At 46.1% G+C, this 65,589-nt stretch overlaps 3 protein-coding genes across 16 annotated transcripts in view; 1 reads left to right on the forward strand and 2 right to left on the reverse strand.

The window, feature by feature from the left end:
* nmi (N-myc (and STAT) interactor) overlaps positions 1-2,870 on the reverse strand; it is a 6,655-nt gene extending 3,785 nt beyond the window's left edge. Inside the window, exon 1 of one of the 3 annotated variants that reach the window (XM_072717535.1) lies at positions 2,751-2,870. The gene's annotated coding sequence lies outside the window, so the exon portion shown is untranslated. The other 2 variants (XM_072717527.1, XM_072717524.1) reach the window with 2 other exon arrangements.
* On the forward strand, positions 799-14,012 carry parp14rs3 (poly(ADP-ribose) polymerase family member 14-related sequence 3). Of its 3 annotated transcripts, none has more exons than XM_023822365.2 (26): positions 799-1,048; positions 1,258-1,442; positions 1,549-1,573; positions 1,845-2,006; positions 2,764-3,012; positions 3,529-3,762; positions 4,240-6,329; positions 6,428-6,530; positions 6,653-6,766; positions 7,053-7,115; positions 7,289-7,465; positions 7,589-7,773; positions 7,997-8,027; positions 8,189-8,293; positions 8,388-8,450; positions 8,535-8,711; positions 9,136-9,308; positions 9,451-9,523; positions 9,610-9,726; positions 9,947-10,009; positions 10,104-10,280; positions 10,494-10,664; positions 10,866-11,498; positions 11,967-12,130; positions 12,373-12,547; positions 13,020-14,012. In XM_023822365.2, exons 1-26 carry the CDS (start codon positions 877-879, stop codon positions 13,313-13,315), a joined length of 6,177 nt encoding a protein of 2,058 aa, XP_023678133.2. In that variant the 5' UTR covers positions 799-876; the 3' UTR covers positions 13,316-14,012. The 3 variants fall into 3 exon arrangements, with proteins under 3 accessions (XP_023678133.2, XP_023678134.2, XP_023678135.2); XM_023822366.2 differs by having other exon boundaries at positions 10,494-10,649; XM_023822367.2 differs by having other exon boundaries at positions 12,377-12,547; positions 13,020-13,279.
* A 4,691-nt stretch (positions 14,013-18,703) lies between these two features.
* On the reverse strand, positions 18,704-53,504 carry LOC111849473 (R3H domain-containing protein 1-like). 10 transcript variants are annotated; one of them, XM_023822348.2, is made up of 26 exons: positions 53,345-53,504; positions 37,095-37,303; positions 36,108-36,248; positions 34,815-34,856; positions 34,250-34,339; positions 32,256-32,388; positions 31,919-31,997; positions 31,767-31,826; positions 31,519-31,659; positions 31,228-31,336; positions 31,029-31,124; positions 30,643-30,671; positions 30,285-30,556; positions 29,053-29,319; positions 28,065-28,219; positions 27,532-27,636; positions 26,546-26,776; positions 26,283-26,406; positions 24,452-24,609; positions 23,951-24,102; positions 23,379-23,482; positions 21,408-21,577; positions 21,024-21,168; positions 20,828-20,925; positions 20,627-20,711; positions 18,704-20,010 (listed from the first exon to the last, which is right to left on the reverse strand). In XM_023822348.2, the coding sequence occupies exons 2-26, from the start codon at positions 37,227-37,229 to the stop codon at positions 19,661-19,663; spliced, it is 3,471 nt and encodes a 1,156-aa protein (XP_023678116.2). In that variant the 5' UTR covers positions 37,230-37,303; positions 53,345-53,504; the 3' UTR covers positions 18,704-19,660. The 10 variants fall into 10 exon arrangements, with proteins under 10 accessions (XP_023678116.2, XP_072573646.1, XP_023678115.2 ...); XM_072717545.1 differs by lacking the exon at positions 53,345-53,504 and adding an exon at positions 53,202-53,283; XM_023822347.2 differs by lacking the exon at positions 53,345-53,504 and adding an exon at positions 40,709-40,891 and having other exon boundaries at positions 36,108-36,241.
* Positions 53,505-65,589: the final 12,085 nt, after the last annotated feature.

The following is a 65,589-nucleotide window of genomic DNA, read 5'->3' on the forward strand; positions in this document are numbered from 1 at the left end:
TGTAATGAACCTCACGTATTCTGGTACACTGAAATTGGCCCGCTAGTGAAAATGCAATATTCATTAGTTACGTCGTCGGGCCCGACTCTTTGGAGTAAGCCACCCCGACCGAAACCTGCTTAAAAACATATACAGCATAAATAAGAACGCAGCGACAATCACTAAACACAGTGTTTTATTCCTTCGACCGACGCAGGCCTACACGAGTATGACAACTAACAGTATTTCCAAAACTAACTTTAAAATGGACAGTTACGCTTTACTGCAGATTGTTTAGAGAACAAAACGTAAAACTTACTAAGAAATTTACAACTGCTTCCTCTAAACCGCACCGATCGCACAGAAACGAAAGCAAGAGCGGCGCGTGCGCACGAAATAAAACAATCAATAATGAAATCGGAGCATTATGAATCGTAATAGTTCTAAATCCTTATAAAGCAGATTCCAAACAAAACATAAAATTAAAGAAAGTTTATCTGGTCACTAGCAAACTGCTGCCAGAAAAACTGGAACTTTGAAATGCAGTACGTCACAAGAACAGCCCAGCCGAAAACGCACTTTGCAAGTTGTGGAGGGTTTCAACCAGTCCTTCCTCCTTAGAGCTATTATTTCTGTCACAGTAACTTTCGCTTTCACTTGGGGTGCCGGGTCATGTGAGCTCACAGGATATCTTCATCTGTTCCTGCTTATTGGGGGGAATCGCTAAATCTGATCCTGCTTATTGGGGGGAATCGCTACATCTGATCCTACTTATTGGGGGGAATCGCTACATCTGATCCTGCTTATTTGGGGGGGGGGAATCGCTACACCTGATCCTGCTTATTTGGGGGGGGGGAATCGCTACATCTGATCCTACTTATTGGGGGAATCGCTAGCATGGACGGGAAGGTGCTACTCCTGGAGGGTCTGCCTGACCAAGCGGCCTCGCTGAAAGCAAAACTGGAGCTCTACTTCAAAAATAGAAGAAAATCTGGAGGAGAAGTTTTGGAAATTCAAGAACACCCCAATGACAGGAAAAAGGCACTGCTGGTTTACGCTACCGACGAAGGTAATACGATCGTACACAGGAATAAATTTAACTTAAGTAACATGTATACGTCCAGCGGAATTTGATAGAGATTTTGAGTACTGATACGACAATATACGTACTGTAGTATTCGTCACTAACTGGAAGTGAAAATGAAAATATGATTTTAAGAAGTTCCTTTGACCAGGACAACAAATGCAATGATTCGACATTTGCCTCCTTTTTCTTAGACGCCCGAAAGGTCCTAGAAAAGAAAATTCACGCGGTTGATTTTAAGGGACTGGGAAAGGTGGATCTTATTGTGAAACAGCATGGGGAGAAAATGAACACAGGTATTAAGAGAGAATCACGTACACCTTCACCCAGCTTGATTAAGGAGAAACAGGAGCATTGTAGAGAAGCACCTGGAAAGCAGGTAATGCATTTTTTTTTTTTTACAGAGAAGTCGCAGATTTGTGAATTTGGAATAAAATGCTCAATAAGAAGCATTGCATTAAACAATAATATGTTTACTTTTTTAGGAGCAAGTCACCGTTTGTCAAGAATGTAAGTATAACTGTAACGGTAGCGTAATTTATCCATCCATCCTGAAATCACTTTATCCGGTGAGGTGAAAATGGCCTCGTTAGTAAAGATAAGAATTCATGGTTTGGAAACTGAGAAATTATGACCCCTAGTGATGATGATCTGTAACACCTTTTAAAGCCTTATTTTGCACAAGAAGTTTTTATCCTTTATTTATGCATGCAGTTTGTATGTGTCATTTGGTGTCCACTTTTAAATGTTTGCCTGTCTCATTGCAACGCGTATGTTTCAGCCTCACAGCAGGGTGATGGTGGCACAGTCACACTGCTAGTGAGCGGCACTCAGTCCATCAACGAAAATTTGCTAACAATGTACTTTGAGCAGTACTCTAATAATGTCAATATAAAAAAACATGGGGAAGATGGTTGGATTCTCAGGCTGTCAAACCAGTCAGGTAAGTGGCATACTTATCATTAATTAATATACTGAGTCCATGAACATTGCTCAGTAAGAGAAAAAATGTGGTTTTGGCACATTAAAGAGCAGTATAAGCTGTGGCCTAAATTCCTGTCATGCTTCCAATGCAGAGCCCTGCTGTGATAACAGTAACCCTCAAACTGTCCTGAAGGTCAAGTGTGGTTTTGCTTTCAGTCAATGTTTTTAATGTTTTTTCCAGATAACATTTTATATGCTATATGGTTGGTGAATCAGGGTCTTGGTGTGACTACAGAACCCCCAAGAGTTGGGCTCCTTGTGACCACAGGACCCATGGGGGAAGGGATTCTTGTGGCCCCAGAATCCCTGAGGGCAGGGCATTTTGTGACCACAGGACCCATGGGGGAAGGGCTTCTTGTGGCCCCAGAATCTCTGAGGGCAGGGCATTTTGTGACCACAGGACCCATGGGGGAAGGGCTTCTTGTGGCCCCAGAATCCCTGAGGGCAGGGCATTTTGTGACCCCAGAAATGGGGAGGGGCTGTTGCTGTTGAGGAAGACCTCAGAAAAATGCTGGAGTGGCTGATTGGGACAATCGGGAGAATCTGCGATGGATTGTGCTGGAAACGCTCAGGAAACGTAATAGATTATTCTGAATGCTATAGTGGCTCTCAAACTGTCTGGCTCTCAAAAGTCACATGTGTGACCAAGCCTGAGAACCACTGCCCCTTTTCTGACACCACAGCCAGTACATCACTCACCCACCTTTCTTTCTCAGACACGGAGAAGGTCCTGGCTGAAGAGGACCACAGGATCGGAGCATTCTCCTTCACAGTGGCACTTTACGATGAAAGGGCCGAGGTGGAGAGGCTGGACCCACATAGGTTCATCCTGAGTGGATTTGCTGGCAGCTGCAAGCACAGCATCATTTCCATCTACATCAAGAGCTGCAGCAAGGGGGCGGAACACTCGTGGGAGACCCTCAGTGAACTAGGCAGCTTGGCAGTCACCTTTAAGCAGGACATCGGTGAGCTCCGCACTTTTATAAATGTTGGTATTAAGGAATTAGTAGCTTGCCGATTTAAAGTAAGGTGTGAATTCTGGTGTATACAGCAGCAAAGCAGGTAAAGTGCAGACAAACAAACATGTAGTATAAAACAAGACAAAGTGCAAAGACAGCATATCTTGTGCAAACTAATTAAAAGTACACAGTACACAAACCACACCCTAAAAAGAATATTACGGGAATAAACACGATGCATATAGAAATAAAAAATTAGTAATGGTAGTTAATTAGTAATGATAGTTTGTGCAATTATATATGAAAATGGATAACACTGGACTTTTCCTATAGCAAAGATGGGGTGCTTCCTGACATGTTCTGGCTGGGGGGTGACATGTCTGGAGGAGATGTATTTACATTTCAATCTTAGAAACAGTTGTATAAAAGAAATAAAGGTGTATTAATATGGAATAACTAGAATTCTACAGGACTGAGTTGCAGATGATCTTCGCTTGCTTAATATATCAATCCTTCATTTAGACATAAAGTTTTTTCTGGAGAAATGCTCCATGAAGAAGCTGGAGGACATGGAGATCACAGCTTCCCGTATGATGCGCACAGACACCATCTTGGTCGAGGGTAAGATGGACGGCATCTCTGAGGAGGCACTGAAGTTGTACTTCAACAGCAAGAGGAGTAAAGGGGGAAATATCCGCTCCTTGAACTGGGTCGACAAGACCAGGAGTGTGACTGTAACCTTCAGAGACTGGCGTGGTATGTTTTGACTGTATTCTTTCTGTTTTTAAGGCCCTAGACTTTTCTAATAGATCTGTGCCATTGCACTGCGATTTTCATACAGTCTTGTAATGTTCAGTTGGATAGAGTAGTTCCCAGGGCTGGACTTATCATCTGGCTTACCGTGCATTTACCGGGGTGGCCAATGGGGGGGGGGGGAGCACAAAGAATCGCTGGCCCACACCCCCATCGGCAAATTTGATATTTGATGGGCCTGCATGGGCAAAAGTGTAGGGCCTATTTTTAATCCCAGTCCAGCCCTGGTAGCTCCTACAAAAATATCCAGCTTTGTTGAAGTTCTAAGTTGAAAAGATGAACCTAAATTTATTAACCTAATGCTGTCTTTGAGAAATATCTGGTAATTATAAACAGAAGTAGTGATTTACATTTAATAACTCTGATGTCGAGACATTTTAAGCAGTGTCACAGCAACATTTACTGGTTCTCCTTCAACAGTGGCCCACAATGTCGCTGAACAGGCTCATAGTCTTGGTGGGGTCAGTCTGCAAGCGGTTCTGTTCTACACCCATCTGCAGAAGGCTCTGACTGGAAGAACCGCGCCCCCACCCACCGCTCCTAGCAAAATAACCTTATATGACGACTCTGTGCTGCTCGACCGCCTGAGTCACAACAAGAAGTTCAAGGAGCAGTTTGAGAAGACACTGCAGGACGTCCACGCTAGAGTTTCAGTTGACAAAACCATGGAACAGTCAAAGATTTCGCTGGAGATGACAGTGGACCAAGAGTCTCTGCAGATGTACCATGTGGCCTCTGTTTGGGAGAGCAAAGCCAGGACTGATGTGGAGAGCCTGCTGAAGAGAGATATTGTGATCAAGCTGGATGCTGAAAATGAAATCTGGAAGAGGATCAAGGATACATGCCTCAGCCTGGTCTCCCCTGATGTCAGTGTCTTTTATGAAGGTCCCCATCATAGAATTTTGGTGGTGGGGCAGAAAAATGAAGCGAATCCAGTTGTGGATTCTGTTAGGCTCCTTGTGAAGAACACCAGTGAGGAACTGGCAATTCAGAGAAATACCGTGGTGAGGATGATCACTCTGAATTCTAAAGAGGAGCTTGGTTTTCTCTGGAACATGGTTTCCAGTAAAGTGGATGGTGTTGAAATATCAAAAGATGATGAAAACCTGAGCATCTACCTTAAAGGACTCACAGACCCAGTAAGTTCAGCAGAAATGATTATCAAGAAAGAGAAAGAGAATTTGGCCACTAAACCATTAAATATCTCAGTTCACCTAGCAAAGTTTTTGAAATCTTTGGACTTGAAAAAGTTTGAGCATGATCACTTTGTTCAGCAGAAATCCCAGGAAGGTATTTGTGCAGTCATCCTGAAGTGTGGGGATTCTTACCAGATCCTTGCAGAGAAAAAAGATATTTTTAAAGCTGAACAGACTGTAATGGCGGTTTTGAAAGAGGAAGTGTTGGAGCTGACCCCTGAACAACTGAAGGTCACTAAGGACGAAAACTGGAGGCACTTCTTTGGTGATCTGACAGAAGATGTGTCTAATGTCAAAGTTTTACAGTCTCACAAATCGATCATAATGACAGGATTCTGCAGTGCAGTGACAGACATTTCAAGGAAACTGAAAGGCTACCTAAATAACAAATTGCCAGTAACGGATGACGTTACCGTGGAGTCCGTGGAAGTGCTGGACTTTATAAATGACTGCATGAACTTGTCGGAAGTACCTGCCATCAAAGTCCTGAATGCAATAATAGTGCCATCAAAGACTTCCCTCTGTCTGAAGGTCACTGCAGCCAGTGACAAGATCCAGGAAGCCATCTCGACAGTGAAAAACCAGCTGGCTCTCATTGTGAAGGAGAAGCACACATTTCTCAAAGCTGGGGAATTCATAGTGCTGGAGAAAAACCAGACTGCCCTCAAAGCCCAAGCCAAAGAGTTTGGGTGCATGTTGCATTTCCCTACTGAGGAAACCAGCCCTGCAGCTTCTGCTCGAAGCTACAGCCATAACATAGCTGGCAGCATCACACTAACCATTGTCCAAGGTGACATGTCCTGCCACTCGGGTGATGTCTTAGTTTGCCCATTGAGCGGTAACTTGGCTTTTGATAACCCCATCGCTCAGAAGGTTCTAAAGATCGGGGGCCCTCAGATACAAGAGGCCTTAAAGAGTTTAACTAAGGAAAGAAATGCTTTAATAGCCGGAGATGTTGTTCTTTCCAAACCAGGAAACTTATCTGCAAAGATCCTTATGTATGCTGGGATTTCTGCTTGGGGGAGTAGTGGTCACCAGCTCAACGGTCAAACCATTGAGTTCATTCACCTCAAGTCAGCAATCTTAAAATGCCTGACAAATGCGCAGGACAAGAAGTTCACCTCCATAGTGATGCCAGCTTTGGGCTGTGGAACCTTTGGCTATCCCGTTAGTGAGAGCTGCAAGGCGGTTATCGGGGCCATCCTGGAGTTCTGTGAAACCTACCAAGGAGCACCTCAGGATCTGAGAAAAATACTCATCGTTGACCCAGATATCAAGATAGTAGAGGAATTCAATAATGTGGCAAATGAAATTGTAAGTGTTGACCATAACCAAGTTTTCGTTATAGCTTAATTTATGATAAAAATATAAAAACATTGTGTATTGTTTTTAAGTGAAGTTTTCACTTCCAGGCTGGTATACAGGCACACAGTGGCACCATGGGAAAGGACACCAGACCGTCAGACAAAGCAAATGTCACTCAACCACTGCAGGTCCCATCGAACTCAGGAGCAGGTAAGTGATGATTCACGGTTTTAAACCATTTGACATGACGATCAGCAGTCATGTGTATGCAGAACATTTGAGTTCATACCTGGACTGTCCTTCCTCCTGGCCTGGAACTTCTCTGACACCAGTATCCCGAGTGCTTGTCGGCAGTATGCTGGTGATGCTGAAAAAGGGAGATATTACCCAAGAGAAAGTGGACGCCATCGTGAATTCCACCAACAGCACTTTAAATCTTCAAACTGGTGAGGGTCCACTAGTGGGGAAGAAAAGAGGGGGTGCTGGTAGGATATTAGCGGGAAACTATAGAAATGGTTGAAATGAACTTTCAGCACAGACACTCTGTGTGCATAGTTCGGTTGCTATGGAACAACTGCTCACTTCATTACAGTAATTCCAAAGGGAGGAAGCTTCATTCTCCTTATTGCAAAGGATCGCTGTTTACTGCTAAATGCTTCGTTCACTTTTCCCATTGGCTGCAGCATTATCTCCTTATTTATTAAGATATTTTGTCTCCCTTGTATTTGAAAGGTGTCTCTGGGGCCATTCTGAAGGCAGCTGGGAAATCAGTTACAGATGAATGTGCCAAATTGGGTAATACCTTATATCCCATGATGCTCAGTGTAGGATTAAAAATCCATGCAGCAATAAGTATCAGCTTCATACATGATTACCTATGTAATCAGTATGACTGAGTAGCTCTCTTTAAGAGTGCTGCTCTGATGGGTGGTTTTAGGTGCTTACCTTAAACATGCTCACCCTGTCAGGTACCCAGAAAGAGGACGGAGTGGTGGTGACCAGCGGGGGCAGTCTGAGCTGCAAGCACATCATCCAGATGGTGGGGCCAAGCACCACAGCTGGCATCACAGCCTCCATAGAGAAGGTCCTGCAGCTGTGTGAGAACAAGACTTGTGCTAAGGTTTCCATCCCAGCCATTGGGACAGGTGAAACCACACCCACACCACGCCTCCTGTCACCCTCAGCCAATGAGTGATCCTTTTATTAAATACCAAGGTCATGTGGCAGAACAATAAAGCAGCGCATTTTAAATGGTTAATTTCTCACAGGAAAAGGTAACATTGGACCAAAGGAGTCTCTCCAAGCCATCCTCAAAGGACTGGAGAACCATTCATCAAAGACGGCCTCAACCTGCATCCGATTCGTTTACATAGTGGCCTTAGAAGACAGGGTCTTCCAGTGCCTTTATGAATATTTTGTTGAGAAGACCCACCTGTCACTGCCCAAGAAGCAGGTCTTTGTGCTTATTTGTTTGATATTGAACACCAGTGACCCTCCATATGAGGAAGATTTAGCTATGCAAACCTTTGCCTGTAGGTTTATTGCAGCTTTAGACTAACGTGTCCTGGGGTTGGGCTATATAGTCTCATGTCAGTATATTTATTTGTATGTGATTAAAAATTTGATTTTAATGGGATATTCATTGTTTTTCCTCTCTGTTTTGTCTGGAATTTCAGTCAAGTGAGGAGCAGCTACCTGCGAATCAAGGTAAGCTCCCATTGTGGCATTTGCAAAAAAAGTTTATCTTCATATGATTTGAGTATTTATAAAAGATGCTCATTCCACCCCTGACATGTCAACTTGAAGTACGTTTTCCTGCATTTATTTGCATTTGCTCCTACTAAAATCACATTGACGGACCTCTAAAGTCAAGATCCGTGAGGTGAGACTGGAGGTGCGGAAAGGAAACATCGTCACAGAAACAGTGAGAGGCATCGTCAACACCACCAACAAGGATCTCAGCCTGAAAGGCGGTAAGCAGCAAGCGCTTCTGAATGCACCATCCTTCATGTCACTGTGGTAACCTCTGGGTTTAGCTGGAAGACGTTTCTATCTCTCATGTTTCAGGTGTTTCTGGAGCTATACTGAAGGCTGCCGGACAGTCAGTGGAAGACGAATGCAAGAAACTCAGTGAGTCTGCATTATATGGCATGGAGTGCTTTGATTTAACTGCAAAGGCCGCTCAGACTGTCACCTGCCTGTGTCTGCATGCAGGTCCCCTGGATGATGACAGGGTCGCCGTTACTGGTGGTGGAGCTCTACAATGTGACTTCATCATCCACATGCTGGGGCCTCATTCGTGTGCTGCCGTGACTTCCCGGGTGGAGAGGGTGCTGGAAGAGTGCGAGAACAACCAGATCACCACAGTCTCCTTCCCTGCTGTTGGCACTGGTCAGCATGTCCCTCTCCAATATGTAATATAATGGACAGATAAGATACCATAGATATATAACCAGTACCATAGATATCTAACCAGCACATTAGATATTCATGATGAAAACACTCACCATAAATATCCAGCTACAGCTGCTAGTATTGTGTCTTTTTTCTGAGCAGTAGTTGACATTCTGTGGTTAGTTGCAACATTGTAAATTTATGTTTTCTTGGTGTTGCTTCTGAAAGCACTCTTCGCATATTGGTTCTTATCCCAGTAACAGATCCAGTTAATCGATAAGCGATTTCACTTGGTCACTGATGTCCGTTCAGAGCAAAAACAGAGGAGTCGTTTCTGATGCATGTAATTAAACAGAAGAGTATAGTGGTCTACTTGAATCTTGTTATTCATTCTGTATCTTTCCATTCACTCTGACTGCAGGGGGCGGTGGTCTGAAAGCAGCAGATGCAATCACTGCCATGCTCAAAGGGTTTGAGACCCACCTCACTCGGCGTGCCTCCACCGTACTCAAACTGGTCTACGTTGTTATTGACAAAGATGACATCCTGAAAGACGTTCTTCAGGGACTCCAGCTGTGGAAAACAAAATCAACAGTATGGAATAATAACAACTTGAAATAACTGAATCGTTGAATCAAGCAGTGACCTGTTGTCCTTCATTTACCAAATGGTATTTTTAAAGAAATCATGTTGTATTGATTAATTTATATGTATTATTTGGTTTCTCTTCAACCAGAATGAATCCCTTGATGATGATGAGGAGGATTGGAGCTCTGAATCTGAAGAGGAAGATCAGGGTTCCTCTAGCAGTAAGGCTTAACAAGGTCTCCAGAAATTTCTCTCAAACACTCTTTAATGAAAGGTCATGACCATTCATATTGTTTCTACCTGGCAGGCAGCATTAAGGTGGTCATGGGACCAATAGACATTAAGGCATTCTGTGGAGACATCACCAAGGAGACCACCGACGCCGTCGTTAACAGCACCAACACATCCCTGAACTTAAACACAGGTAAACCACCCACTGTCACAACTGTTTCAAAATCAAGGTGGGCTGTCACTCCTGAGGGACGCAGTGCAAAGTGGTATTTATTACCAAAGTTAATGGGAAATGTTGATTTTGTGTTTTATATTTCAGAATTACCCAAAGATGCCAGCATGTTATCTTAAAGTAGCCATGCTGCCTACTTCTGTGAAAATGCTTGTGACTGATGCCATATTCTCCTTGTCAGGTGTATCTGGGGCTATCCTGAAAGCGGCAGGAAATAGTGTGGTGGATGAATGCAAAGCTTTGGGTGTGTATCCAGTGCATTCCTGTTATGTGGGTGGTGATGTCACATCATATTTGTGTCTAAACACGTTGTCTCTTCGTTGTGTGCTTTTAACTAGGAACCCAGCCAAGTGATGGACTGGTTGTCACCAAACCAGGAAAACTCCCAGTAAAACACATTGTCCACATGGTCGGGCAGACCACAGATAAAGCCATCACAAGTTCCATGTGCAAAGTCTTGAAGGCTTGTAACGACATCAAAGTTCAATCAGTGTCATTTCCAGCACTGGGCACTGGTATGCAAATGGAAATCAATCATGTTCCTCTCCATTGCTTAACTGATATTTGTATACAAAACTTTGCCTACTTTTAGTGATGGATTCACATTAAATATCTTGGATTTGAACTAGGGACATTCATGAGTCTGTGTCCTTAATTGCCAAACCGCCAGGAGCCTTATTGATGTCTTTTGAAATTACATATCAAGTATGTATCCTTTCCTTGTTCAGGAGCAGGAAACCTGCATGCAGACCATGTGGCTGTAGCCATGATGGATGCCATCCAGAACTTCCTGCAGGACAATCCCCAGCCAAGTGTTACTTCTATTCACATCGTCATATTCCAACAAAACATGTTTTCCAGCTTTGAACAAGCCATGAAGAAATGTAAGGTGTCACCTGGTAAGGCTTGGCAACCAGCTCTAGCTGTAAATTAGCCATTGCTAGGAGTCCCTTTAACCAGTGCGATATTCTAGTGACGACCATTCTGTAGAAAACAGCATTTTTAGCACAATTTATAACAAACCATTTATTCACTGTATGCTAAGACCGATAATTTACAATAGTGTGCAAAGCTTAAGGTGTTTCTCGTGTCCACTTTAGCGGAAAAGCTGGAGAAATCGAAACCTGTTCCAAAGAGTAGCCAGTCTCATCCTTCATTGGATATCACCAGCCTCTTGGCCAATGTGACTTATCCCACCATGACCGTGGAGGTATACGGGACGACTGCGGGCAGCCTGGCCCAGGTGAAGAAGTGCCTGGAGGACCTGCTTGCAGAGGAGTGCAGTTCACAGGATGTGGAAGCCCAAAGCCTGTGCTTCCTCCAGGAGGCGGAGAAACAAGCTATAATCGACCTGAGCAACAAGCACCATCTATGCGTGGCAGTCCACGTGAACAAGTTGACAGTGTCAGGAAAGAAGGACGATGTTCTCATGGCTGTCCTGAAGATCAAAGACCTCCTCCAGGGAGCGAAAGAGAGAGAGAACCAGAAGTTTGAGAAGGAACGGATAAAAAAAACAGTCCTGTGGGAGAAGGTGAAACAGGGAAGTTGGACCTCAATTAAGTCTAATATTAGCTATAACTTGGAGTGTGCCTACATCCGACAGGAGAAGACTTATTTGTTCACACAAAAAGGGAAAACTTACAAAGTGAATCTAGAGCAGATGCAGATGACAAATGGCAAAGGAATAAATTTCAAGATCAGAAGGACACCCCTTGTGGGAGATTCAGGCACAGGTAGACAAATCAAACTTCAGTGTATCCAGAGCTAATGGCTATAGATACATCTACAGCTAGGAGACAAGGATTCCAAGGCTTTATTGTTATTTGTACACATACAAGTGCTATAAAATATTTGCATGCATACCTCCCTGCAGACATATACATATAATGCTAAAGAACAATGAACAGCAAAACGGTGAGAACAACAATGTACATACAATGTATACATGCAATGTATACATACAATATATACACAAAATATCTACATACAATATAACCGAGCACTGGCTGCAAGATTCATGCTTTTGATGTCTTAATTGTGCCACATATGAAAAGTTATGTAGAATCATGTGTTCACCTTATGAGGAAATATATCAGGGTTATTCTTGCATAAACCTAAAACATGAACTGCTGCCTGTCACTGAGGAATGGTAAGGAGTTTCTGAGAGACGCGTTGACCATTGTTCAAACATCTCCCTCTAGCGGTGATTCAGACGCCTCCAACATGGACCAAGATGGCTGGCAAAAATTACATTGTTGTTCCTCTGGTTGCAACGTCACAGGAATACCAGAACATTTCAAAGGACTTTATAGCATCCTGCCAACATTTTACAAAAACAGAAACGAAGCGCATTGAAGTGGTCCAGGTGAGAAACCCAGCCAACTTCCAACTGCTTGTCCAGTGAAAGGTCAGATGGAGTGTGGAGGAGGTCCCAGGCAGGTCAGGCACAGGGCAGGCCTGCATGCTGGATGTGATTCTAGTGAACGGAGACTGTTTTTCAGTAAATGATAACTAGATTAAATAAACTGGAGCTTCTTGTAGAACCAAATCAAACTGTGACAATTCAATGTGAATCACTAGTTTGGCACTTTGCCGATCTCTTGACAGATAGAGAGACTCCAGCATGACGTGTTGTGGCAGAGCTATTCTGTGCGGAAACAGGCCATTGATAAGAAGTATCCTAAGAACCCCAATGAGCAGATGCTCTACCACGGCACCACAAAGGAAATCTGCCAGAAGATCAATGCCTACGGCTTCAACAGGAGCTTCTGCGGCAGAAACGGTATGTTTAGCATTAGCATATTTGGCAGTGATGGTAACATTTCTAAAAAAATATTGCAATCAAGGGGAGACCTGACTCACTCAACATTCAGAGAACTGGCACATTTTCCTCACTCCACTCTTGAGTAAACCTGAGGACTGTGCCCCGTCTACACAATTAGAAAGAGCACCCAAAAGCCCCCACTGCCCTTTGGGTGAAGGCACAAAGCTAGCTTCCATTTATTGCCCGAAGTCCACGAATCAGTGCTAACAGTAAAGTAGTCATCAGGATTGACCTTTTCTGTGGCTCTCAGTGTACCTCCTCTCTTTATCGAACTCGCACTAAAGCAGCAATGTCCATTCTGAAGTAGAGTGACCAAAGTTTCTTGAGACATCTTCCACACCATTAGTTACAGTAGCTTGCGACTTTTTCTGTATTGTACTGGGATATTGGTGATGAGAAGTGAATAATAACTTATTTCCCTTTACCACAGCTACAAAGTACGGCTTGGGAACCTACTTCGCCAAAGAAGCTTACTACTCTTGCTATGATAGTTACTCCAGCCCAGACGATCAGGGCCAGAAGTACATTTACAGGGCCCGTGTCCTGACGGGGAAGCCCTGCCTGGGGGAGTCCGGGCTGAAGGAGCCCAAAGCCCTGAATCCTAACGACCCCCAAGCCGGTCTTCATGACTGCGCTGTTGACAAACTGCAAAACCCTTTCATCTTCGTCGTCTTCTGTGACTCAGGTGCCTATCCAGAATATCTTATCACGTTCAAGGCCGTGTGAGACACAGAGACAGCATTTCCTGTCACCACACCAGCTTCTCTCTAGAACCTAGTCAGTTCTAGAGAATGGACAGTGCCTTAGTTTATATTTACATTTTTCGATGGGAAACAGTCAGTGGATTATTAATTAGTAAAGTGTTTGGAATCAGTTTGCCAGGGTTGACATTTTTTGTTGATTTATATAATTAATGAGATTTTGTATGTAGAAGTGTTTTTGGATGCCTTGATCTAGCTTGTGTAATCCTCCTTTTGTTTACACCAATGCTTTTCAACCCAAAGCTCAGGGACCCCCAAACAGTCCATATTTTTGCTATCTCCCTGCTCACGACTAGGGAAAACTGGTTTACACTGGTTTTACATACACCTACCAGACCATTTACGTAGGAGAAACAAAACTCACCAGATTGCCTTAGCCAAACCATTTCATTAAAGAGTGGTATAAGCACAGGAATTAACAGCAATAATAGCAAAGTTTTTTTTTTTTTTAATGATGCATGTGATAAACATTACAGTGCCCGACTGTAACAGAAGCTATTGACGGTTTTCCATGGTTCATTAGGATGATGGGAATCTTGGGGTGATCAGAAAGCAGCGTGACCAGGGGGAGGAGAAATCACATTTCAAGGGTTTCTCATAGACTCATTTGCAGGTTGTGATGATGGATATGCATGTTGCTCTGAATAAAAATTGTTCTGATACATGATGACTTTATGGTATTTTTCAGAATTTGTTTGTTTGAATGAAAGGCAGTCAATGCTATTTTATTATTTCTATAAAACTATTAATAGAAACCACCCAGCTTCCTCCCAAAAGCTCCCTTCTGGTTGATCTCCACTACTGCATCCTTGTTACCCTGATCCCTCACATTCTCTTCTGCTTCTGCTCCACCTTACTGTGTTCCTCCATTTTGGTCAAAAGGAAGCATGAACTATACAAATAGAAATGATCTATACAATGTTTGTATCCCGATAAAGAGAAACACAAACATTCAGGTAGTCGAAACATGGAAATGTGGCTACACTGCATGTGAAGAATTCATTTGTAAGAAAAACCTAATTAAATCATTCTGTTAGCTTCCCAGTCATCCTCTTCGAGGGGAGCATATCCCTCCTGTTCCATCCTTGGGATTCCTTCTTAATTGGATTCAGTGTTAATGCAAATAAGACAAAGTATGGGATCGATTAATCCTGCTCCTCAGAGGATGTGCTTTGAAACCTTTCAAACTGGAGTGATTGAGGCTCAAGGTCAGCTGAACATTTGGGGGCCATCAGGCAGAAGACTGTTTCAGTATCTGAAGCAGGAAAGGATGGCGCTAGACATATTGGGCCCCAAACCCGGACCAATCCAATTATGTCCCAAATTTTTTAGGGCCCTTGTCACTCAGGGGCACATGGATTCATCCTAATCCCCACCCCTCACCTTATAATGTACCCTTGGAAGCAGAAGGCAACAGGAGTCAGAGGGAGAGGGAAATCTCAGGGTAGTAGTCTGCAAAGAAGAAACCATCTTGCAGTTTGATGAGAGCCTGTATTCAGGATTGGGAGGATGGACAGGGCTGCCGTGGGTCACAGCACACCCACCATTATAATGCCATTTTAAGTTAAATGAGATTTCTACGATTCCTGGTGAACCTGTTTGACTTTAGTATTGTACTTCAAAGGGTTTTTTTGGTCTGGAAGATGACCACTAAAGCGGTGCTCCAGAATGCGACTATTTTGGAGAGGGTGCTACTTAATATAAGTAGGCGCACCAGTGCGACTTGCCTTTTTTTAACTGTCGTTGTATATCACATGAAACAACGGGAGGGATCGAGAACCGGTTCTAACTTATGAAGAACCGGGAGTTTGATAAAATTTTTGAATTACGGTTCAACTTACCGATTCCCACGCCTGCATTTTTAATCAACTATGTAAGGGTTAATGGACGACAACCCGTTTGTACTTGAAATTATATTCACGTTTACGAACCGAAAACGCTTTTATTAGTATAACTAGGCTATTTAGGTTCGCGGTATAATAGCAGCATAGCTTTTTTTTTCCTTTTGGAGGAACTGTATCATGGGGGATTTGAAAATACCAATAGGCCTATAGTGTTGCTTTTTAAAATATAGCCGAAATACCGTATACCTACATGTAATGTATGGACGGCACCAAAAATTAGATATCGCTTGCTACTATGTTTTGGCTATATATGGCCCCAAGCCACCGTCTTTAATTCTCTGTTGTTAAGCCCAGAAGCCAGTCGTCATGCAGTTTGGAAACTGTCCGCTGCTAAACCCAAAGGCCAATATTTATAAACATACATTCAAACGAATTGTGTAACATCCGTGGATTAAGAACATGTTTTTAAAACACATAGCTACGGAGGGAAAGTTTTTGTTTTTTATTTGTTTTGTTCGGTCAGTCTTTGTTTCAATTTAGCTTTATGTACCTCTTGGTATTAAGCTGCTTTATGGATAAAACCCGACTTGTTTACCGTTAACCGACTAGCGTATTATCCAGTTTAGGCAGGTTAAAGAAAAATGTAAAGCACTACTGACATCAATAGCAAACTGACATCCAAGATTGACTGTATGTATTTTCTCTTAGATCACCATAAAATTATTATATATATACACACACACATATATGGAAATGTCCGATTTGACTGAAATGACAGATTCCAAATCAGATTTGAAATTGATACAATACGAACGATACCCAGGCTTAATTACTGGTGTGTGTTTGTGTGCGAGTGAGCGAGATAGAGAGTGATTATAGTAGAGATCTAACGAGAGGCTACCGTCATCATAACGCGGGTTGGGGACAATTCTGTGCAGAATGTCATCTACCTGCGTACAGCCCTCAAGAACTATATGCCTTTTCTCTTAATGCAGTACTTAACTCTATGTGACGTTGTCCTCTACAGTCTACAATAAAACACCACACTGATATTTCTGTAAATTATATGTTTATTGCCAAAGCATTTATCCGTAATACGATTAAGAATGTGAATGTCTTGCTTTGCATGTCGATTTAAATGTTGTGTTGGGTACACCTAAATTTTTTAGTAAGGAGCACCAGTTTTACTGGTGGAAAAGGGTAGTCCGGAATCTTAAACTCAAAGGTCATTCCTTATCTTCCCGTATAAAATCGAACTGAACAGACACTGACGCACATTTTCAAAGGATAAAGCCAAACATGAAGATGTTTTTGAAACCTTTCACTTCTCGGAATTGTGGCCGTTTCGATATAAAAAAAGTAAACATACATTACCACAAGGTGGCGCCATCACCACGCATTTATCCCGACATATGGCATACCCACATTGCTTGCTGGTTTTATTGAGACCGGATCCCAAATTAACCTGGCTGATTGGTCTGGTCCATTAAAAGAAAAACATAACCCGTTAAGAATTATGCGCTTTTCTGTAAATAATAAGAAGTTAATTATGCCCTTTTATTTTACCCAAGCTCCACAAGCAAAGTATGCAGTTCATTTATAATAAACAGTTTGTTCGGTTAATTGTTTAAGGTGCGAGGAACAACAATAAATCATAAAATGAAGCCGATGGCACATTTATATAATTATTTCTAGTGGGATAAAAAAAAATGTCTCTGCATCAGCACATAAAGTGCCACACAAAGAATAAAAAGTCAAGTCGGAACAACTTAAAAAAATAACCTAATTAAAGGCCGCAAAGTAAAAAGGAAGTGGTCGCACAGGCAGAGCTTTCTGGCGTCTATATATACGTATAATTGCAATTTTTCGTTCTTCATCCTGTTACAAAATGATGCATCTAAAGTGAAGATAATCACGTACAGATATTCGAGTAAAACTCCTTATTGCAAAGCGCAGCCAGCATTACCCACAGAATGAGTTTATCTTGCGCCTCATTTGGGCTGCAGATTTACAAGAAAATGGAAAAATGATTCCAGTGACCCAAAACTATCATAATGTTGGTCTTTGACCATTTAAAACGTCATAATACGCCCACTCCCTGCGACCCCCGAATAGATGTACAGCGGAATGTCATTGAGAATCATTCCGATCTTAGCCCCACTCGGCCAGGTAGGGTTCGGGTCGCCAGAGCTTCAACACAATGACCGCAGCTTTACTTCCACAACGACACCTGCCATCTCAGACCTGACACATTATTTTCAAGTTAAGTCTCAATGGAAAGTCCGGGACAGGGATGGGCCAACGAACGGTGCGCTGAAGGTAATTATCTGCACCATGTATTCGGCTCGATGAAATATCACTGACACCCCTAATCCAAAACCTGCAGGAGAATTAATCGTAGAGTAAAACTATTCAACTATGTCAACACAATGCCAGGCAACTTCAATGCCCATGATATGACCACTTAGGAGATACCGTATCACTGTAATTCGATTCTTCCTTTCTGCTTGTTTTCCTTTTAATTAACCCATGGTTATATTACTTACCTTGTACATACAACACAATTGTAAATAATGCTTTATTTCATATTTATCTATTTATACTGCTAACGGTCATTGCAAATGTATTGCTCCGTTGCATTTTTTGCAAACATAATACTGAGTGGGCAGTGGGCTGAAGTAAATACAAGGTTGGCAACTCTCACGCTTTCATAATCTCGCGCTGACACGAGAAATCTTACGGCAAATCTATATTATTCCATTATAAACCTAAAATTAGTTACATGGAAAGCGGTGGGGTAGTTCGCAAACCCTCCAGACTATTTACATGGTAATAAACTCTTACGTACATATACAGTAAATGCGTGGGCCTGTGTGCGCCGACTTGGCTCGAATTGAAAATCTCATTGCAGCCAGTAGATCAAGAAGTTGACAAAAATGCATGTATATTTTCTCATATCAAACTATTTACCCAGATCTCCGAAATACTACCAGAGTCTGCTTGTTTCGGGCTTTGTTCTAGCTTGCACGCAAAATAGCATCCGATAGAAGCAAAATGTTCAGCGCACCTTTTTTTTTTTTAAAAGTCAAACTCATTCGTGAGCAGCACGGCCATTGAAATAGAACGATGACTTACTCGGCTTTCCAAAAGGGTTGCACCGTAGTGTCAAGGGGATGGCCAGATGTACTTGGATTCCGTTCGTCCAGGAATGTAAAAGGCAACTTTACTAGACACCTAACTGAACACCTCGGATTTCAGCGGATCGCAGGTAAACCACAACTGATCAGTAATTGGTTCAATGCAAGCACAAGGGCACAACATAGACAATCTTAGTCAAATGACTATAAAAGATGATTTTCTTCTCCCCACCAAATAGTCAGCTAGGAGGAGAATATACCAAAACTTAAGTGAAGACATTTCACTACGTATTTATTTGCCACCCGGAAAACACCAGAATGAATAATATGTCAGAGGAATAGGAGAAAACACTCCGATTGGGACAAGGGACATCGTTTGGTGTAAACATTTATTGGTTTCAAATAAAAATGATTTGCACCAGCAAAAATTGTACAGCCGTCTTGAATTGGAATAAAAGAAATCCACAGTATAAATGTGCAAACTTTTGATTTTCCAGTAGTCCTTCAAGGAGGACATAATTTAAAAAGATTAACTAAGAAACCGGAAGTGTTGGCCTCGTTCTGAGAAGATGGCGGCGATGACACGGTAGGGTAGAGGACGACATCCCGATCGGGTTGCTAAAACATGCCGTCAGGAAGATTCAGAGTCATAAATTAGATTAAAACCAGGAATATTTAACTTGATATTTTCTTTCATTTGTGCCTGTTACCACCATAACGTTCGCCACGAGGACTTAAGTATTTAGATTATATAAATTATGTACAGTGTCGGGGGTTCTACATTTTAAAAGACTGATTTCTCTGGACTCGTGGTAGAAGGCACCAAAAGAAAAATGTTTGGCAGTTCGGTAATGATTCATGTAAACTGACCACAGTGAACAATAACCGGCTCGTGGGAGACTAGTCCCTGGGGTCCAGACCCAGCACAGAATATCCTCAGGTAGATTTTTGGCTTTTGACGGACTAAAAACTAAACTAGGCAAGAAAATGTGGAATTGGGGAAAGGATGCAGCTGTACTGCCCGCCTGGGCCTAACAGAATTTCAAATATAAAACAAATTAAAAAAAAAAAAAAGTACCCGCTGCCATTTGATATGTTCCAGTCAATTCTGAAAAAATGGGTTAATATTTGGAACTGCATTCTTGGTTTTGAATACTCCCACAGAATAAACTCGTTTTCAAATCGCTAGAACAACACAAAGACAAAATTCCCAAAGTCTCTCATAAGTGAAAACCCATGATATCAAACCAACTCAGTGGGTAACGGGAAGTGGGGAGTGACTGAAACGGGAAGTGACAGGTGCCGGGGGACGAGGGGACGGCCCAACCCTCACTGGGAGCTGGCCCTCTCCAGGTTGGGAAGCTCTAAGTGTCTTTTGCTAGTTCTGAGCCTGAAGGCAGCGGGGCCGCCGCCGCCGTGCTTGGCCAGGGCGCTCTGCGCTGCGTGTCTGGAGGGAAACAAAGCCAGGATGGTGTAGGCGGACGCCAGGGTGTGGGGGGGCTTCGGGCGGTCGGGGGAGCCGCTGGCATCCCCGGGGCCGCGGTGCGCATGCGGCTGGGGGTGTTCTGGTAGCCACCGGATGGTGGCCCCTACTCTGCAGAGGTCGGCGAGCAGGGCGTCCGCCTCGGCACGGCTCAGCCCCTCTGGCAGGCTGGTCACCTCCAGGACCCTCCCCATTACTGGGGGGGGGGGATGCAGATAGGGAGGGGGAGACATGGAAAGAAAGAGAAAAAATCACATCCTCTGACTTGCATTACAAAGTCAGTCCCCCTGCCCATGGGTGAGTGTGAGTATCAGTAAACCATAATAATGCTACTGGTGCCTCAGAGCAGCCGTGTGGGGGGAGTGCTCAAACCAGCATGCTCCATCTCCAACGGTGACCGGATGCTTCCGGACACCGCAGACAGGATCCCTCACATGCGGCCATTCATTCAAATACTGTAATTTCACATTTCATCCTGATGCTGTTTTTCCCCTCCACTGGCTGGCAAGTCACTGTGGTTCCCCAACTGTTTATGGTCAGATGCAGGCAGTATATATTAACAGGCGTGCCTAAGAACTTCCACTCCATTTATCGGCACTTTAGTCCTCCAGAGGTCGTGAACTGGGAATCTTAATCTCACAATTAACAGACCCGATGGCTCCCAAATCCAGTTGAACCCCACAATAAACCAGTTTAATCCTGCGGTTAATTTAAATAAACTCGATGCCTGCATGTTAACCGAGAGCTCCGAGCCATAGTTGCGGGGTGTCATTAATGCTGTTTCCACAGCAACATCAGGCCCCACCCATTACCTGGGTCACCTACACTGAGATCTGAAGACAGTGCCTTCCGTGTTGACTTCCTCGCCCTGCCACTGTGCCGGATCGCTGCGTGTCCCTGGAGAGATGGCGACATGTGGGTGTGCCAGCTTGGCATGCTTTTGCATTATTTGTCAGGTGCCCAGGCAGCACAACACCCGAAAGGCTGGGCACCGGAAGTTTCAGGAGACTCACCTGGTGATTGGGGACCACGTGGGGGCCGTGAAGCAGTGGGGGCCGAATGGGGGGGTTGTACTGAAGGGGCTGGCCGAGCAGGGGATACCTCGTATCACCTGTGGGATGGAGAGCATCAGCCCCAGCTGTGTAATCCGCTGCCCACGGGGGCAGACCAAGCATCCGATGACAGGAAATAAGGGGCCGGGCTGCTCACCTTGACTCGGGCCGAAGGGCCGGCTGAACTGAGGCATGATGGTGACGGGGGCGAGACCGGGACGTATGTTCTTCATGTTGGTCAGATGGGCGGGGCCAGGAGACTGGGCGGGAGAGGGGGCGGGGCTGCCCAGCTGGGGGCTGCTCTGGAGTTAAAGGATACAGCCGCTTAGGGACTAACCACAGAGTGCTACAGTACAGTGACCAGATGAAGTCACTGCAGTTTGAAAGTGATTCCAACTCCACCCAACCTTGTTTATCCTCTGCCTGTGGCTCTACAGCAGCCATGAAGGAGTTAAATGCAAATTGAGCCACTTTCCAGGTTCCTGCCATGAACGAGCCACTTAGCACGAACTGTGTGACCTGGGGGGGACGGGGCAGTTACCTGAGAGGAGTCAAGAGTGGCAATCTCGGCCGGCTTGGAGCCTCTCTGGTGGTCTAGGCTGTGGTGCTTGTTGTGTTTCCACTGGGGGGGCGAGTGGGGCCGTGGCTGGTGGCTGGGGGGTAAGGCGAGCTGCATCATGAGCATCCCACTGCTATGGGGTGGGGGCATGCCTGCCGACGGCGATCACAGGAAACACAGCAGCCAGTTCGATTAGCGTGCCACTGGTAATTGTGTTATGCTAATTATTACTCTGGCATACATTGCAGTGATAATGGACGATAAAGAGAGCGACACGGCAGCAGTGAGGCCAAGGATGAATGTTGATGGAGGACCCTTCAGGTAAGGGAGGGAAATATGACAGGGTGGGGGGACTGAACAGCAGAGAGCTGAATAAAATAATAAACCCCCAAATTGGTGTAAGTGCACCTTAACTAGCAGAGAGCATATGTTTGCAGTGATGTGAAACTGTGCACAGGCACAACTGGGGGGAGGGGGCATAGCTACAAGGACACTCGCATGCAAACCTGCGGTGAAACTCCCAGTCTGTGACCCCCCCGCAAGGGAGAAACCTGGCTCTATAGTCCCTCAGGAGCTGCTTCGTGCCCCCCCCCCAAACTGGCACAATTCTGCGATATTACTCCCCTCCACCCACCCCCCCTCGCCCTTCACCCACACTCTTCCCCAAGGGCAGAGTCGACACAATAACCACTCATGTGTGGGGGGGGGGGGGGGGGGGGTGTCATTCTTCCTTCCTGCTTTAATATTAAAGAGGAATATTGGGATGCTAAGTCAACATGCAGGAAGTGGGATCATTAAAAGGCCCTAACATCTCCCCACTCTCCCCACTCTCCCCACTCTCCCCACTCTCCCCACTCTGCCCACTCTGCCCACTCTGCCCACTCTCCCCACTCTGCCCACTCTGCCCACTCTCCCCACTCTGCCCACTCTCCCCACTCTCCCCACTCTCCCCACTCTGCCCACTCTCCCCACTCTCCCCACTCTCCCCACTCTCCCCACTCTCCCCACTCTGCCCACTCTGCCCACTCTCCCCACTCTCCCCACTCTGCCCACTCTGCCCACTCTCCCCACTCTCCCCACTCTCCCCACTCTGCCCACTCTGCCCACTCTCCCCACTCTCCCCACTCTCCCCACTCTCCCCACTCTCCCCACTCTGCCCACTCTCCCCACTCTCCCCACTCTGCCCACTCTCCAAATCCCATTATTAAATTCCATGCGGCAGCAGCAGACTTGCAGGCAGAAACCTCATCTGATGATCTGAAAGGGACGTTCATTTTTATTTATTTTTTTTTTAAGGAGTTTTAAAATTTGCTATGTTGGGGGGGGTGGGGTGGCCAAAAAAGTCATCAGAGGCGCTCATCATTAGAGGAATTATCATTAATTGAGGAAGCATAAAATGGCAAATTACATTTACGGAGCCCGTAAGGGTTTTTTTAAAGATGGCTATAATGAGGAAAGAAGCAACAGAGGAATTATTTTAATTACAAGTCCGTATCTGTTCATTAATTAGCCTGTAAAGATGGGAAAGTACTTCGAATTAGCTCTTTAAACATAATGGCTCACAGAGATTCACGACCGCTCCGCAACCACAAAATGAGCCTTTATGTTAAGGCCGAAAGTGCAGCTAGTTCAAGCCAGCATGATGTATAAACACACCTCAGCAAAATCGATCTCTCTATTGGGCACCTACTACCTCCAGGTTAAAACATTTGCACCATGGTATTTAAAGGAGAATAATGCTGGGGAGATTACAAGGAAACCGATAAACCCCAAGTCCTCTCCTTGGGAAAAAGACCCACATGCGCACACACTCCCTTATCTATGACATGGTCTCTAATCTCACATATATACAAATGGACGGAGCCTGTGACATCGAACAGAACACAGGAAGGGCGTGTGGCGGCCAGGGGTACATGCACATGAGCTGGTGGTGGGGGCCACAGCCCCCGGTACCTGGGCACTGCTGGCCAGGCAGCTGCTGAGAGCTGCAGGGGGAAGAGGTCCGAGGAAACTGCATCTGCTCCGAGCCTGGGGGGGGCAGGAAACTCACGGAGGAACTGAGGGGATGAAAACAGACACCCACAAAGAACAAGGGGGTAAGTTTTCCAGACAGCTAAACAGCCATAAGAAGCATATAGGACAGGTAGCGATGGCAGACGCTGTGGGTCACATGACCGGACAGACAGCGATGGGAGTACACTGTGGGTCACATGACCGGACAGACAGCGATGGGAGTACACTGTGGGTCACATGACAGGATGGCAGAGATGGTGTACTGTTGGCACATGACTGATGGCATGGGACCGGCGCCGTTATATTAAGACCGGATGGACACCGGGGCTCATAAATCACAGTGATGGCGACCCACTAAATGAGCCTCCCCCCTCCTCTGTGACGGCAGGAAGAGTAATGGAGAGCATCTGCACCCACCCCCTTATGGGCCCATGCTCCAGCCATGCTGTGTAAATCACCATGCGGTGGGGGGGGGGGGGGGGGGGGGGGGGGGGGGTGACAGGGACATGCACCTGAGGGCGCTCTGCTGGCCAGCTGGGACGGCGCTGTAGTACACCTGCACGCCGGGTCCTGCCAGTGGGCCCTGCACTGACTGGCCAGGCACGATGATTGGCTGCGGATAGGTCTGCTGGGTCACACCCTGGGAGCCCTGGGGTACGGACACCTGGGTGACGGGGGGGGGGGGGGGGGGGGGGAGCGCACACACGCATTAGCCCTGGTGGAGCCGGACAGCATAGAGAGGAACAAATACGACTGTACTGTCGCTTTAAAGGAGAGAGAGAGAACAGCAGCTCTCAATGCGATTTCCAATTCCCACATTCCAACCATTACACTCTGAGCTGGCTTTAGCGATTCAATTAGTAGTTAATTATCTGCACCACTCATATCTGCGCACTCCCTAAGGAAAGGAAAAATAATAAAACTGCCCCAAGTAATAAAAACTAAAGAAGTTAAATTCTGCGGCCCCCCTGCCTCCACCCCCTCAGACGGAGACGCCACCGCGTCGTGCTGACCTGGTAAGGCTGCAGGGAGGGATACGGCACCATCACGCCTTGCATCTGAGACCCCATATTGCTGTGCTGGCTGCTGACGAGGTTCTGATTCTGAGGTTGCTGGACTCCCACAACACCCTGGTATCCCTGCGTCGGATTCTGCAGCACGGCCTGATAGGCTGCAGGAACAGGGGAGAGCTGTGTCAGATGGTGGAGCTCCCTGTGAGGCTGACCAAGGTATTGCAGGAAGAATATAAAAAAGATGAACATACCCAAACTGGACATGTACTAAATGCAAGCCTAAATCAAACAGATTTATCAGTAAGCTAAAAGCACAGACAGCCTTATTTTACAGCGCAAAAAGTGGACATAAGTGTATATATGGAGGAGATCATGACAAGGGCAAGGCAAACATGCAAAGATTATAAACAGTACTGGTGACGAAGCCTAACAGAGAGGGAAAAAGAATTAAGCCAACAGCAAGGGTTTCTGGGTAAAGAGGGAAAAGCGTCCAGAGGACACACCCAGGTTGTGCTGCCTTGGGGACATTTTCCCAGCAGACAGCAGCCATGAAAGAAGTGGGACAAAGGAAACGGATGGTCCCCAGAAGGCTGCTGCTTGGTTATTTCTGATGACATGCTCTCGGCGGGGGGGCAAGCATGGGGATGGGAGAAGGGCTCTGGGGCAGAGACAATGCTGGCACAAGCCTCCTTTGTGTGTGTGTGTTTTTTTTTTTTTTAACGGAGAGCAGGAGCTAAGGAGAAAAGACGTCACACGCATTACATGTCACAAGACCTTATTCTCCACACTCAGTGTCACCAGCCCATGAAAATAATAAAAATATTAGGCAAGAAGCCCGAGTGCCGCTGGCTGCTGCAGCCACATTAAGGCAGGCGCCCCAGGGAGATGCACTGAGACACGCCTCATAAATATTTCCCCAAACTAAACATGAACAAACACAGCAGCCGTCCAGGGGCTCAGCACTGAATACCAACCAGCACAGACGAACACAACTTCACAGAAAGTAATTAATCTTCTCTTCCTGCCTTCCTGTTCCGCGCCCACCCCCAACCCTACGGACTTTAAAAATGTATGACGCTAATGGCTGCTACGTATGCCCTCAGAATAGATATTGTAAATTATTAAACTTTAATCATGTTAACACTTTGGGGCAGTGTTGTTGGGCAGGGTGCTATACAAAAATAAACGGAGCAGAACATGCAGAGTCACATTTAAAGTGAATGTGTCATCGGCTTGTATTTTCTGGCTAAGCGGTTTGTTAAATATGCCTGCCAGCGCTGCATTTAGGCATCGCCACTGCTGCCATGGTTTATATGCACTTCAGGAATTCACACACTGATACTGATTAAAGAGGAAAATAATCCAGCTTCCTGCAAATCACTCTATTGGTTCCCATCCACATTACAGATTTGCAATACAAGACCAATGAAAGGGGCCAGAGCCGAGCTCAAATAGGGCCTCCGATTGGCCCTTCAGTCTTGAGTTTGCCCCGCCCATGAGCAATGATTAGCTGTGGACGTGAGGCTGTGAAGTGGAGCGAGGGGCAGAAAAAGAGACCGGTTCACTGTGAGAATCGTAGTCCTCTCAGACAGCGCCCCGGTCCCGCATCCGGCCACTCCGGGTCTCGGTCCAAACGGCACCTACATCCTCCTCTAGAATATTCCCTAACTCACAGCACTTAATCACAATGTTACAATGAGGCTCCCCATACCGACACCAAATCACAGCACCCGCAAGAACGGCAAGGGATGCTGCCTTGAGACAGAAGCAGTATGATGAGAGCAGAGTGCAGTGGATTCCCAGCATGCCTTTGGGCAAGCGTGCCAGTTACCTGCAGGCTGGACCGGCTGTGGCATTGGCTGGCTTGGCGGGTTGCCGTAGTGCACGGGAGCGACGGCCCGGTATGCCTGGCTGGAGTGCGGGTACTGAGCTGGCGCACAGTAACATGCAGGCATCTAGAGGGCAGAGCAGGGATTACTCACAGTGAGCTTGGCAACAGCTGTGCGTTACACTGCAGGTGGTACAGTAGCCAGATCAGGACACGATACAGCAGAAAGTTTCAATTTGGGGGGGGGGGGGGGTGGAGGAAGATACCTGCTGCACGTAGGTCTGCTGCACGACAGGCTGGCCCGCGGAGGGCGCAGCGCCAGGGAAAGCAGAGGTGGGGGGCACGGGCTGCCCTGGGGGCGGCACAATGTAGCCGCCCTGCTGCCCGGGCTGCAGCACCATAGAGGAGGGGTACACAGCGGTGTGGCCTTCAGGGGCTTCGGCGGAGGGCTGCCGGGCCAGGCTCATGTGGCTGAACTGAGCCCCCAGGTTGTCTTGCTGCGGGTGGAACCGGAGTAGGGGAATAAGAGCCATGAGAAACAGAAAAGGCACCGTCATCTTTCCTGAGCTGGCGTGGGCTACTCGCCACACCCTGATGTTAACTGGGGGAGAGACGGTGACGGTTTCAGTCACCGGATACTAAACTTCATATCTGCTGCAAAAATTCATCATTTAAAGCACACTTAATTATTTAGTCATTAAGAGATGTTCGTCAGTGGAAGGAGGTCAGAAAAGACGTTGCAGCAAGGAGATTCATGTCACCAAGCAGGAATGACAGCACAGCGGAGCATATAAAGGGACCCCCCCCAGCTCCTAATCCACATAATAAAATCTGAAATGGCTCATTTTTAGTCTGACAACTTTCAGCATGCAAATTTAACTCAAGAATCCATAAATACAAACTGGATACAGTGGATAATCACAATATCCAATGAGGGATCAACTGCCCATTCTGCTTTTCTTTATTCATTGATCAGAATCATTTTTTTAGTAAAAAAAATAAATAAATAAATAAAAAATGTGAATGAAGTATTATTTAGCAAACTCAAACTATACAAGTAAGTTGTGGGTATATACACACACAAACTGGTGATTCACACAATAATCCTTTAATCGCCACTAAGAAAAAAAAAATCAAAAGCAAAATGGACAGTTTTTTAACACACGGCGATGGGCATGCAGAGGCTCAGTCAGTGAGAAAAACACAGACAGGCAGAGTGGAGGAAGGAGAAAGAGGAAGAGAGGAGCGGTACCACAGTGTACTGTTGGTTAGAGGAGACAGGCAGGAGCGGAGATGCGTAAGACACCACGGAGAACTGGAGCGGCGGCGGCGCCAGAGGCGGCAGGGACCGATTCGGCTGAGGAGGCAAGGGGTTTGGGGTGGGGGTCAGAGGCGGAGTCACCGTGCGTTTAGTCATGAGAGAGACAGAGTTTCAGGCTCGAAAGCCCTCAGAGTATTAGTCTATGAAGGAGCCCTCAATCATGTAGAGCTAACCAACGATTAACACACCAAAACTGACAGCATTAACTTCCATATTTAGGTCGAATAAAATAGACAAGATGGAGGGATAGAAAACAACAAGAGGACATTTGGCTGCACAAACCAAACGAGGTCTCAGGGATGCGGCACAATCTAATCAAGGACCTTGCCCTTTGGTTTCTGCAGTGCTCCACTCAAAGGGGGCCCTCAGAAACCGCAACTACCCCCCACAGTGGAAGATTAAAGGGTTTGCATGCATTGCCCCACCCCCGCCAGGCATGATTGGAGATGCAGCAGCGGACTGACCTGAGGGAGCACGTGATTAGCCGACTGAGGCGGGTGTGGCACGGGTAGAGGCGGCGGTGGAGGCAAGGAGAGGGGCTGCTGGGTCCTGCTTGGTTGAGGTGCCATGCTGGAACTGTACACAACCGTGCTGCCATCCGGGTGGAGGAAAGGCTGACCTGGTAGGAGAACGGCACCATCATCAGGCATGCTGCATGTTTTGAAATTTGGTGGTACTAAAAACAAGCGACCATTCCTGCTTATGCAGATAAAACGTGTTTCTCCTACACAACCGTGAAAGTCTGTTTGAGGTCCATGCCATACACGTCTGGAGAGCGTCTGACACCACTGATAAGCCCAAGAAATTACATTTCTTAAATGTTTTCAAAGCAGCACCACTCCCACCCCCCCAAAAAAGAAACCTCATTCTATTTTAGGAAGCCTAATTTTGCTAAAAGCAAGAAAAAAAAAATTCGGCCATCAGCAAGGCCAACCAAAGACTCCATATCCAATAGCACAGCTGAGACAGACGTGCATCAGCCGCGGGGAAAGTGCTCCCTCCCGTCATTCAACAGGCCGTTCTGTGCCGGACGGCAGCTTGCAATGACTAACAGCACATTCATTCATCTTCAGAGAGAAGCCGAGACTCCACCCCACCCCCCCCTGGAGAAATGTTATTTACATGAAAGAGGTGCCACTTGAAAGCAGCGCCGTTACGGTGCATCAATAAGAGCTCCACTGAACTCTGTAAACATCCCACGGCTGCTTTTAAAGAAAGCGACTCAAAAATCACTTAATACCTCAGAAATTATTTAGTTGTGCCTCAGCCCACCACATGAAATACACGCCATGTAACTGCAGTGCATCCTTAAACCCCGCCCCCTGGCCCCCGGTGATGGAACTGTAAGATGTGAGTAGTGTTAGTGGTTATGTTAGGTAAACATATACAGCAACGAGGGAGCTCACACGCACACAGCTCCCGACAGACGGACCCAGAGCAGCCGGTACCAACCTGTGTGCGGGTTCACCAGGATACTGCCAGCAGGGATGCCGGCCGCTTCCAGAGGAAGCAAATAGTAGCTAGTGTTAGCAGTGGATGGCGCCAGGCCGCCCCCGCCCCCCTCGCGGGACACGGAGCTGCCGCCGGGGTAGGCCACGGGGGCGGGCGCGGCATGGCCGGCTGGGGTTAGGGGCAGGAGAGGTAGGGGTGCCGCTGCCGCCGGCTGGGGGCGCGAGAGTGAACCCGTGGACGAGCCTACACTACTAGATGACTCAGAACCTGGGAAAGGGGAGCAAGGGGGGAAAAAGTGTTTACCGAAAGGCAGAGCATGCACATTAATCCTGGAGCAGATCACATGACCAAGTGGTTACGGCTGAATTCATTGGTTACGCTGGACTTTTTTAAAAAAAAACCATTGCTACTTAAGCAGTTAAACCACTAATGGTACTTAAACAATAGACATAATGTACAAGACTGATGTGCTTTAATCTCACGAGGGCCTATAGGAAATGCAAGGCATACAGCAATCAGAGGTCACTAAATCACTCTCACGGGGGCCTAATTAGCACACTTTCTGACGGCCCTCACAGGACATGCGTGTCATATAAAACAGGCAGAGGTGGGGTAACCAATGAATTCAGCCTGGGTTAGGAATAGGACCAGTGATAAGCAAAGCACAAAACAGCTGGCTGTGAATGAAGAGTGAGGTGTGAGGCAGCCATGTTATCACTAGGCGATGAAATCATGCTGTTTGAATGGACAGGTACAAGCACATGACGGGGGGGGTGAGAGAACAACAAGGAGCTGAGCCTTTCAAAGATTAGGGACATAAAATGACAGTATGAGCATCAGATCCAGCTCCACTGCACATCAGGAACATCAGATCACAGAAATGAAAGATTTTAACGACAATCTCATAACTGTATAGCTTAAACTCAAACACACAGCCAATTAGAGCATGGATTTTTATTAACCTAGCGATGATGCATATCCTTAATATTAAAGAGCTGGAGCCTAACTGCAATGGCCCTTTTCTACCAACGTGCACAGGAAGGAGGGGGATTAACAATATACAGTCTGTATACAGTGAAATATGAATAGAAGATTAAATGATTTCATAAGCCATCTGTGGACGGTGAGTCCTGGCACGTTGGATGACCGCACCCACTTTTGAATTCCTTCAGGATTTCATGAGGGGGCGGAGCCTTCACTGTGAGGTCAAGCAGCAGACCAGCCCCACTTGCCTGTTTTGGACAGTCGGCTGGTGCCCTTGCTGCTGCCTGAGCTGTCTCCCCGGATCAGAACTGAGATGCCACTGAAGCTGCTGGCCTTGGTCATGGCGGGCTTCAGGTTGCGGTTGGAGCTGTCCGAGTCCGTGCTGCTCCACGGCCGCGGTTCCGAGTACTTCGGCTCATTCTCGGAGCTGCTCTGCCGGCTGCTGGCGGACCGGCTGTCTTTGGCCCTGAAGATCTGGCGCCTTTGCTGGGTGCTGTTAGACGCATCATCTTCCTGGATCCTGCAGCCAGAAATGGCACCATTGGACCCAAAGCCAAACCCTCACCACAGTGGGCACCATACATATACACGGAACCGGACGCTTACCTCTTATCTAGTGCAAAGCTCTCCGGACCCTGAAAACACATAAAAGTTATTAATCTGACAAAATCAGATATGACACCATCCAATTTTAATCACAACAGATTAAAGCAGAATTTCATTTCCCATATCAGCAAGTATCTTCCTTATAAAGATCATTTAAAAAAACTAAACTGGAACTGTCAGTCCATGCAAATCATACTAAATTAGTCGATTTCTACCAATTTAAACAACCTGCTATTTTAATGGAGAAAATCAGGTTAAATTGGGCTTAAGCGCATAAGGGGAGCAGAGCCCCTTGCGGGATTTGAACCGAATCTTCAGGTTGGCGAGACCTTGAACTTAAACACTCTGCTACACAACCCCAAAAGGTCAACTGATATGAACTTTACTTCTTGTGCGAATATTCTCTCCCTGGCACGCTGGTACTCCTCCTCACGTTCCTCTATGGATTTGCTCCTCCTATCCTCCTTCAGCCGCATACGCATCTGGAGGGGAAAAAAAAACAAACAAAAAAAAAACCGCGGCATGGTCAGCATCGCCCTCTGCTGCAAGGTGCGGGTACCACGGGACACCTGGCAGGAAGCTCACCAGGTTGTCATCCCTGTCCAGGCTGGCATTATCCCGCTTCAGGATGTACCGTTTCTGAAGGTCATCTGCCTTGTCGTCCTTGATGTGCTCGGAAAACTTCTGGTCCGGTCTGAAAAACAGTCCAGGGTTTCGGAACAGAGTCATGCAAGGATTGCAAAACTCAATTTCAGTGCATCTCATGGCATCGTTTATAAATTAGACCACTTCCGGCAATGAGACACAGGTGTCCCGCCTGGGTGGCTGAGCTAGTGACGGCTGTGTGGGCAGACTGGCAGGAAGGGTGGTGCTCACATTCTGGTGTTGCTGGTCTTGTTGATGATCACAGACTTGCCCGTGGGGTCCACGTTGTGCTCGAGGCCGAAGTAGGCAGCCACCCTGTGCAGCAGCATGCGGTGGTACGACGTCATGGGCGGGAACTTCCGCCTCTGAGTCCTGACACCATAGCAATTAAAAAGTAAGGGAAGATTGAAGAAGATTAAAGGCACGGCAGGAAGAAACCATGAAATTCATATCACATCCAGGAAAATGACTGAACATACTGGTTATTACTGATGAAATCGAGAATATCCTGTTCCAGTTTCAACAGCATCATTCTGTCCCTGGAATGAACACATTTAATTACATGAGACATTACAAAATGCCATTATGGCCTTTCAATCTGTGGTACTAAAGAACCGGCAACAGCATGTACCTGGGGTTGTTATTTAGGGTGTTTACCAGGAACTCATGGAGGTCAATGCCAGTGGAATCTGTATATTCCTGACTGGAATCTGTAGTCAAGATAAAGAGAGGGGGAAGAATTATAGTCTAAACCCAAAATCTCCTGATTAAAATGAGTAACTGAATAAAATATGAATTTCAAACAATGGCTATGAAATGTCACATCCAGTTTCAATGATGGTTTAAAGGTACCCCAGTTAAGCGTCCTCAAGACAGACACGCGCGCACACACACACACACGCACGCACGCACACGCGCACACACGCACGCATACACACACACGCGCACAGACACATGCGCACACACACCTCTTGAAAGCATCTTCCGGGGCATCTTCTCTGACTTCTCCAGCTTGTCTGTGTTTTTCCGTTTCTCGTCTTCATCTCTGACGGGTGGTTCTTCTTTGTCAAACGGCTGGGGAAAGTGACTCTGGATTTTATCCTGCAGACAGTGAAGTGCGGGGGTCAATAACCTCCTCAGTTAGCCAACGTCCCTCAAAAATCATACGTGAGCCCAAGCCTGTCCATCACACACTTGGATAGCCCTTTATATAGCAGGGAGTTAATTAAGATATAATGAAAGGGTTTAGCTCCTGAAACAGACGGCACTGGATTTAGTTTAAGCTGCGCAATACATTACTGAAAATCTTCCCGAATTTAAATGAGGCTTTCACCAAAGACCTGTGTACGCCTATTATGAGGATAAGACGTGCGCGAGTGCCCGCCCACACACACACACACACACACACACGTTAGTCTTCTTATCTAAATGGGGACCGTCCATTAATTTCTATGGGAAAAACCCTAATCCCAATCACGACACCCTTAACCTCTATCCATCCCTAACCTTACCCATAAGTAACCAACCCAAATACAAGACTTTTGGCATTTTTTCCTTTTTGATTGCATTCATAGATTTTTTATAAAACTGAGGTTATCTAAATGGGGACCTCAAAAGATGTCCCCAAAAGTAGGGAAATTTCAGGTTTTACAACACTTTGGGGACAATTTGGTCCTCAAATGTGATCTATGCAAACCCACACACACACACACACACATACACCTGAACCCCTGCAATTGCCACTCACTCCCACTTCCAGACACAGCTGCTCTGGGGGGGGGCATTTCTTTCGCTCACACAGCTGGACGTGTCTTCCGTATCGATAAAGCTGTGCTCTTGAACATCTGCAGCAGCTGTGTGACAGCTGCCTGAGGATGCAGGACTGCAAGACCCGTCCGCTTCATTACTACACAGCCGAGGGCGGCGCAGGCCCCACCAGTAAGCCTGACACCAGTGGGGAGGTAGCGGCTGTCCACAGCAGACCTCCTCCAATACCTTCTAACACCCCCCTCCTTCCCTGCTTCAGCACCACCCCCCCACCCCCCGGGACTTGCAGTTTAAGGAACGGGCGGAAAGACAGGCTTCACAAAGAGAACAAAGCAGGTCGATGCACAAAGCCGCACTGGGGCAACTAGGCTGGATAAACCTGGCCTTCGAAGGGGTGGGGGTCCGTCTGGGGATAAATGTGTCCAGTGAAAAAGAAATAAACGGGGGGAAAAACGAATAATACAGCACAGCGAGCAAGTGAGGGGTCTGCAATGGACAAGAAATAAGTTCAAGGGCGTAAATCTGGCTGAACGAGGTGTCCGCTTTACGCCCTGTCGGGGCTGTCTGCCATGGCTCTTTCACGAGGCGTGCAATATTTACTGCAGCTTGTCTAACTCACTTTTACCATTAAGTGCACTTTCTGCAGTCTCCCTGCCTGACATTTAATTCCTGTAGTTGTCAGTGCCTGACATTTTGACCCAGAACAAAAAAAAGACATTTCGGAGGGGGATTTGTGAGTGGCTCTGGCCATACAGATGCTTGGGCTGGGGGCGTGTGTGTGTGTGTCGGGGTGGTTTATTCAAGCTGATCACTGGTGGTACCACAGGATGCTTGAAGTTAATGATGAGCCCCTTTTCTAAACAAGGCCACCAACATGGCCGGCCACCCATGTGGGCGGACATTACGAGGCTCACCAATAAATCTGCATGCTTCCATCATCCCAAGCCAATCACAGCAACGCCGCTGCAATCGTCTGTGTGTGTGTATGCGTTTGCGCACTTTTTTTTATAAGTTAGGTGTCACCTGAGCAGTGATGTGATGTCTGTGACGTATGACGCTGCCAAAAATAAAATATCAGGGACTGACCATCACGGCTGGACACACAGACATAGATCGGCGGCGGTGTTTTTTGGGCCTTTTCCAGCATGACTGCGAGAAGCAGGAGCTGTAAATCGTGGGTAGACTTGGGGTTTACCTGGTGCTCTCGTGCCAGTTCAGTGCTAGAGGGAGGAGAGGACTCTTCGCAAACAGCCAGGCTCCGAACTAACTTTAGCTTTGCGTTAGACTGGGGGAAAGTATTTATGGTTAGGAGAGAGGCCACAGTTCAGGGTCCACAGAAGGCAGCACGGCTGGCTTTAGCTCAAAAGGACTAGCACAGTCCGGACATCCACAATCCCAGGCAAACACAGCAACCCTGCGGTGGTAATTTTCAGATGGACGGGTCGCTGGGTCAAGAGACACCTCGTTGTGTACGACAGGCTTGGTCCCTGCATGTTGGTAGCCTGTTTCAAATTTCGCAGCTAGTCCTCGACATCTGAAAATCATGACCACCAACCAAGCCACAACACAAACTAATGAAAAACGAAAAATGGATGTGAACACACCCACCCACCCACACAGCTAGCAAACCTCAATGGCAGAAAACACAGGACATTTCAGGCAGACACATACAATTAACATCTGAGACAGGCCAGACTGGCATGAATGCTATGGTGGGCGACATGAGGGAGAGCATTCCGGAACATGCTGCTGTTCCATACCTTGGCCTTCCTTCCTGGCTGTCCAGGCGTTAAGGTTTGCTTCTGTACGGTGGGTAACGACACAAAAACGACCAGTGGTGAGCTCCCGAAACGGCAAGTGTGCAAACGCGCAAAACGCTGGGCTGATGATATGAGGATGAAGATGCAGAAACGTTACCCAGCGGTGCCTCAGTACCTGGGTTTCACCGTGGACGAAATTAATTATGTGGTTTATTTTATTACCAAGGTGGATAGAGGGGAAGTCACCCCCAGATCCCCACACCAAAAAAAAAGCCTCAAAGCACCAGACTTCAAACGAGACGTAAGAAATGTTATGGTGCTCAGGAGTCACGCGAGATCTGTCAGGGAGACGGACGCTGACCTTTGGGGGATAGGAGGCTCTCGCAGGTGGAGGCGAGGCGAGGCAGGCGAAGAGGGTCGCTGCTTGCGAAAGGTCTCACCGCTCAGTACCGGCTGCCATTTGACAGCCGCTGTGGCGAGGAGGGGCAGGCACCCGTACGTCAACTAGCCCACGCGCACCTCTTAAGGAATACAAGTGGTGCGGCTGGTTTGAATGCACGCATTTCGGGGGGAGGGCGGGGGGCGACTAACCACTAAGCTGGCATGAAAATTGTTTTGTAAACCATTTGTAAACAAAAGAAAACTTTGGATATGATATGGTGATATGGGGGGGGGGGTGGGACAGCATTTTCAGAGCCATGGAAAGGAGGGATTAGTCCATGTGATGGGGGATTCAGAAGAGGGGGTGGGGATCACACTTCGCCGTCAATCTCCCACGTCCCTAGTGGCTGTTTCATTGGCTGTTGTCGAGAAAGACCAGCAGCAAATAACGGATTGCAATAATCCTCCACCATGCTGGGTGTCTAAGCAGCGAAGATTGCTGACGGATTAACGAATCAAACACCACGACCGCTTGGCAAGCGGAGCCGCCCGATGGTGATCTGGACCGCCAGGCCAGCAGGGAGACTCACGGATTCACGCTCATCAGCTGTTCAAAGGACTGGCTGACGAGCTCGAGGTGTAAGAACCCTCTCAGGATAGACTCGTCCATGAATTCAGTCGGAATTCAGCTAAATTTTTTAGCAGACGTGATTGTAACAGTGATGGTCAACTCAATGATATCACACACAACCCTGCCGGTCACATGCCAGGATACCGTGGTGATAACTAAACCAGCAGCCGTCGCCATGGTGATGCTGTGTGTGTGTAACGATCGACGAGAGATAGATGTAAAACACTCATATTCACACCCGGAGTGAGCTGGGCATGGGTGGGGGCCAGAGGGGCAGTTACCTGGAGTTCGCCTTTGCAATCGTAGCAGCCTTCCTCGATACTGGGCTCCAGCCGCTCCTTGCTCTGTGCGCGCGTCAGGCCGCCCCCCAGGACAGTGCCGTTCTCGTCCACCTCGGAGCCCCTCATTGCCTCTCCTGTTTCCTTCACAGTAACAGTAAGGGACATCCTCATTAGGGGCTTTTAACGAAAAGCCCGCCTGCCACTTGCCAGAAACCAAGGGGGCAAATTAACAGGCTTTGCGACAATCCACATTACATGATGCTAGAAAATCCGATTCTTAAAGATGTTTGGGGCGGTGGGATGACAATCTTACTGAGACACAAAGGGGATATGGAAGCATGGGGGAGGATTTGGAACAGATTCCCAATACCTTTGTGCCACAGCACCAAATGGTTAATTTAGATTCAGATCCTGGTCCATTTAACTCTGGCCCACTAATGTGTTTTTGCCTACGGCCTTCAACACCTCCTGTCATGGGGGGGCGGCTGACAATGGAGAGTACCACCTGTCACACGAGTACCATGTACCAAAAAAGGACTAATTAGATGTTCAATTATGTGCATGAAAGGCTGAGGAGCCCTGGGAGGGTCCCTGTCCGTCTCCGCGAGGGTGAGGCCGCCCACCCGCACCATGTCAGCCCCCGCTCACCGAGCATACCGCCTCAACACTCGGTCGCAGCAACAAAAAAATCTAAATTAATCAAAGGCTGACTATGACGAACACATGAAAACTGGCTTCAGGCACACAGAACAGAAAAAACTGTTTCTTTTAAATGATTTCACTGGACCTGCTGAATTTAAGACTGTTGTCCTTTGGTTCGGTTAACAGGCTGTGTTTAGCTCTGGAGTGTGGAGCACCGGTGACCGACCGCCTTGTGTTTAGCATTCAAATTTTCTGTCTTGTTTTTACCTTATGTCCTTCAGGGACACTGTGCCCAAGTAGCTGGGCACAACTTCTAAAGCCCATTCTAACGGTGGAGCCACGTACCCGACTTGGTCTGTGGTGCTGGGCTTGTGGAGGTGTGTCCTGGGCGAGGAGGCGGGGCCCCGGGTCCCTCTCGGCGCTGTCCACCGGGTCGTCGCTTGTGCTGAGCCTGCTGGAAGCCCGGAGAAAGAGGCCCATGTCCCTGTCGCCGGACTGGACAGCGGCTTACAGCGGCGCTGCCGTCCGACACGCCGCTCACGCCCCTTGGGGACCTGTGGGGGAGGAGAGAGGTTAGAGGCCAGCCCTGTCTCTAACACTCAGGCAATGTGAGGCCCACAGGATTCCCCAGGCAATAGCGAGCTGGGATGCACGGCCACGAATCCTGTCTACGGGCCGGAGACTGGGAATGCTTGGCGCGGCGCCTAGTGAGCTCTGGCTGACCCAGCTCCCTCAGCAAGAGCCGAAAACGGCAGCCAAAACGGCCCTGGCTGGCGCTAAACGGATTATAATGCTGCATCCCAGAACCTGCAGCCCGGAGTGTCACCCAGTATGACTCCTGAACGACAGCCAAAGCGGCTGCGCAGCACGCTGCCAGACGCCGGTGTGCCGGAAGGGCCAAGACTCGTCCGCAGTGAACCAGAGCCGACAAGGCATCAGCTTTCACATCGACACAATCAGCCTCTCGTACAGCTTGCTGTGCCAGTCGTGACATTTCAGCGGTAACCCAAACAGCGGCGCTGCAGTCCATGGTAAATCAGCCCCTTATGCACATTTCCTCAGAATGGTCTGGCTGATCCCATCCGCAAATACAGAAACGGGTGTATCGCACAGCTACAGCACTTTTTTTCTGAGAGGCAATTTGTCTCCTTACCAGCGGAATGCAGTGTTTAGAATCTTGACACTGATTTTAATGGCATGGGGGACAGTGGTAAGGTGACTGAAAACCTGCCGTGTCCCAAAATATGAACCCAGGGTGTGGGTGGGGGGTAAACGAAGGCAAGCGCAGTTTCACACGACTAAGTGAAGTCAAGGAAGAGGCTCTGCGGGAGTGGGATGGGGGGGGCGTAGATATGGGTATGGATGATAGGGACATGTCCAGGCAAATACTGTGGGAGTTCTGTGTCTGTGGGCGGAGGGTTTGTGGCTGATTTAGGTCCCTACCAATGCTGAAACCAAAACTATGTCCTTGGAATCCTCAGTAACAGGGGTCACAAGAAAACAGGACCCTAACAGCCTGCTGTCCCCCCAGTTACTCCTGCCCTTGCCACCTCACATCAGCGGACACACACAAGACTTGCCACATGCTTGGGTCGACTGGCCAAGACCGTTTGAGGCGAGCTGCTGTCAGAACTCGACATCAAAGAAGTAATGGCTGCACAAAGGGGTCATGGGGCCACCAAGGATTTAACAGCCGCAGAAACACACCACCTCACTCGCACCCTGCAGGTCATTTTTTATCACTATTTTTTTTTATTCACTTTGCTCCAGTAAAAAGACTTGAATCGCAGTCACCACAGCAGAGCACACCTGGGTTTTAAAGTTAATAGGGCAGCGCACAGTACAAAAAAAATTACATAAAGGTGAGTAGAGATTTCTTTATATATATATATATATATATATAAAAAATATGTGTATTATATAAATAAAAGAAAAATGAATAACGAGACCTGTAAGAGGTCCCACACAGCAGTCCCACCACACAGGGTGTCACACGGTGCTCAGCCAGGTTCGTAATAAACAGTTCTTTTTGCATGGTGTTGGAGGAGAAAACAAAAGTGAAGGCTTACTTTTTAACTAGGGGTGAGATCGACAGTGATCACTGAGCAATTTGTCAACCATTATGGGGACATTTATGAGTCATACTGGGCTGGCAGACACAACTACTTAAAGGGTCAAAGTAAAGAAATAAACTACTAAAACATAAAATATTCCAGAGGATTTATGATGCATTACAAACACAGACGGCGCAAAAAAATAAAACATAACATCGGATATTATATCAACATTTGGGGGGGAAAAAAAAAGGTGTTACGTCGGTGACATTCCAAGACAAGCCAAGACAATGTCTACATTAATATCAGATCACCGCATTAAACCACGTCCCCATCACACATCACATGGATAGCGCAACAAGAAACACACACCAGCAGAAGTCACTTTCATATCAGCATAATGCCTGCCAGCACCCAAACGATGAATATTACCCCATGTAGTGCGCTCCCACTTCCCCGTATCCAAGGTGGGGATACCAGTTATAGGTTTCCACTATCAATTTCAGAGTGACTTCAGAAAGGAGCTTGGCAGATTATGAATTTGGCATGATTAGAGTTCATTCACTCTTCATTTATTTTATTTATTTATTTTTAAATAAATGCCCGAACAGACAGCAGAACCCCTTAAAAGGAGCAAACAAAAGCTGTGGATTGAAGCAGGGTGCAGACGAGATGCCCTCAACCAGCTAAATTTGCACGCTGCAGTCAAGGCTGGCAAGGTTACAGGAAGACAACGACAGCCCGCTGTAACGGCCATTGTTATGCTCAGTGAAGCCATGACAGCGATTATCTGTCAGCGATAACCACCGTTTGTCAAGAATCATACCAAGAACAGTAAAGCAGTGAACATGACCTCGGATCATCCAGTGCCTGTATGACCCAATGTGAAAATTCACACACAATTCATCATCACATTAGTATGTATTGAAAATCTAGCAGATTCGCCCAGAAATAATTTCTCACCCTTTTCTCAGAGTCTCTTACACACACATACGTTACGGAAACACACAGCATATCCGCTGTCACCTTGCCCTACTTTTTGGGATGCGGAATAAAATCAGTCACACGAGAATCACTTCAACACGTTAAACTGAATTTGCCAAGCAGAAGAACATTTCCAATACAATTTTGCAGTACGACGTGAACAGTGCAGATGTAAATCACAGTTGAAATGTTTGAACATGAAGGTGAGCATCACACACAAGGCAAAATCTATGGGAATTGATGGGATTTATGAAGAAAAAAAAAGAAAAAACACACTAGTGAGAAGGCATCAAAATCACATTTCCAAGAACACCTGTTTACTGCTTACTACACAGGAAAATAGGAGAAAAACAAAAATAGACAGGACTTTGCTTTTAATAAGCCGGTTATTAACTGGTGTGGCATGAGACGGGGCGGCAGATCTACCAGCATCGGTAATTATGTTCAAAGCCCATGTATCAGCCATGGATTTGCAGCGAATCTGCAGCCCACGTGTGGGAAAGCAGGGGTTCCATGCTGTCCCTGGAGCAGCACAAACCAGGTGTCGATGTTTATTTGCCACCCCACTCCCCCAGTAGTAGAGGGCAGACTGCCTACCACGCACCACAGGAACCGCATTAACCCCCCAGCGGGGCAAAAACTGCACCTCTCTAGCCCTTGGGTCCAGCGAACTGCTGCCAGTGTGTGAGGCAAAGGGAGCACCGTTGAGGAAAACCATAGTCCTGGGACATTTGAAGCAGCGTTTACAGTAAACTTAGCTGCTCTGGTCAGGACGCTTTAGAACAATGTGTCACGGTGCAAGACGGCGACGAGACAAAGTGTGCAGGCTCTTCACTCCGCAATCTGCCAGAAGCCCTCATTCTGCCTCGAATTCCCCCGTGCACATGGGACACAAACACACCAGCACACACGCTTACCTGCCTCATAGCAGCCCGCGTTATCTCCATGGGTTACAGGGTTAGTTTCCATGGCAGCGGTGGCGGCAGCATGGGCTGTGGCGGCAGGAGTCCGGGAGGCCCGGCTCCCTAAAACAGCCTCTGCGTGCCGCACGCTCGTCTGAGCCTACCCGCTCCAGCCCGTCGCCAGGGCACCCGGCTGGGCCCTGGCGGACGCGCCAAATCAACGCCTGGGCTACGTGACGTCAACCTTACCTCAGCCAATCACAACGCAGCAAGGGGGAGGAGGGTGGACTGGGGGCGGTCCCAGTACCAGGCTAAGCCAAGCTGCTCATAAACCTATTGAGCTGCCCTCCTGAGAAGATGAAGGGGTGGGGGGGGGCAATTGGGGAACGACGCAAAACCGACAAACCCGCCCACAAAGCAACACAGGCAGTGGGAAGCACTGTTAGCAGGTCCTGGTCTGTACAACCTAGTCGGCCGTTAAAGAAGCACATCGCTTGCAGGCAGAATGGCTTGACGGGTTTGTCTTGATTCCAACACACACACACACAAACACACACACTATTAAAATATCGACGTAATTAGCATTTCACCAGACTGGGCAGAAATGCATTAACAAAATAAATATATGAAACACGTCAGACATTCCGACAAAGCTTTTTTTTTTCGTTGTACATTGTTCTGAAATGAATTGGGCAAAGAGGACAAGCAGAGCTGGCTGCAATCAAACAACATCTAAGAGCAGTAATGAGGAGTTCATGAAAAAGTTCAGGAGGACTATTAGTAGGATAAAACATAATAAATTTGCACAGATTGCTTATTTTTCTTGAACTGCTCCCCGCCCCCTCCCCACAACCCCCATGTTTCGGCCGCATTAGCTCCCACCCCTGAGCATTTCCTGCAATATTAATATTTGATGAAAACCCCTTCAATGCCTGAAGTGTCGGAACGTGCGCCCTCCAGCCCCCCCCCCCCCCTCCCCTCCGCCACAGCAGCGTTCGGAATATTAGGTTAAATGAGGGACGGGGGGGGGGGGACGAGAGGAGTGAAAATAAAACACTAAGATAGCAGATTTCAGCTTGACATACAAGATGACAAGTGTGTCGAGTCAGGCATTTGTGTGATTTTACTAAGAAAGCAGCTGATGGAGACCTGATGGACCCATTCTAGATCGCCCCCCCCTGACAGCGCAGGCAATTCTCTCATGAGACATGCTTCCCTCCCCCCGCTGACAGAGGAACGGAGGCAAACACACAGACATGCTCCGTCCATGTCCTCTGGAAGTGTGAATGAGGTCAGTGTGTTGGGAATGGTGCTGTTACCGCTGTGTGTGTGTGTGTGTGTGTGTGTGTGCGCATATGTTTCTCTCTGCATGTGCACGTCTTTCCCCCCTGCATTGGGCCACAGCCTTGCATTCCACATCCCTGCTATGGGCTAAGCGCCAGAGGCAACACAAAATCGATCCGACATAGCGCCACATCCGATCGACCCGAGTGGAAATTACAAAAGGACAAGAACGTGGAACAAATTTTATGAGCAATTCGTGACCCGACCCGCAGGGAATGAGCTGATAGACGAAGCCGGTGCTTCTCAATTACATGCCGTGTAAATCGAAGGCGGGGAAGGAAAACCTGGTGCCATTCACACCCAGTCAGGCGCAAAACTTGACAAGGAGGGGAAAGAAAGAAAGAGGAAAAAAAAAAAAAAAAGAACGATCCTGGGTAGGAAAATCCAGAGGGGTCCATCCAGGCCATAGACAGCAGGAAGCCAGCTTCATTCTTAAATTGGTTCCTGGTAAGTTGCATTGGCCCCCAGGCCTGGAGAAAAGGTGGGGGGTGCCTGAAGCTTTATCAGACAGATAGCAGTCTATCGATACTGAAAGTGCAGCAACTGCAAGGGCAACTGGGCTACTCAGTTCAAATGGATACATCACAGCAAATGAAATCTGAAATACCTTTTTTTAATCCACAGTCACTGCACTACAGACAAATATAGCCACTACTGCAGTAAGAGTGTCTAATTACAGCTATTCTGTACTATATTAAATTTTATGGAAATTTTAGCAGTAAAAAAAAAAAACTGGCAAAGAAATGCGCTAAATCAGCTCTCTGAGCATTTTGATCAGCAGGAAACATACAAACAGAAAACATGGGATCCAGCACTGGTGAAGATCACTCAGACCGGGGCGGCGAGTATGAAATTGGACTGTTGCCACCCACCACGACCTCCGCTCACCCCTTCCATCTGTCTCATGATCACCCTCCCATCACTGTGAGATACACGATTAGTCACCATCGACTCCCCCACTCACCACAGAAAGTAACGGCAGCTCCCCAACTCGCCCCTTGTGCCTGTAATGGAACTCAAGCAGCATTCTCAACTTCACAAGCATCAAGTATAGTGGCCCGACCGCACTGGGGACAGGGCAGTAGCCGGGCAGCATTGTGAGGGCACCAGCGCCGAGCAACAGCACAAGTAGGGCGGTCCACTCCGATTCTTACGGAGCCTCCTTCCAGATTTCACACACTGCCCACTGAATGGCAACTTGCTACAGAAACAGGCTTCAGGGAAAACTGCACCCCCCCCCCCCACAAGTGCCCAACATTCATTTCATCTGCATAATAGCAAAGCATAATAGAAGCATTTCTTAATTAAGCCCTGCATTGCAATTTGCTCTGCAAGAGGTGACAAATGTGCTTATTCGCATTTCCCACTGGGACGTTCAAGTCCTGCACATCCTCAGAAATAAATAATTAATATATATATATATGATTTTTTTTTTTTATTATTACACATACACACATAGACACACGTGTGAGTAACGGAGCCCCTAATGAGGTCCCGCGAGGCAGAGCAGAACACACCGCTGTCTATCTGTTCCAGAGCCTCTGACAAGGCTCCCGTGGACTCCATCCTCATTACAGCACCAAGCCAGATTCCCACAAAGGCGGACAGCCGCTGTTCTCAAGCGTGCTGCAGACCGATGTTAAGGGAAGGTAAAGGGATTCGGCACCCGTCGCTTTCTAAATGGCAGTAAGTGGCCTCGCCCACAAAGCTACGTGTGTTATGATTGGTCTCTCCCATTAGCATGAACACGAGCGGCGTGGTCAGCCTGCCACATCACGGTGCACCAACGCTCACCGACTCCCCCGGCTGAAGCATCAGACCGTGCAAGCAGGACTGGGCTGGTTCAGAACAGTAGACTTCACCGACTTCTGTGTGTGGCCTTACCAAGCCCGGGAGCCATGAATGAGACACCCCCCAACCCTAATGGCACACCCCCCAAAGCCTGTTACAGGCACCTTGTTCCTTAGCAATGGCTTCCTCTCTATAAAAAATGGACACGCCCCAGAGAATGTCCCAGAGTTAATAAACAAAAGCAACATTTTAATATAGAAGACTGGTCACTGCAAACCATTATGCAATTCCAGGATGTAACACACACACGTGCACACACACACAGGAGCTATATCATACAGATGGAAAGTATATTATGTTCCATCACAGGCCTAAATTAATTAAATCTAGGGATGCACCAATTTCAATTTTCTTGGCCGATCCCAATTACCGATTTTTTGGTATGTGCGATTGGCCGATACCAATTTTTCTAATACCGATTTTTGCCAGCAAATACATACAAAAATCACATTTTCTTCACCTCAAAACTTTATTTTCATAAACTCTTATTAAACTTTACAAATTCAAATAAATTAAACTAAAACAAATAAAATCCCAACTACAACTAAACATTAATAAATTCTTTAAAATAATAATAGGTGAAGCAAGTAAACGTGTGAGACATGAGACACTGGATTAAACAACTCCGGTAGCTCGACGTCCGAAAAGTAACGCCTACTCGGTATTCTATATTTTGGGCTGAGTTAATTTATCGGATTTCTGAAGCCTCTATCCTCAACTACAGAAAACAGCTGGTCATCCAGTGCCATGAATTCCATAATTTTCCTCGTAATTTCTTTGCTTTTTCACTGCTTATACCAACGAAAGATAGGACAGACTGCTGGCTCGTATATGGCTTCGAACATGCTTTGGAAGCAGCTTTCACTTTGTTAGCTTGTTCAAACTGAGTATGTTCACTGGGGTGATGTGTTTTTAAATGTCTAATTAAATATGTGTTAAATGTTTTTGTATTGGTTCCCCCATGGTGTACCTGGTACTTACACTTGCTGCAGATAGCGAATTTTACGTCCGCTTGGCTCACGCTGAAGAATTTCCAAATTACGGACATGTTTGCGTGTCTGAAAGTGCACGCGACTACGCATGATTTATTGTGCATGCGCAAGATTGGTTCGTAATCGGAAATACGTGAGACTAGGGCTGGACAATAATTCGATATCAATATATATCGTGATATTTTTTTTCGATAACGGTGATACGATTTTTAAACACATTTCTGATATTTCGATATACATTTGAATATTATATATATTCACCGGCTTTTAAAAATGTATCACAAGTGCTAAACAGCGCGTATTCAAATCGCATTCGCATGGTAATTTGCTGAACAACGCAGCTGTGAAACGTGATCCAGGTAAAACTTTTTTAGACAGCATAAATAATATTGAAGCATTTGTTTTCAAGCAGACTGTTAAAAGCAAAAGCAACAAAGCATTTTAGACTTTGTAAAGAAACCATAGTAACCACGTGTATGATACTTTTCAGAGCTGCGTCAGAGGGAAATGACTCGTGAATTTAATTTTGACACTGGTTAGCTTTTTGTGAAAACGAACTACAGTACACCCCGCAGGTTTTTTGTGATTTTGTGAGCGATCTTTGTGTTTTCAATGTTGGAGAATATAATTAAAGGTTTGTATAAAGAAACGACGGTGGTTTTTATTGTATACTGGTAAATCTCTGCTGTTAGTTGGTGGTATTCCTTTTGTTAGCCAACATGTATGTCGGGGCCGGCTCTACGCTGGGGCAACGCCCCCTTAAGCAAACGTCCTGCCCCCTTAAATCAAACTTTTAGAAGTTGAGGAAGAAAATAATAATTACCCACAAACTGAATATGGACAAGATTTACTACAGTAGCTGAAAAATCCACTGAAAAAGGCACAAACGAGATGATAAGTTTCACTTCTTGTTCGCTCTTTCCCTCCGCGTTCTGTTTGTGCGCGGGCTCACGCAGCACTCGGCAGATCCCCCACTCACCCTCCCCCCAGCTAAACATCCAATCACTGTTAGTATGCAAATGAGCCAGTTTCTCAGTAGGCAGGGCAAAGCGAAATGAGCTGCGTGATTGCGGAAGGTTTGGAGGAAACAGCAATCTCTCTCGTCAAAATCATAGTGATTAGTGAGATCATGGTTCGAATTATTTTTGTCTATTTGGGGGGGTCTTGATCGGGGGGTACTGTACCCCCCAGTACCCCCCGATCAAGACCCCCCCCAAATAGACAAAAATAGCAGTTTGGGGGGGGGGGGGGGTATTAACATTTTTCTTGTTGTTTTTTTTTTTTTAAGAAAGAACCTCACCTTGTAGGAAAATTTTATGTAAAACGATTTTAGACACCCCTAGTGTGGATCGTACCATTTAAACCACCTTGGCGCTAGAAGCAGCTTAGCCAGTCGGTTACGTCATTCATTCTCATTGAGCGACTTGTTCGTTGTGATTTCAAGATTCTTTATTCGTCACATACATAGTTATAACAAGTACAACATGTAGTGAAATGAACCCTGACCGATCCTATTTTTCAGTTTTATATTTCAAGACTCGGTGAATTGATTTTTTCTTTTTCATAACTTAGCCTACCCTTTTTAGTTTTGGTAATATTGGCAATAGTGAAGTGTTTTGTTGGGTTCAAATATGTTTGATATAGGCCATCCAATTAAGGTAAATGTCTTGTTTTTAATCTGATGAGGAATATTTTATTTTATTTTTTGTTTTACTTTTCAGTTTTCCCCCTGAGGGATTGCCACCTTACTGTGGTCAGGGGCTTTGCGTGCCTCAGTGACCCTAAGAGCTACACCAGCAGAAGCTTAGCCTTCAGGTGGGACACCCAAGTTGGACAGGTCTTAGGGCAGAGGCCTGACAAAGTGCAATCCAATTACATGACAAAAACAGTTATCCAGAGCACCACCCCACCCCTTTCCCGCCTTTGTCGCCACCATGTGCCCCCTTCACATTTCTGTCTGCCCCCTCATATATGCATGTCTAGAACCGGCCCCGATGTATGTACATATTTATAGCATGCCAATCGCGTCAAACAAATCGCGGCAATGCCAAAAACCCGTGCATGTACATTCTCAGTTATTAACGCACATAAATACATTTCAAGCACATGCTAATATATTGCTGCCATATTGGTTTTCGGTTATCTCGATCATCGGTTATCTCAACGCTTTTTGGCAACCCCCTAGGCCGGCGACATAACCGGGTTCGACTGTATATGAATAATCAGCCTGTTCTAGTTTAAATGGAAATATATTATTGTTAATAAACTGAGTCTGAGAGTTTTATTTATTTGATAGTTTATTTCACATTTCTTGTTTGTAAAGGCTAAATACAAAAAAAAAGTGAACCTTTTTTTTTTTGTACTGTTTTTATTTTTAAAAAAAATTATATAATTTTAATAGGAGGAGCCTGGAGGTATTATAGACTTTGCAAATTCAGTTTGCAGACAACCATTGTGCGTGTCCTCGGCAGTTTTTTCCTGAGGCTTTTTAATATTGTCCATATCGATATCGGAATTATATCGTATCGACCAAAATTAAGAAATATATCGTGATATAAATTTTTGCCATATCGTCCAGGCCTACGTGAGACTGATCTGCCGAACACCGATCAGGCCGAAAATCGGCCCATTCCGATTGCTGGCCGATCGAACGGTGCATCCCTAATTAAATCCCTTTAGCGATCAGTCTTCTGTGTGTTGCTAAAGTTAAAACTTACACGTTTGCATTTGAATGACAGAATTCTACTTCAAGAACAATACTGTAACATACAAGGATCCATGCTACATGCAAATGCTACGGGGATCCAGGACTTTGTTTGCTGTGGCCATTCCTTCTTCAAGAAGGGGAGGGGGAAGCTGCAACTACAAACAGATGGAAAACATCAGGATGATTTTTTCCCAATTCTCTGGTTATAGACCCGCGCAGCTTTAGCACAAACGCTCCATGTGACGCCAATTCAGCCTCCTTACACAAAGTGCATGCCAATGGAGAGCAGTAAATTTAGAAGGGAATGGGGGGGTGTGTCCTGTCAACATGGCTTCTAATTGGGCTAGTATGTGTCCTCTACTGTCCTCAACCCCTCAGCAAAACCCACTAAATCCCCCACTACCACCACAAGTCTACACCACTGCCTTTGACCCCTAGCAGCTCACGCGGGAGTTAAGGCATGAAGACAACAGAGGACGAAGGATTTAGTGCCATCCCACCTGTTCAGATCCAAGCTCCACTGCTGGGACTGGCCGGGAACGTGACCTTCCCAGAAGAGTCACTTGCTATTATGCGGACCTGAAGGCCCACTCTTAGCTGCCTCAAAAGTAGACTCACATTTCGGAAATGAAGCCAAACCCCACAGGGAAGCCGAGTCTCCAGTTTAAGGCAATCGTGACGCAAGACACGATGGGTCTGGTTCTCTTTTCCAGTGATGCTATGAACCTGTCAGCTTGACATGGCAGCCCACCACAACGATTTACCAAAGCTGCAGAAAAACCCCGCAATGCAAAACTGCCCATTCAAGACCAACAAGGGAAAACACAGCATACTTAAGGTACATTGGCAAACAGATCTCCAAAACCTAAGTGACCAATGGCTGTCTCTCAGTATTTCCAGAACTGGTATGATAAACTGTCACTTTTAGTGTGTTGGGGGGAGGGGGGGGGGTGCAAGCACACCTATGTGTACTTTGCTTTCCTCTGCAGTCATTGGTTTATTATTGTAACATAAGAGGAGGGTGTGGGGACTCTGCATTGGAGGGACATTAACTTAAATAAGGTATTCCAATTCCACATTTTGAGGTCACATTTCCATAACAAAAAAATGGGGTGGTTACCGCAGCTTCATGGGGACAGAAGTAATTTTTGTTAAAAATGTGGCTTCAGTCCCTGTGAATGCAACAACTTTTATTAAAAATGAAATGAGGGACAAAACAAATAAATACAGCAACCTTATCCAATGCCAAAGCAACCAAGAAGAAACACACAGTTTGACCTGAACAATTTATGCTTGTCATGCAGAACAAACACAGACAGTTTATACTGGTTAAGAATATGAGCAGGTTTGAATCCCAGGCACAACCTTGTAGTTGAACCCTTGAGTGACGCATTAAATCTGAACTACCCCCAGCAAAATATCCAGCTGTATAAACGGTTTTAAAAATAAGCATTTTGGCATAGAAGCATCAGCCCGGCAACGAATGTAAGCATACTAATGCCCAGCACAAGAGTCACATAATGAGGCCGTTAATATTTATGCCCAGTTATATTTCTGCCTGGGAATTGGAAGGAATCTTCAGATTAGCCGAGTATAATTCAAAGCCATTTACTTTAAAGCATGACATCACCCCACCCCCAACCCATCCATAACAGCAGACATTGGAGTCTATGTGTTTAAATCATTTCTCTCTGTCTCTCTCTCATACACTAACACCACTACTACTCTGCCCATACGCCTCTAATGGCAGATATACTGAGAATAAGTTATGAGGGGAGAAAAAAAAAAACAAAAAAAAAATCAATGGCACCATTATGAACCAAACAATCACTGGCATTTTTGGGCAAAGAATCATTCAGCATTTTGGCAAAGATAACCCAGTGAAAGTCATAACATGATTCACAGTGTTTTTCTAATGGTCATGCGAAATACACCTATATCTCATCATCATGCTCCACCATGGATTGACAGGAGAATTGAAGTAACCTCTCTATCACCATCACACAGTGTTGCCTGTGCACCCCTGCATCAATCAGGTTATCAGGCTACACTTTTCCTGTGGATGGGGGGGGCGAGATAGGCTGCCACACACTCTTGCACAGACACATACACCCCCTAAGTCCAAGCACCAGTAAGAAAATTTTGAATTGGTAAAAAACGTCTAACCTTGGAGATCACACATCGGTCGCTGTCTTGCCAAACTCCCCCCCCCCCCCTCCCCACACACACACACACACACAAACATTAAAGATATTCCCGCAACAGGCGAGAGAGAACAAAAGACTGGCAGGGAATGCTGTGCTGAGTTTGGTATGCCAACAGACACCAGAGACAATAATGCTACTCACTGTGACTAGGACCAGAATACTGACTTTTCAGGGAGATGGGAAGGTCCTGCACATTGGAGAAGGTGGGGTTCCACTGCCTGTTCTGTCCAGAATTTTCAGAAGCCTTACTAATTGGCTTAAGGGCCCTAAGTAAACTCTGTGATGTGTTAATGATCCAGAAGCGCTGCACGATTTATCGATTTCAAATTGAAATCGCGATTTGAAACAAATCGCAAAAATCGCGATTTACAATATACATTATACAGCACGTCGGACCCAGGGTTTAAAACTGCTGTGAGAATAATTTTACAAATTCATGCCGTGCTCCCTGTGTGACAGTCATTCTCACCAATCACAAGCACCGTGCTTCTCGCGTGCCAGTCATGGTCACCAATCAGAAGTGGCCCAAGAAGGCATATAGGCCCACAAACAGCAAACACGTGAAACCCAAGGAAAATGTTACATTCACGGTGCGGAAAAATACTGATTCCGCTACTGAACTATAAGTGAATTGCCATACTACGTTTAAAAATTTCCAGCTTTTCAGGATACAACAGCCACTTTGTTATGAACATTACGGGTTTTTGAGTGTTATTAGTGTTAATAACAACAGCTAGCAACACAATAGCGCAAACAAAAGGGCTGCATACACCGAAGTAGTTCTTGCTTGTTCATTGGCGTGGGAAAAGGCGGTTCTAGTGTTGTTAGGAGGGTAATAAGCGTTACCTGCAAGATCGCTATTTTTCTTTTTGCTGCAATTGTTTTCATTATTACTTTATTTAACTTGACACATCACATCTTTAAATTCTCATCCTTGCATTAGAATATACACCAGTTAATACTGATGGTATCTCATGCTGCGTCATATGTTTTAAAATTACTACACACTCAATATTGAACTGAAGCTTGACATTAAAAAAATTAAATCGCAAATCAAATCGTAATCGCAATTTCTGTCAGAAAAATCGCGATTTGATATTTTCCCCAAATCGTGCAGCCCTATGCTACACCATCCGGGGATGTAACCCAGCCATCCATCAGTGTGCCATTACAGAGAACTCAACCAGATCAAGGCCTACAATCACAGCGTGTTGGGTTGGTGGCACAGGGAAACAGGACAGGTTCAGGCATTGAGGGAAGAGGACACTCAGGAATCTGAGGTTCTCCAAAGGTGACACTTGCCGTGTTCACAACTGCTGGCCCTGGATCTAAAGAGAGCGGTTTTGAAATGCCAACTCATTCCCCACATTTCCCACTGGATACAAGATATTTCATTACTTAGCAAGTTTACCCCTTGTCTGTCATCTTTACTATAACAACATAGTAACCATTCAGTCCAGTGAAGCAGAACATGGCTTCACTTCCTTGGCCAAGTTGTTAATCCAACCCACCCAATATAGCAGAACAAAAACACACTGGAGAAACCCAGAAGTCTAACACAGGTGCCGTGCTGAGCCGGGGGCTCAGCTTTTGCACTGAAAACCAAGTTTCATTAGACTCCACTTTAGAGGAGGAATGAAAATAACCTTGAGAAACAGGAAATCTGCACATTTGAACCGGTGTTCACTCAAATTCTAAAGTAAATACTGTACCATTGGCTCTTTCCTTCCAGAACATGAAACTGACATTTTAGGCTGCGATGCTTTACTTTCAAGGCCAGGTACATTTTGAGTACAGCTAGACACTAGCTTAATGAAAGCTCAATAAATAACACACAAAAACTCTGCATTGTTATAACAATCAAAACACTTCATGAAGCTCAATCATCCTGAATCTGAACTAAATGTAGTTTCACATTTCCTTATTTAGCATCAACTTTCACCTTATTTTTTAAACACTTCTACATATTCACTTACATTTATATTGCAATGTTGCAAAAATATGAGCTTGGATTTAAGTGCATATGTCACAGTATTTGGAACCATCTGGTGGTTCAGCTGAGGTCAGATATTCTATAAACCAATCAACCAGGTTTTATGGATACCTAGGAAAACATCACACAGTGATCACAGCAATGCAAATGAGCATCTTAGTCTTGCCAATGAACCACATTAACTAAGCAGACCAACAAGTAAAGTGATGTCAGTCATCAAACGTCAAACAGATGATTACAAAAAAGGCAATCTAAGCAATGGGTCTAATCCACAAGGGGAAGAAAACAAAAAACTGATGTAAAAAAAAACAGCCTATTGGAGGACAAATACATTCAACCAGTAGTGTAAGAAATTCATAAAGAATAAGTTTGTGAAAGTCATACACAAGCATTGTAACAGGAATGCTTGATAAGAAAGAACACACTGAAACAGTGGTAGACAAATACTGAGAGCTACTTCAGGGCGAACACATCGAGAATGACCACCTATGTTATTCAAAATGCACACAACTTTTTGACACCAATAATTATGCAAAATAACGCCCTATGAAGCATTAAAAACGTGATAAATGGAGTAGTAATCCAAATCAATAAAAACTATTAAGGCATATGTGCAAACAGCCCCATGTGAAAACCCAAAAACCAACAAGCAAATATTGAATTTGTTTTTATTTATGGTTCCTTAGCTTCAGTTCAGCTACAGTTCCATGTTTAATCGCCGTATAGTCTCTCATGAAAAGGTAAGACGAAGACCTCAGTAAGAAAAAAAAAACAGGGCAAGTATAGCGGCGAAGGAGCTTCCAGCAAGTACCACCTAGCAATTTAAGCCTACACGGTCACACTACGTATCGGCTTTATCGTGTGAGCTACATATATAAACACAGACCGACTTTATTGACTGCACCCGGGTCTTCTGACACGCAGCATGCCGGCTTCTACGAGAAGCCAGAGTTCGACCAGGCAACCAGCACCAGTTTAGCGGCCCGAGCCGGTTGGCAGCTAAAGGCTAACTAGCTAGCCGCTAACAACTAAGGGCACACCAGGCTCGTCGATTCACACCATCTGTGGCCTTTAATGGCGTTCAGTAGCACCACAGACCCAGTCATGATGAGTGTTTCTGTACGGCTCTGACAAACAGTTGGGTTCTTCACATTGAAAAGTCACCACGGCTTATCAGCACTAGGCCCAGCTGGTAAAAGCACCGGTAGCAGACATGCTAGCAGTTAGCCGCAGGGTAATACACATGTAACGCCACACGGCTTCAAAGGCTGGGGTATTTCTGGGCCTTCGCGCGTTCACAAATACAATTTCCCCACTAAAATGTGACAAAACTTCAAAGACAAAACGGCGCAGAGGAACTGGATTTAAAAAAAGAGAATAGCGGCGCAAGTCCGTGCGACTAGCCGTTAGCTGCTAACCGCTAGTTCTCTGTAGTTAATACAGGCCCGGGTCAACGTCGCGTCGGGAGCCGCTTGGGCTACGGCAGGGAACAGCAAACCGTCTGTAAATCTTTTTAGACACGACTTATGAAAAGCAACGACAAAAAAAGAAATCTCCTTACCGGGTGCGTAAGGGTGACAGTGTTCTGTAATTTTAGAAATAGCAGTAATGAGGCAGATAAATAAATAAATAATATATTGTTATATTCAGATAGTGTCAGCCGACACTTGGCTTTAGAGCCTGGCGAGGGGAGGCAGAGAATCCGGGACTGAGAGACGAGGCAAAGGGAGCAAAAAAGCCTAGTGAATGACAGCATCCTCAGCCAATTGTATTAAAGCTTACAAAACTAAGCACCAATAAGAAATCGCGTTAGATTAAAAAACAAAAAAACCGGCCGACGCTTACATAGAAAAGGTTTTTTCCTTTCGCTCTATTTTGTAAAACTGTGGTTACTTATCAGAAAATATATTAAGGTATGAAGTATCTAGTCGTCAACAAGCTTTATGCAATCCGTAGTAACAGTGAAACAAAAACATTGTGGTATTTCATGAAATGTGAATCGTAGTCGCTTAACCTCGCCAGAACAAGTCATTCAGAGATTAGTGTTATAAACCGGCTCCAGAAGAGACGGAACTAAACCGGTTACAAGGGATCTCTGTCCAGTTAGTGTTGCCTTCAAACACAGTGGTTCATTGAGAGTGATGCATCTTATTTGTCTATTTTATTATTATTATTATTTTGTTTTTGAGAAAGAAAAAACGAGATCCTGCATTCCTAGGCAAAAGGACAAATATAAATATTAAAATATTGCGTTTTGTTTGGTCTAGCGTTGTAGTGTGTAAATACACATATTCCAAGCAAATGTTTTGTATTAATGTTCAAATGTACAGCCGACCCCTCTCGACTTATCATGTAACAATACAATAAAATAACACACAAAGGAATAATTATTCTTAATAATGATAATAACAATTCTTATTATTCTAAAATAATGAATGTAACATTTCTAACTGATGCATGTGAGAACTTTCGTAGGATTAACAGCTTATTTTCATTGTATATTTCCAAACGTTATATCAATCAAATAGAAACTGGCCCCATCCTATAGTGCTCTACCAACAGTAAACGATTCGTTTTAGTAAACCGTGAAAACCATCAAGGAATAAGCAACAAAAAAATAATGTAAATAGTAATTAATTGACCTCCCGTATGGATTAGAAATCATTTGGCACGTTTTAAGAACATTTTCAGCGTAGTAGAAACACTTCAGTCCCCATCTTCCTCTTTAACATCGTTCTGGCGATGGCATTATACATTAGACGGTACGAGGACATTTATACACAAGTACATATATTAAACAAACCAAGTGCTGTGAGAAGCCTCGTTAGTGTAGGCCTACCAGTAATAACTAACTAGCCCGTCAACAGAAGATAATACTTGATGAGATCCAAGTCAAGTGAGTGCAGGGATCATCTGTCAAAACAACAGCAACAAACAGAATATATCAGTGAGGCTTTAACAGCACGACTTCATTGTCTGAAAAAAAAGAAAAAAAATCACCATGTCTGTTTGTCGCCCGAGGTCCAGAAAAAGGAAAGTCCAGCCATCTGCGGCAATTATATTAGCCTTCAAAATGAACCAGCTAATATAATGCCTAACTAAGTGGGTAGCTGGCAGGTGTCATTCTTTGTTGTGTCAGCAATTGACAACTGGAAGTGGACAGCAAGTGCCAGATACTGTCAGATGTAACCAAGGTGGGAACAGCTGTCAGGAATAACTGCCTGCTTGAGAACAGTTTGGGCCAGTTACATGTTTTATCATTTTATCAAGGGGAATATTTTTTTTAACTCATGAAAAACACACACGTGCACACACACTCACACAAAGATTTCCTGAGAAAGCATCCTTAAAAATCAGGAGGGATTGTGTTGGATTATTTAGACCAGGCTACTGGGCATTCAGCAGAACTGTCAGAACTTTGTAAGTAAATAAATAAACAAATAAATCACACTTCAGTGATCGATGATTTTCATGAGCTGAAAAGCAGGTGGTCATTTCACTGAAAGGGCATCATTTGGATCACAGGAAATATGTGACAATCGCTGTACAGCAAAATAGCCAAGTAATTGTGCAGTCACCCTTGTTTTGTTTGCTAAATGTCAGGAGACCAAAAAGGCACTCCTTTTAAAACTTTCCATCTATCTTTAAGCTGGAAAGCCTCCTGGATCACAGCAGACCATAATAGACCTGCCCTCCTGAGCTTAACCAATATATAAAAAAAAAGGCTAGACTTGTTAATCAACTCCAGAAAGACAAATTAAGCCTCGAGGGCGGTGAGGTGAAGTAAGACCGCCTTGAGATGCTCCAACAGAGACGCTGATCAATAGGAGGGCGCGAGAACCGTCGTACTGTGTGGAAGAGGGCTGGCCAGTCAATTAGCGAGACACGGAGATGTGGCGGCCAAGCGAGCAGGCCAGAATCCCATGAGGAATTCTCAGGGGGGGCTGGTGACTCAAACCACTGGTAATGATGTGGGAAACCACTGCACTCTGGGTAACGATCACAGAGGTCCTAGAGCACCCAGTGTGGACAATACAGTAATGGCCTGAGCACCATGGTCCAGATATCTCCAGGATGGAGGAAAAACGTTGAGTGTGCTAGTCTTATGGTCAGAGCTAGTTCTGAAGGATTTAAATAGCACCTTAAGGATCAAGAATTTTTTTCTGAGATTGTGCCCATCCATCCATCCATTAACTTCCGCTTATCCGAGGTCGGGTCGCGGGGGCAGTAGCCTCAGCAGGGAAACCCAGACTTCCCTCTCCCCAGCCACTTCCTCCAGCTCCTCTGGGGGAATCCCGAGGCGTTCCCAGGCCAGCCGAGAGACATAGTCCCTCCAGCGTGTCCTGGGTCTTCCCCGGGGCCTCCTCCCAGTGGGACATGCCCGGAACACCTCACCAGGGAGGCGTCCAGGAGGCATCCTAAGCAGATGCCCGAGCCACCTCATCTGGCTCCTCTCAATGCGGAGGAGCAGCGACTCTACTCTGAGTCTCTCCCGAATGACTGAGCTCCTCACCCTATCTCTAAGGGAGAGCCCAGCCACCCTGCGAAGAAAACTCATTTCGGCCGCTTGCACTCGCGATCTCGTTCTTTCGGTCACTACCCAAAGCTCGTGACCATAGGTGAGGGTAGGAACGTAGATCGACTGGTAAATCGAGAGCTTTGCCTTTTGGCTCAGCTCCTTCTTCACTGACGCCGCACCGATCCGCCTGTCGATCTCCCGCTCCATCCTTCCCTCACTTGTGAACAAGACCCCGAGATACTTAAACTCCTCCACTTGGGGAAGGACCTCCTCCCTGACCCGGAGAGAGCACTCCACCCTTTTCCGGCTGAGGACCATGGTCTCGGATTTGGAGGTGCTGATTTTCATTCCAGCCGCTTCACACTCGACTGCGAACTGCTCCAGTGAGAGCCGAAGGTCGCGGTCTGATGAAGCCAACAGAACCACATCATCTGCAAAAAGCAGAGACCCAATCCTGAGGTCACCAAACCGGACACTCTCAACGCCCCGGCTGCGCCTAGAAATTCTGTCCATAAAAGTTATGAACAGAATCGGTGATAAAGGGCAGCCCTGGCGTAGTCCAACCCTCACCGGGAACGAGTCTGACTTACTGCCGGCAATGCGGACCAAGCTCTGACACCGGTTGTACAGGGACCGAACAGCCCTTATAAGGCAGCCCGGCACCCCATACTCCCGGAGAACTCCCCACAGGACTCCCCGAGGGACGCGGTCGAATACCTTCTCCAAGTCCACAAAGCACATGTAGACTGGTTGGGCAAACTCCCACGCACCCTCAAGGATTCTGCGGAGAGTATAGAGCTGGTCCACTGTTCCACGGCCAGGACGAAAACCACACTGCTCCTCCTGAATCCGAGGTTCGACTATCCGACGGACCCTCCTCTCCAGCACCCCCGAATAGACCTTACCAGGGAGGCTGAGGAGTGTGATCCCCCTATAGTTGGAACACACCCTCCGGTCCCCTGCCAATCCAGAGGCACCGCCCCCGATGTCCACGCGATGCCGCAGATGCGTGTCAACCAAGACAGCCCCGCAACATCCAGAGCCTTGAGGAACTCCGGGCGGATCTCATCCACCCCTGGGGCCCGGCCACCGAGGAGCTTTTTAACCACCTCAGCGACCTCTGCCCCAGAGATAGGCGAGTCCACCCCCAAGTCCCCAGACTCTGCTTCCTCATTGGAAGGCGTGTCGGTGGGATTGAGGAGGTCTTCGAAGTATTCCTTCCACCGACCCACAACATCCCGAGCTGAGGTCAGCAGTGCACCATCCCCACCATAAATAGTGTTGATGCTGCACCGCTTTCCCGCCCTGAGACGCCGGATGGTGGACCAGAATCTCCTCGAAGCCGTACGGAAGTCGTTCTACATGGCCTCGCCAAACTCCTCCCATACCCGAGTTTTTGCCTCAGCAACCGCCGAAGCCGCGTTCCGCTTGGCCCGCCGGTACTCATCAGCTGCTTCCAGAGTCCCACAGGCCAAAAAGGCCCGATAGGACTCCTTCTTCAGCTTGACGGCATCCCTCACCGCCGGTGTCCACCAGCGGGTTCGGGGATTGCCACCGCGACAAGCACCGACCACCTTACGGCCACAGCTCCGGTCAGCCGCCTCGACAATGGAGGCGCGGAACATGACCCATTCGGACTCAATGTCCCCCGCCTCCCCCGGGACATGGGCGAAGTTCTGCCGGAGGTAGGAGTTGAAACTCCCCCTGACAGGGGATTCCGCCAGACGTTCCCAGCAGACCCGCACTATACACTTGGGTCTGCCAGGTCTGACCGGCTTCCTCCCCCACCAGCGGAGCCAACCCACCACCAGGTGGTGATCGGTTGACAGCTCCGCCCCTCTCCTCACCCGAGTGTCCAATACATGCGGCCGCAAGTCCGATGACACGACCACAAAGTCGATCATCGAACTGCGGCCTAGGGTGTCCTGGTGCCAAGTGCACATATGGACACCCTTATGCTTGAACATGGTGTTCATTATGGACAATCCGTGACTGGCACAGAAGTCCAATAATAAAACACCACTCGGGTTCAGATCGGGGGGGGCGTTCCTCCCAATCACGCCCCTCCAGGTCTCACTGTCATTGCCCACGTGAGCATTGAAGTCCCCCAGCAGAACGAGAGAGTCCCCGGGAGGAGCGCTCTCCAACACCCCTTCCAAGGACTCCAAAAAGGGTGGGTATTCTGAACTGCCATTTGGCGCATAAGCGCAAACAACAGTCAGGACCCGTCCCCCCACCCGAAGGCGAAGGGAGGCTACCCTCTCGTCCACCGCGGTAAACCCCAATGTACAGGCGCCCAGCCAGGGGGCAATAAGTATGCCCACCCCAGCTCGGCGCCTCTCCCCGTGAGCAACTCCAGAGTGGAAGAGGGTCCAGCCCCCTTCGAGGAGACTGGTTCCAGAGCCCAGGCCGTGCGTCGAGGTGAGCCCGACTACATCTAGTCGGAACTTCACAGCCTCGCGCACCAGCTCAGGCTCCTTCCCCACCAGAGAGGTGACATTCCATGTCCCTAGAGCTAGCTTCTGTAGCCGAGGATCGGATCGCCAAGGTCCCCGCCTTCGGCCACTGCCCAACTCACATTGCACCCGACCCCTATGGCCCCTCCTACAGGTGGTGAGCCCATTGGAAGGGCTGAGATTGTGCAAGTGGGTTAAATATGTACGATGTCATTTAACAGCTGCTTCCATATAACATAAATACAGCAGCAGAAAAAATTAAGAGACCACTCTATATTTTTATACAAATCTGCATTTTTAAACCCTAGTTTAATTTTGGTTTGGCTGGCAGAAGGCTATGCTAAGCAGCAGGTTGGTTCCAGGTTCAAAATTTCTAAGGCAGCAGTACACAAGAATAAGATGAAGCAGGAGACACTGGCATTGGCCAGAAATCAGCCAGGTAAAGGGCAGAGGCGACTTTCTAATGCCAGAGATGACCATCAACGTATCCAACAATTTCTCATGAATCAGAGGATGACAACAAGTGACCTTCAAAAGGAATGGGAAACATTTAGTGCAGGCGTTAAGTGCACTGCTAGGACAGTTCATATCAGACCCCTAGAAGCAGGACTGAAGTCTCATAAAGCAAGGAAGACGCCCTTCATTAATGAGAAACAGAGAAGTACCAGGGGTTGCAGTTTGCAAAACACACACACACACACACACACATACATTATTCACAGGTGCGGAGCCTAAATTGAGAAATCAGTGAAACAAAAATATGTGCTGTGGTCTTTTAATTTTTTCTGCTGCTGAAAACTTAAGTACAGAATATTTTATGCATACATATTTACATAAAAGACACAACAATCAAACGTATAATATATAAATATTTATAAAAATATTATATACAGTGCCCTCTATAATAATTGGCACACCTGGAAATTACAGTGAACACAATGTAACTGAAGCATGTTTTATTGTACATCTTTGAGTTGATTGGAGTGTGTAGGAATGTTCAAGCTGTAATCCAGGACTTTCTGATTAGCTGGAGTACAAATATGAGATGACATTGAGTCCAAATTCCCTTAGTCATCCATCAACATGGGAAAGATAAGAGAACATACAAATCAAAAAAGGGAGAAGTGTGCTGACCTTCATAAGTCAGGGAATGGGTATTAAATAGCTACTCGTTTGAAAATGCCGATTTCTACTTTTGGGGCAATAATAATAAAATGTGGACATCAACTGGAACTGTTACAAACCTGCCTGGAAGAGGACCCAAGTTTACTTTACCCCCATGTACAGTGGGGAGAATTATAAGACCAAGTAAAATCTTGGGGTTACCATGTCTCCGAAAAAACCATCAGACAACATCTTTATGCTAACAGATTATTTGGAAGGTGTGTCAGAAAGAAGCCTTTTCTGTCAGTTAACCATAAACACAAGCACCTAGAGTTTGGGAAACAGTACGTCTTTGACTGGAACCATGTTCTATGGTGTGATGAAACAAAGCTTTTTGGCAATAAACATTCAAGGTGGGTTTGGCATAAAATGAAGGATGGCTATAATGAAAAGAACCTTATCCCTACTGTAAAATATGTTGGAGGTTCTGTGATGTTGTGGGCTGTTTTTCCTCCATAGGCCCTGGAAACCTTGTTAGGGTACATGGCATTATGGACTACATGAAATATCAGGATTTTAAATCAAAATCTGGCTGCCTCTGGCAGAAAACTAAACTTGGGCCGTCACTGAATCTTCCAGCCGGACAATGATCTTAAGCGCATGTCTAAATCAACTTAAAAATGGCTAGTTGACCACAGAATCAAGCTTCTGCCATGGCCACCTCAGTCTCCTGACCTGGATCCCATTGAATACCTGTGGGTTGAGCTGAAGAGAAAAGTGCACAAGACAGGGCCTAGGACCCTGGGTGATCTGGAGAGATTCTGTAAAGAGGAATGGACTCTGATGCCTTGCTCTGTATTCTCTAACTAAAATGTTATAGGAGACTCAGTGCTGTTATTCTGGCAAAGGGAGGTTGTACAAAGTATTAAATGCTGGGGTGCCAATAATTGTGGCACATGTGTTTTTGTTGAAAATAGTTATTTGTTGACGAAGGATTTGTTTTTCTTTGATGAAATTTATTCCAATGAAAGGTTGGATTTTCCTAATTTTTTCAGTGTGACATGAAGCTACTTCACCAATAAGTGGATTTTTTCTAACCTTTTATGCAAATCTTTACAAGGGACGCCAATAATTCTGGAGGGCACTGTATGTATGTACTGTATATGTATGTGTGTATATTGCATTTAGTTGTCAATAAATAACGTAGGCAATATTATTTGGTAAATATACTGTATGTGTATTTCACTATTTAAGCAATAGTGCAGTAATAGTAGTGCAAACGTATATATTAAAGGACAGTCAGCTGAAAGATGGGGGCATGGTGTAATGGGTGGGCCTCGTGATGACAGGGGGAATAGCTATGGGGTTTAAGCTGTTGCTGAGTCTGACTGAGCAGGCACATACAGCTCTCTATCTTTTACCTGATGGCAAAGCGTTGAATAAACCATATCTAGGGTGAGTTGGGTCAGAAGCAATCTTGAATGCCCTACTTAATGCACCAAATATACAACCAAGCTCTGTGGAGGACATCTTGTGAAAGGTAGTTTTTTTTTTTTGACATTCAGCTTCCGTTTCAAGGCATGTAAATAGAAGAATGTCGTATCAGGGCGACAGGATAACGACACCTGCAGGAAGCCACGAGTGGCCCAGGTTATAGTAGGCCAGAAGATTCTGGCATTTCTGACGCATTCGATTTAAAGCTAACCCAATGCTTTGTGATTTTTTTTTTATATAACCAGTGTGTGGGACGCCTTCAACAGTCAAGGAGGGGGGGTAGGGGGGGCACTTGGAAGCTGCGCTTGACGCTGTGGAAATGTGTAGGCAGTCATTTTCAGAAATGGAAACTGAGGGTCTCTCTTTCCCGGGCGGAGGTAGTGACAACGGAATTATATAAATGTATCACAGCGAACCATCCAGGCTGGAGTGGAAACAGATGAGAACAGGGACCAGTTTGTAGGAAAAGTTACCCCTTATTGGCAAAAAAAATACCCTGGAAATTAGAAATCCCTGTTATAATTCCTTCACATTTGTAATTGATACACCCTAGCTATATTTGGGAGCAAGATAGGACTGCATAAAATGCAGTATAATTTTTATAGGATGCAGTGGAAAACTGAGGGGGGAATATGATTTAATACGCAGAGATATCTGGGGCGGGCAGCACTGGGGCTTGGTGGATAACACTAAAGCTCGCAGCTCCAGGGCTGAGAGGGCTGAATCAACCCCTACTCTGTGCGTGTGGAGCTTGCATGCTCTCCATGTGTCACCTGGGTTTCCTCCTGGAGTCCAAAGACATTAAATTAGGCTAATTGGTGTCTCTACATTGCATGCAAAGTGTGGATACTCACCGATCAGCCGTAACCATAAAAACCCCCTGCCTAATATTGCCGCCAAAATTGCTGTGACCCATTAAGGAATGGACTCCACAAAATCTCTGAAGGTGTCCTGTGGTATCTGACACCAAGACATCAGCAGCAGATCCTTTAAGTCCTGTAATTTGCAAGGTGGGGCCTCTATGAATCAGACTTTTTTGTCCAGCACATCCCACAGATGCTTAATCAGATTGAGATCTGGGGAAAGTGGAGACCAAGTCAACACCTTGATCTCTTTTTCATGTTCCTCAAACCATTCCTGAACAATTCTTGCAGTGTGGCAGGGCGCATTATCCTGCTGAAAGAGGCCACTGACATCTGTGAATACTGTTGCCATGAAGGGGTGTATTTGGTCTGCGACAATGTTTAGGTAGGTGGCGTGTATCAAAGTAACATTCACATGAAGGCCAGGACCCATGGATTCCCAGCAGAACATTGTCCAGAGTGTCACACTGCTTCTGCCATCTTGCCTTCTTCCCATAGTGCATTCTGGTGCCTCCCCAGGTAAACAACACACACGCACCAATGTCCACATGATGTAACAGAAAATATGAATCTTCAGACCAGACTACCTTCTTCCATTGTTCCATGGTCTGTTCTAATGCTAACCTGCCCATTGCAGGTGCTTTCAGTTGTGGCCAGTGGTCAGCATGGGCACTCTGACTGGTCTGCGGCTACGCAGCTCCATACACAGCAAGCTGTGATGCACTGTGTGTTCTGATGCCTTTTTATCATAGCCAGCATTAGCTTCTTCAGCAATTTGTGCTACAGTAGCTCTCCGGTGGGATTGAACCAGATGGGCTAGCCCTCACTCCCCATGCACATCAATGAGCCTTGGGTGTCCATGACCCCATCACTGCTTTGCCAGTTGGCCTTTCTTGGACCACTTTTGATAGGTACTGATCTCTGCGTACCTGGAAATGCTCTGAAGTAGTCATCTAGCCATTACAATTTGGCCCTTGTCAAAGTTGCTCAGATTTTTATGCTTGCCCATTTTTCCTGCTTCCGACACATCAACTTCAGGAACTAACTGTTCACTTGCCTAATATATAATAGCACTCTTGACAGGTGCCATTGTAACAACATAATCAGTGTTATTCACTTTACTTATAAGTGATATTAATGTTATGGCTGATAGGTGTATGAGACTAGCATCCCATCCAGGTTGAACCCTAGCCTATACTGTCTAGAAGAGTCTGCAGTCCCCCCCTCCACACACACAGATACACACATATAGGGGCACCATAAAGGGGGGGGGGGGGAGTTCAGACAATTCCAAAATCTGGAACACAACTGAGTTGGTCTGGGTTAGGGGCCCAATACGATATGCTTTCATGGGGCCCAAAATGTAGTGGAACCCTTGCCTCTCCGCAACTATGACTAGGATAAGCGGTTATAAGATGGATGGTTGGATGGATGAAGATATCTGAGTGAGGGACAATCAAGTAGAGAGTTTTCATATATTCTTTTAAAAGAGTAATTCAAACATGCTGCTGTGAGCAGAGCCAGCTGTCTGAAATGAACCTGGTCATAAACACAAGTGTTTTCCAGGACACTGCTATTGCTGGCTTTGTGGAAAAATTATGGCCCCCTTATTTCCGCTGATCTTCCTGGTGTAACAAAAATAAAAATCCATAAAAGCCGAGCCGCAGTTAAGATTACAGTTTTCCCCCTCACAAATCGTACATAAAACTTTTCCGATAGGAATTGTCCAGCACACTTAGCGCACTCCCAAGGGTGTGTGAAGTGTGCCTCTTCGCTGTCTCTGGCGTCGCTCTCCCTCCGTGTTATTTATTTAGGAATTGATTGTTCCCCGCTGCCCCCACCCCCATATCTCCCGGGGAGGCCGAACGGCTGCAGATGCCGCCTCAGATCTGGTGAGGCTTTATTGTGCCGAGGGTGACAAGCTGCTCTCGTCATCCCTTGGCGTGAGGCTGACCTGGCTTTCTCAAGCCTCATTCTGCTGTTTTCCCGTGTGCCGTTCCCCGGAAACGGTCGCCGGAGGCTCCGGCTTTCAAATCCGCCGTTACTTCACTGCATACGGCTTTGTTTATGCGATCTTTACTAACCCGATCTGGCAGGAGTACGCGAAAGATGCTGTTTTTTAAAAATGCCAATTTGTATGTATATGTTGTTTTTTTGTAATGTTAATTCAGATCAACTCACTGGGTTTACACAGTGATCCGGTGAATGAATTTCCAAGGCGGTAAGTGATGCCCGCCTACGAGGTTTTTATGCATGTAGGCAGTGGTCTCTGTGCACCTGAGATGAATGTCATCATTAGTAATTATTCACCTCGGGGAGAACCAGAGATATTTCCTTCAACTGCAGTCTGGCAGATAATGATGGGGGGTGGGGGAATAAATTGATAAGGTAACGCTGCGCCATTTCTGGTCTCAAGCAAATAAGTTTTTAGTAATTGGTTCTGTAGAGTTACCCAGTTTCTGTGATGAATGTCATGGGTTGATTCTGTTTTAGGTTGAAGGTCAATTTTTTTCATTAATTTTTATCAGAACTATTATCCAAAGCAACATAGGGTGCGTTCGACTTCATAGTAACTTAAAGCAATGCATTCTGGTCCTGACGCAATGCATCATGGTTAGATTTTTTTTGTCCAACTTATCCTGTGTTCCATTCTCTCTCCACGAGTCGGAACTCGGATAAAAACGTCACGAAAAACGTCACTTCCCGTTGGAAACACGCCTCCTTTCTGACACTGTCGTCGGACGGAATTTTCTTGTCAGAGATTCCCGTGACATTTCAACATGGTGGCTTACACTGTCAACAGTAATTCTATTTTTATAAATATTTAAAAATGTTTATTTTGTTAAATGTATTAACAGTTATAAATGTAACTGCATGTGGTCGATTCAGAGAATACCATATCATGACTGTAAACAGTATCCTATCATGCAATATCAGATTTTTACCAGACTTGTTAGTGTCTTTGTTTGTAGTTTAGATCCATATCGTTATGGATCTACTAAAATATTATAAAGCTTTTAATGTAGTTTGACTAGTTTGTGTTTCTTGTTTGGCTAAGGACTGGTGAGCACACAATAATCTTTCATTTGCTGATCCTTGTTTAAGGCAAGTTGGGTCAAACACTACTGCCAATCCCTCTTTGGATGGTGTTTGTTTTTTTGTTTTTCAGATAAAGAGTTCCTGGCTAGTCTAGCAACTCAGGTTAGACTATCTGCAATATTGCAAGGTAAAGCTCCTTTTTGTATTCGTTTTATTAAAACATTTTATTAGACAATTGGAGACCAGTTAAATGATTATAGTTATAAGTACCACATCCTCTGCTCTGCCTCCTGTTTTAATTCTGCCAGCATCATCTGCGTCCCCAAGACGC

The sequence above is a fragment of the Paramormyrops kingsleyae genome, chromosome 1 (assembly GCF_048594095.1).
Source record: "Paramormyrops kingsleyae isolate MSU_618 chromosome 1, PKINGS_0.4, whole genome shotgun sequence".
Classification (NCBI taxonomy): domain Eukaryota; kingdom Metazoa; phylum Chordata; class Actinopteri; order Osteoglossiformes; family Mormyridae; genus Paramormyrops; species Paramormyrops kingsleyae.

Coding starts and splice junctions, on each gene's coding strand:
- parp14rs3 (XM_023822365.2), top strand. CDS start 877: ATGGACGGGAAGGTGCTACTCCTGGAGGGTCTGCCTGACCAAGCGGCC. Junction 6,330..6,427: donor ATAATGTGGCAAATGAAATT/GTAAGTGTTGAC, acceptor TTTCACTTCCAG/GCTGGTATACAGGCACACAG. Junction 10,281..10,493: donor ATTTCCAGCACTGGGCACTG/GTATGCAAATGG, acceptor TTCCTTGTTCAG/GAGCAGGAAACCTGCATGCA.
- LOC111849473 (XM_023822347.2), bottom strand. CDS start 40,734: ATGGAGATAACGCGGGCTGCTATGAG. Junction 31,827..31,918: donor ACCCTAAATAACAACCCCAG/GTACATGCTGTT, acceptor TGTTCATTCCAG/GGACAGAATGATGCTGTTGA. Junction 24,610..26,282: donor ACAGCCGGTCCAGCCTGCAG/GTAACTGGCACG, acceptor CTGTTCCTGCAG/CCTATCAGGCCGTGCTGCAG.